This window comes from Platalea leucorodia (genome assembly GCF_965183815.1).
Source record: "Platalea leucorodia genome assembly, chromosome: 1".
Classification (NCBI taxonomy): domain Eukaryota; kingdom Metazoa; phylum Chordata; class Aves; order Pelecaniformes; family Threskiornithidae; genus Platalea; species Platalea leucorodia.
The window spans coordinates 41,823,736-41,895,824 of record NC_138823.1 but is presented as its reverse complement, the minus strand read 5'-3'; the positions used below and the strand labels follow the sequence as shown (position 1 = coordinate 41,895,824).

At 39.5% G+C, this 72,089-nt stretch overlaps 1 protein-coding gene across 1 annotated transcript; it reads left to right on the top strand.

The window, feature by feature from the left end:
- The first annotated feature begins 41,948 nt into the window (after nucleotides 1–41,948).
- UBXN2B (UBX domain protein 2B) lies at nucleotides 41,949–56,395 on the top strand. The gene is made up of 9 exons (XM_082330035.1): nucleotides 41,949–42,073; nucleotides 44,223–44,323; nucleotides 46,784–46,855; nucleotides 48,406–48,565; nucleotides 49,114–49,191; nucleotides 50,570–50,679; nucleotides 51,177–51,314; nucleotides 53,636–53,797; nucleotides 55,948–56,395. Exons 1-9 carry the CDS (start codon nucleotides 41,951–41,953, stop codon nucleotides 56,108–56,110), a joined length of 1,107 nt encoding a protein of 368 aa, XP_082186161.1. The 5' UTR covers nucleotides 41,949–41,950; the 3' UTR covers nucleotides 56,111–56,395.
- The last annotated feature ends 15,694 nt before the right edge of the window (nucleotides 56,396–72,089 follow it).

The following is a 72,089-nucleotide window of genomic DNA, read 5'->3' as shown; positions in this document are numbered from 1 at the left end:
CTTCTGCAAATAAGTCAGATGGGACAGTAACAGCAATTTGTACTTTTAGGTAACAGCCTAACGGCTAATGGAAGTAGAAAACCAGAGTTTGAGGTTCTTCCTGGGCTGAGACAGTTCATGCACATATTGACCGATTCCCAGTAAATGTCCCAATCTTGATGCCGTAGGAGAGGTCAGATAGAGAAAAAGCAAGACACTCACCATCCCTCTGTTTAAATTGTGCCACTATACAGAAAGTGAACGATATTCGTGGAGCTGGAAAGGGAGACTAAAAAAATGAACAAATGTCCCATTAAGTTCATCCTGGAGAAGCAGAATAGTCAGATGAGCCCAGCAGAAGCTGATGCTGCTGCTTTACATTTCGTGCAATGTCCTTTAACACAGCTAGGCAAGGCTGGTACCTCAACAGGCCCATGCAAGGTTAGATTGGGCATCTCTCACAGCATAACACTGTGCCACAAACATTTGTCTCAAATTCTGGAGCAACTGGTCCTCCTAGTGATTCTGACCTACCCCAGAAAGCCTCTCTTCTGTTCATGCTTTCACAGGATATATACATGTTGTTTCAGAAAAAGCACAGTTTATTATATCTGCAGTGTTAGGTACATACACATGAATCCCTGCCTTACCAAGCTTTACAAATATTGAAGAAGGCAGGTCTTGCTATACAATATTTGCTTTTCACAAGGAAGTAGCTAAAGGTTGTTTCATTACTTTATTATCCATTGTAGATAAAAAATACAAATTATATATACCCTTAAGGTAAACAAAAAATGAAAGAATCTAATGAAATTGGCACTTAACTTGACTCTTCCTCTAGTCTACTTAATTGAAAGCTCAGACACACAAAGTAGGTTCCATAGAAAACTAACACAGATGATTTCCTCTACTTTGATGAGTTGCAAGTCCTTCCAGCAGAAGTTACTGGTTAACATAGATTCCATTATCCATTGGGTTTTCCAGTCAGGCTTCAGTCTTGCGAAGATTTAATGTCCTTGAATAGCTTTGTTTTGCAAGACTCAGACCTTCGACTTTAGCTCTACTGTCTGAATCACATACTCCTATAAGCTACTGACTACAAGAGAAGTAGTAGACCTGTACGGCCTTGGATTTGAGTAATTTAAAACTCTCTGATACATCAGAAATACAGTTGGGAAATAGCATTTTATATATTACTGGCACTCTACAATAGGATGTACCTCCATAGAGTTATGTGCCAGCTCTGTAATCTTACACAATTATTAGAGATGTGGATTGCATTTTAGGCACCTCCTCCTCCAGCTACATGGATTGCTCACACCAGCACTTAAACAACAGCAGTAGCAAAAGCAACAGAGAAACATGTAGAAGTCACTGAAGGTGCTCTTAACAGCCTGTGGTTTCTTGCATGCAAAATGAGCTCCCTCACCTTTGCTATTGATCTATCTATCTTCTCCTTTAATGAAAAAAAAGCCAAGAGAGCAGGAGATCAAGAAATTAGGAGAGGAACACTTGAACTGAAATTGAACAGTTTTAAAAATAAACCCAGCTGGAGGTTTGAAAATTAGGAATGAGACCAAACTCATGAATATTGGCCAACATTTCTGTTGGGTGACTAGTGATTTTGAATTCCTCACTTTTCATATCCCAGCTGCAGAATTCCTGAGGAGTCTGACAGTGCTCAGTGTCAGACCTCTGGAAATTTGATCTCTTTTGTCAGCCTTAAACTGGGCACTCAGAATTACTACTTGCTTTTGAGAAGTATTAGTGTTTGTGAATGTTCACCACAGAGGGTAAATATTTGTCTTTTTACTCTCTTGCCCCTTCTGTTTTATGCTTCTATAGTTGTTTTGTCCCAGGCTGCCAATCCACAGCATCAAATGCATTCTACTGTTGTGGCTTAGCATAGGAGTATCTTTTAGGACGGAATAAACTGAGGGATTAGCCCAGTAAGGGTATCTATGAGTAACTTCATGTATGGAGGATGTGTAATCCCATGAGTTTTCCCCCATGTTATGGGTAGGCTGCAGATGGACCCAAAAATTAGAGCTAGTCCTTGTTTCAATTGCGGATACTCAAGTGTATCTGTTGTCAAGTTAATGCAGGCTTTAGCAGAATCCACTAAAAATATGTTCTTTGCACAAAAAACAGCCCATCTCCTTCTGCCACTTGAATCTGACAGATGTTCAAAACCCCCTGAAGATTAAGCTTGTGGAGAGAAAATACATGTGAGTAAAACTGAAGGTAAAATCCTAGCTTCATAAAAATAAATGGAAAACTTCCCATTGCCATCCACAGAACTAAGACATCACACTAAGTGGCTTTGTACAGAGCACTTCTCTTTCTAAAAGGAGCCTTTATGCATCGAAGCTTCCACAGCAAAGCTAATTGATAATCTGGTCAGGATCTGTGTACGGGTGTGTACATTCATATGTCTGCCATGAAAATTTTCTACCAGCCAATCACCACTCCAGCGCGGACTGGAAGCTGGCAGAGTAGCTAATTACTCTCACTAAGAGAAATCTGCTAGCTTGATTAATGCCTATTTAGCAATTGTTGCTGTTATTTCAGCTGTAATCTCAGAAAAGAGTTTGCTAGGGATGACTCTCCTGGAACTGCGTTTTTCAGTTTTGCTGTGCTACAAGCAACGTCTCGTTCTTCATTCCCAGAGGCAGTTCCCTGGACTTTCAAGTAATGGTAGTGATAGCTGTGAGTATGTAGTAATTAGTATAGTGACTGCATGGCACCATCCTCTTTCATAACACTGTTCATCTGCAGATCTCAAACTACTTATGGAAGGAGGCATCACTATCATTGTTTCACAGATTAGATCTGGATGTTGAGGTTAACACTGAGGCCTCCGCCTTAGTTAAATCTTCCACCAGGGGTAAATAAGTACTAGCTTAGCTAAAAAGCACTGATGTTGTCAACGAGCACCTGACTCTCACTGCAGTTAGCAGAAAAACTAACATTGATTTGGATCAGACTGACAAAGTAGGAAAACAAAGAGGATAACTTCAAGACTGCTAGTCTGTTTTTTCCATTTCCATTTCCAGCTTCACTGAAAATAAAGATCTCTGTCACTATGCAGAAATTTGCCTTAATCTCTAAGTGCATATTATAAAAAAATGGGGGGTTTTAACTGTTTAGGAAAATAACAATGTTCAGCATTTGGCTCATAGTTTATAGCACAGTTACAGTGCAGATAGTGGCCATGTAATGACTGTTCAGCAATGTCTGTTTTTTCTGTAAAATATCTTTCTGCCTTAAGATCTTACTTACAAATGACTGGATGGACACAGCAGTCACATCTATGACTTTGGTGACTCTTGTAGGTCAAGACCTTCTTTTGTTTATGGCATATGCAGCACTGGGGTATGGGTGGGGGATTCACCCAGACAAGAGAAGAGCTCTCTCTCCCTTTACAAAGGGGCTGAAGTGAAGTGGTAAAGAATACACCATCCAGTTTGCTCTTCCAAGACCTACCAGCTCCTAAATAGTATCTTGTCTTTTTAAAATGAAAAAGAAAGAGCAATTACTGTCTTTTGCAGAATTTCAAGTGCACTTTAAATGACAGAAGTGTTTGTCTACCTGCACAAGCCCTCTTACAGCAATAATTCACCCTGCCAAGTAGACTGTTCTTGTAGTTCCTTGGGAAAATCAGATTGTGTGAAAACACATGCCATCTTTTTTTGGGGGAGCAGTATTCCTCAGCTCTCCCCATGAGATCATTCTGGGGGCAGGAGCCAGTACCGAGCCGAGCCTGCCAAGCCTTTTCTGACTTCTACTGGTTGGCCAGGGCTCCCACCAGGCCCTGGTGCAGTTACGGATAACCGGAGTGCAGCTCACTCTCCCTTCTCGTGGGAAGGAGGCCACCGAGAAGGGTTGGCAGAGAGACAGCTTCGAAGGCTCAGAATCCCACAAATCCCCATAGAAGTACTGCAAAAGAGTATTGTAGAGCCTGTGCAGTTGGCTCTGGTACTCCTCCTTTACTATACCAGTAATGTTTTTTTGAAAAACTTTATACATTAAATAATGTCTTTGCATTTCAGCACTTAACACTGGCCACACTGAGGGAGACGAAAGCTCCACCCAGCCCAGTGTCCAGTTTCCAGAAGTGACCAGGAGCAGCTGGCTTGGGAAGGTACAGGAACAAGGGGAAGGCAGCAATACCTCCTGCTGCACTCCCTCAGAATTGCCTCCAGCCACCTCTGGCTCAAGGGCTTCTTGACTCAAAAGTGGTATCCTTGTATGTGCATGTGTGTGTGTGAATTAACAGGGCCCTGTGCACAAAGGGCTCTTGGTAGGTGGCAGCGTCCACTGCTGCCACCGTCTCTCTGCCAGCACATGCCCCAGTGCCCTCAGCAGCAGCCTGTAGCCGCTTGTCTGTATCCTGCTTGCTCATAATGCAATGAATTGTAAGGACTGAAGCACATGTTCAAGCAGGCTCTGAGCTATGATGCTCAGGTCTAGATTTGTAGCCAATTTTTTTTCCTGAACCTGGCTATGTTCCGACTCAGTGCTCTGGTTCGGTCTAAAGCTATGGTTTGTGTCTGAACCTAAGCCCAGAGCCTGCTTGAATAGGATCTGTTGTTCTCTTTTGAGACTATCTATCTTAGATAGCAGTGCTCCCAAAGGAGTAACTTTGTGCCTTTTGAAGCAGCTCTCCCTCCCAAATGACGTCAGAAACAGCCATGTGAAACAGTTCCTTCTAACATGAAAATCAACTCAGACTGAACACGGGGCTCAATGTTTGTGAACTTCAGCTGTTTTTTGCAAAAGTTTGAAATACACAGGTGTAAAATGTTCAAACACCCAAAAAGCTGGCAAACTCTACCTTACCTACAAACACTGGAGGAGGAGAGGGGAAGGAGGAAAAGGCTGGGAGGAACATGGCTGGCCACGGGGTCCAGGAAGCTACCACTGATTCAGTGCAAACCTCAGCAAGTTGGTGGGGCAGCTCATGCACATCTCCCGGGAAACAAAATGCATCACTTGCATATCATTAATCCAGAATTGTTTTACAAACTTTTTATCTATGTTTATTGATGAATCAGAGTACAAATAGGGTGAGTAATGGATAGCAAAGACTGGAAGACAGAGCTGAGGTAAGATCCAGCCTCACAGACCGTAGTCCCTGTGTATGTGGCATATGAGCTGCTGTGCATGAAGCACGGATGAAAGGAGCCGGGTGCCTGTTTCAGCTTTGAGGAGCAACAGTATTTCTCTGTAGTGAACGAATTATGGGGTAAAGACACTTGAACAGGACCTTTTCTATGAGAAAGTTAGTGGGCCCTCTTACCTTCAGATCTTCAGATCTTCTCACCCGTGTTGACATGTGGGCTTTCTGGAAATAGTTCCTCTCCCAATAATATAAGGGTAATTTATTTACATAGGTTGATGTTTAAGTTTAAAAACTAGCTATTTCTATTGTCATTCCTTTACCAAATAAGTAAGAAAAAAATAATGCTCTGAGGACCTATTTGACATTTCATTGTCAACACAGCAATAAGGAATGTTTGACAAAGCCTTGAGGCAAATGATTAAATTCTTTATCTGCCACACCAAGGAAAGGCTGTTCCTCTTGGTAATAAGGTTAAATTTGTTGTCCCTCAAGGAGAAGGTGAAAAATAAATTCATGACTAGAAGCCATAAAGCTTTACTGGCTGCATGGTCTATTTCAGGACAAAAATAGCTCCTTTGGGTTGGGTAATAGATATTCCTTAAGTGTCAGTTGTCATATTTATCACAGAGATTTCAGAAAATTATGAATTCCTGCACTTAAACCGGTAGCGTTTCCCTGGGAAACATGAATGCTGACAAAATCCGCAAAAGCAAACACTGTTAACATAATTTTCCTTTTCAGCCTTATACAAGTTTGTCTCTATCAAAACTATTATTTTAGGTTTTTTCTACATCTGAGCAATTTTTAGAAGAATCATTTTGTTATTTTAAAACTAGCTCCCATCTTGGGAAGATGTTAGACACTCGTAGTGAAAATGCCCTGGAGACCACGTTGGCATGAGCAGAAAGATGACGAATCACATTGCCGTGAAAAAATCAGATTGCGTATCAAAGGCACTACCTTGGAGAAGAAAAAGTTATTGACAGAACTGAAGCAGTGCAATCACAGTTAGGGAAAAAATGAAGGAGTAGCAATCACAAATCTTTGGAGCTTTTATTGCCCTAGCACAGGTCACGTTATCAGAGGTGAATGTGAAGAACTTGCACTTCTTGTGCAGCATGTAGGATGGGAAACACTAGGATTTTGAATTGGCATTCTATGTAAGAATAATTCATGGGCAGGGAACAAAAACATGGTGAAGCATATTTAGTTGTGCTAGTGGTAAATAAAGGAAGAGGAAAAATTTGAAGATGGGCATCAGGAGTGGCAGAAGACCCAAGCAACAAGCGCTGAAGATGCTATCTTCTTGGAGAAAGGATCCTTCCAAAGCAGCACTGGGTGCGCTCAAAGCTGGTACAGGGTTTAGAAATGCTGCTTGATTTTAAGAGAGAAATATGTGACAGTGAGCCAAACTAAGGGTTTTTTTTCTTTATGTTCTGCCAGAATCATGATTAAAGAAGTCAGAGTATTGTGTTTCTCTGCTTTGGTTGTATTATTAGCTGCTCACACTTAATCATAAAAAATATGAAATAAAAAGTCAGTTCCCTGTGCTTTTGGCTTCTTTGAGGCATTGTTTGGTTTCAGGAGTCCCCAGTCCTGGGTTTTATCCCAACTACAGTGCTGAGCTGCAGGCTGAGGCAGTGCATAGAGCACGTCTTGCCCCAGTCTGCCTCTGCAAGCCCACTCCTGCCTGTTGCGCCAGGAGGCACATCTCTGCTTCACACCACCAAAATCAATCTGCTGGTTTTGATGTCATCCCTGGGCAATGCTCATTAATATTTCAGAAACAAGCAAATAAATTCTAACAAACCTAGAGAGCATCTGGCAAGGAAAAAAAAAAAAAGCAACCGGGAGGGAGAGGGAGCATGAGACCTCGTTGCAGGTCAGAGGTGAGGTCAAGTGTAAGAGTGATGAGGAGGAACTTGTGGAGTATTTGTTGGCAGTAGCAAAGCCCTTGGCTGCCTTGCTCCTGGATGAATTCCTAAATCCACTCATCTGTTTTGCAAAAGACAAGGCAACGCTTCTAGAGTTAATCATAACCAATTTACATTTCCAAAAGTGTCAAAACGTGATATAGAGAGAGTATTTTTTTTACTAACTTGTCCTATTGAATACAATGGTTTATTATTACTGTTTTCATTACAGTGTGAATATTGCCTCATGTGACTGGAATGAATAACACCTTCTCTATTTAATTAAGCTCTTCAAGATTGCATTAGTACTTGCTGAAGCCATCACTCTTCTTTCCTGGGTTATCATGGCTGCACCTCAGCTCAGAAGAAAAGGTGAGTAAATTATTAAAAGATGGTTGCCTAATTGTGAATTAATCCACCTGCTGGGAGTGCTAACTAAATGTAGTGGCTGGCATCTTTGCTGTGACGCCAACCTTGTCATCGCCTCCACAGCTGCACCAGCTGGTTGGCTAAGTCCCAGGATTTCGATATCTGCTCAGATGGCATACAGTATGCATAGATACTGTATAATGTGTGGAAATTATTTATGAGAACTTCCATTAAATGAATTTCATAAAAGTTGTCCACGCTGCCTTCAAGGGATTTATTAAAACCATCTGTATGTTAAGCTTGCAACATGTAAATGAAGTGCCGTTTGCACCTTGCCCATAAGATTTCAAAGCAGGTGCACCCCTTCTGCAGCATCAACCTGGCCTCCTGTGATGTACTTTGAAGCTGAAATCTCAGGCCAGTATAAGATGTTGTAACGCATGCGAGAGTTTCCCCGTATTATTCCTTAGCTTCTTCACAAACGTGCTTGCTTAATGGTTGTGCTCTGGGAATTTGGCTAGCAAACTTTCTAGTGGTCTGGACTGTAGTGAGAACACCACTACCCAGTGTCTCTGGCAAGTGCTTGTCTCCGATTCTTCATAAACAAACCATGTACTGTTGAACTAGAAACAATGGTTGCCTGTAATATTTTTATGTGTGGATTTAAAAAAAAAAAAAAAAATCAGCACTTGCGAGTGTTACACATAGGAAAAGCTACTCTTCTGTGCAGGAAGACAAGCCATAACGAATTGCATGTATATAGCTAATCTCTTCCAGGGAGAGGCTGTGAAGTCTCCATCCTTGGAAATATTCAAAACCCAGCTTGACACAGCCTTGGGCAACCTGCTGTAGCTGATCATGCTTTGAGCAAAGGGTTTGGACTAGGCAATCTCCAGAGATCCTGTCCAACCTTGACTAGTCTGTGAGAAAACAAACCGGTACTAAAAAACCAAGAGTGTATCAATCTTCCTAAAATATATTATATCATAGGGTTAAAGAACTATTGCATTGTTTCCTTGTGTAGAAAAATATAGAGAAACTATCCAAGGAAGAGTAGAGAGACTGAAAAGATACCCACATTTTAAGAAATCCTTACAGTAGCAAGGACAGCCTCTCTCAAAGGCACAGCAGACCAGTCTTCATTAGCTCATGCTTCGACCTGACATAACTTCACTGCTTTGTGAAATTATTTGTGCTCTTCCACATACCTGCGGTGTGCACAGCATACTCTGCCCTCTGTTTCTTTCATCTGTAAGCAAAATTATAGCATGTAAAAATGTACACGTGCGAATGATGAGCATACGTTTGCTCATACTCATGTACGTGACGTTTTCAGTGACTGCGGGAACTCACCAGACCACCTCTCCAGCTAGAGACGGCTCAGTCGGATGATCTAACACCCTACACAGCTACTTCTTTTATAGGACGGCTCAAAAGCAGCCCACACTGCTTTGTGTGGTCTCTTAGGCTTTATCTGAGGGAGCTGGCACACGGGCTCCCTCCACCCGGTCTTTGTTTTTTTCTTGCAAGTCCTGACAAATTCACCCCCTGAAGTGGTGCAGCTCTGGGCAACTTTTAAACTTCGAGTGATATAATAGAATTTGCAGATGTTTGTACATTACCAGCTCCCAGCTCGGGCCCTGGAAATCATGCTGAAAACCCTGGTAATCAGTGATGAGAGCATTTCAATTTAAACAGCATATATTATAAAGCACATTATTATGTGTCACTGGAGACATAATAGTTTTGTCCCTCCAGTTTGTCTCCCGGTTTCTAGCCTTCCTAACGTATATCCCAAAGCTTTGCATTAAACTGAAATAATTTGTTCCTCTTTTGAAAGGGAACCTTCTGATGCACATCTGATAAAGCCATCAAAAGCCCCTGTTATTATGTGCTATAATGGCCCACAGGAGTGTTTGATTAGAGCATTTTCCTTGTCACGCCAACAAGCTACAAGATATTATCTGCCTCGGGAGGCTAAATGGAAGACTTGAGGGATAAAAAGGTCTATTGTTATTACATGCATAATCTTGTGACTGAAAATACCACAAGGGATTAAGACAGCTCTCTGGATGTATGGAGTGAGACATTATATGTAAATTAGTTTTGTTTACCAACACCGCTGTGTTGTAATTATTCTATCCAGCTACACTTAAACTTAGGAATAAACTAGGGAATACTCCAACTGTGATGTGATTGCTTTCTTGTTTATAACAAATGATGTTTTCCTTATAACGGGAAGAGGGAACGGTGTTGATAATGAGGTGTCTGTGTAGACTTTAACACAGGAAGCTCAGTAGTGATATTAAACATTAACATTACATCAACGCTCCAGGCCTTGACATCCTCTAAGACTACTCACCTGCCTAAAATGCCTGGCTCGGTAGGACAGCTCTTCCACGGAGGCAAATAGCCCAAGAAATCTAGGTCTACCCGAAACAAAAGAAACTGCTCTTGCTCTTTACTAAACTTAGTCAGCGCCATGTAATTTTTTTTTTTTAGGTATTGCACTAGGAAAAAATAGAAACATTAGAACTATGTGGTGTTATGTAGAAATATACCTGACTAAGTGCGTATAAGGTGAGGAAAATAAAAAGAAGGAAGAATTGTAGGCCTGGGGGCGCTGGGACATAACACCTTGGCCTGCTTCTTCATTTGCTTTTATTGTGGCAACACTGATGTAATTGCCATCGATCTTTGACAATAAGCCCCAAATATATATTTATCATGCCTGGTAGATGTATCGCTTTAAGAAAATGCTGCTTTTCTTGGTCATAGAACAGTTGTTATGGTGACTCCTCTTCTTCTCTCATTTAATACAGGAAGCAGAGCACTAAAATAAAAATCATTCCATTTATGGAATTTATAAGAAACCTACTCTGAATCTGTAACTCAAGACAGAGATGTTTGGGAATATTTAACAACATATTTATTTTATATTATTTGACTTTTCATTCTGGAACTTGAAATTTTGTGGAAACATGTAGTAATAGGAAATATATGGAAGAAAATGTATTTTTATATGGCATATATTATATCATTTGCTCATATATAATATTTATACAGTATTGTGGACACTGAATGTACAAATACTTTTTGCAGGTTAGGTACTTACTGAGTAAAGGTTACGTAGGGTTCTGTTTGGAAGATGTCGTTAGGAAGTAAGCTGGATTTTTTTTTTCTCGTTGATGATCCAGTTTTTAACACCACTTTCTGGTTTATCCTGTGGGTGCTAACAATAGTCATAGTGCTATAATATTAGACAACAATTCTGTAATTTCTTGATGGTACTTGCTCATATATTTCACAAGTTTTAAGCAGCAGAAACACCCAACATGCTTCTTTGTTTTCAGTTTTCCACTTAGGTCAGAGTTGTTTCTAAAGATACCTTAGAGATGAAATTCTCCATAACCATATAAATTACTTAACTTTTTATGCTAGCTCACAGTTTTAAACAAATTTACCCCAACTCACCTGATAAGTGTTGGATTTCTACTGAGGCAATTAAATGCTCAGGTTAAAGTCAGATCGAGGTTATGTCCACAGCCAGTGCAGACGTGATTTTGCAAAAGCTTGCTTTATCTACGAGAATTTGAGCATGTCGTATATTAGTCAAAGCTTCTAGGTGAACATCAAGGATAGGCAGCTCTGTAGAGTGCTTGATCCCTATCCAGTGGAGATAATGCCATTTTGAGTGTATCTGTCTTCACTGATGCTAAAGAAGAATTTGCAGTTCCACGGAGCAGGTGTGAAGGAGGCAGAACATGGGCTGAACAGGTCATTGCCAGGAAGGAACAGCAGGAGCTGGTGGTGAAGAGGGCTCAGGCACAGAGGGAGGGAATCTGGGAAATTATCAACTGCAAATCTTTAGAACAGGAACAAAATATCAGACGGTAAAAATATCTTAAGTAGAGTACAAGTCAGGATGCAGCTGGGGATGTGCTTGGAGAAGAACAAGGGTCCACAAATGGGCAAAAGTGAAATCAGTCACAGGAAATACACAATCCAGTAATATTTCTCATATGAAAACACTAAAAGGTATCTGTGGTGAAGTATTGCATTTGAATTACTGTCAGAAGATAATTCCCCAAAAAACAGTATTATCATTTTATCAGCCTCCTATAGGAAAGTAGCAGCATCACAGTGGTTCAGAATTGCTGAAGTTTTATTAGGACCAGACTATCAGTGTAACTTTTTAATGAGCAATTTATCACCCTTAAGAACCTCGATTTTTATTAACCTTATCTGCGGCTGAAGATGAATTACTTTCGCAATGTACGGGCCAGCAGCCACAGAGCATCCCCTTATCAGCAGCAGGCCATTCGCTTAACAAGCAGCTCTCATGGCAAGAAGGATCCATACTTCTTGGGAGTACTTCAGTCTGGGACAGATGCAATACCAGTGCCACCTGCTGAAAGGCTGCAGGCACTCTTAGGAGATGTCAGGGTGTGCAAGAGGGGCTTCCAGCCAGTCTGGCAGGTTTTTATACTTATCTGCTCAAATACAGGCTGTGCTTGAGGAGCTTTAGATTTGTCCCACCAAAGACAAAGACAAAGACAAGTGCCCCGTAAAGTTCCCCCCTGTGGCTGGAGTGCAAACCTCTGCTCCACACCTGCACGCAAACACAAGGCGGTTCCCATCCAGCAGTGCTGTGCTTGTATGCTGAAAACACAGCTCCTGTGAGCCCCACAGCCTTTCCTCCCAGCTTTGTTGCCCTTACTTTTCATACCCCTACATTTCCTCTGAAATCCCTGAAAGACACCATCCCCTGGCCGCTGACCAGCCACAGGGGGTTTATATCTCGTATTGGGTAGAGCTACCTGCAGGGCTTGGACCACAGAAGGGTACCAAGGTGCCCACAGTGCTGGTGATCTCAGCCCAAGGCACCTATTTCTGTGCTGAAGGGGCCAATTTGACCAGAAGTCCACACACCCTATAATCTTCTGTCACTGCCAGGCAGAGCTCCTGCTGCTCCCAGCTGCCTTCTATTTTATTCCTAAAGCTGCAACAGCTTAATTAAATGACGTGTTTGGGAAACCAAATTAGACCAAGGAGCGACATCCTCTGTGTGGAACCCCTGAGCTCAGCCCCAGCACTGCCCAGAGTGACTCAGCCCAGCCTCATGAGAGTGCTGCTTAAATAGGTTTGCAGAGGCCAAGCAGACAGATGGAACCAAAGTCAGACAGACAAACCCCAAGTCAGCCCAGTAGGAGCCACTTTAGATCAAACTGATGACTATACAGCTTAGGTTCAAAATGAAAGCAGGAAGCCTGTTGGTTTTTTTTAAGACTTAGGTGACTGTGGTTTTGGGGGGGCTGATTTTATTCTGCCTTTAATAACATTGGACATACTCTTTGTAAAGCCCCTCAGCTGATACCTTAACAATCTGTAGGGGGCAGGTTAAAATTGGTTTGCAATGGAGACCCTTGCAGTGAAATATCTTACAATTCCTCACTTAAGGCCATTCAATTCAATTAGCTTGTCACTTTCAAATCACGCTATTGTAATTACTATTTCGTAAACACTTAACTTGCATTCACAAAAATTTGATCCATTAGGGGTGTTGGGAAGCGGGAAAAGAAGACTGTCTTTCTGCTGTTTCATGATAAAATGTCGATTCGACGAAAGAAAAAACAGATGCCTCTGAAACACAAGGAAATGAACACCTGCAACATGCCCATTCCACCTGATCCATTCATTCCCACCCATTCTAGCAAGACACACCAATCTTTGGGCTTGCAGGAATGAAGAAACAAACGCATAACCCACCATGAGATAAGGAATGCCTAAGCACATTCTTAATATAAACTCCACAAAAAAACGTTAACTGCTCTTCTGGTTTTGATGTGATTGAGCAGTCTCGAGGAAGCTGCAGCAGGGACTACACACAAGGCCAGAGAAAAGGAGACTTTAAATCACCTGATTGTACTAAATAATTTTACTGTAATAATTGCTGTTGGAGCAGACCACTTAAAATGTCCACTATGATTTCAGATAGCTCAACCAATAAAACCCAAATAGGATGATTTAGAATGCAAATACCGCCAGCCACTTAGCTGGAGTAGATGAGTATCACGGTGGTATTAATAAAGGAATGATAAGGTGTGCAAAGGCAAATAACTTGGAATTAAAAGTGAAATCACCAAAGCACAAAAAAAGACAAGTGATGTCTTGGATGAGAAAAACAATCCCTTTTTAAGGATATAAAAGAATGTAGAAAATTTTCTTCAGTGCTTACCACAGTGGCAAACCAGGCAAGCATTATTGCAGGATTTACCTGGGCTAAATGTGTATGAAAATGAACCCTTGGGAATCTGTATTCTGCCTTATGGAAGCAAAAAGACAAAATGTTGAAGAGCACATCCACAACTCACTGCAACATAAAACCATGTCCCAAAACATTGCCATACTAGTGATATATCAAACCAGGGGGAAATGAAATTCAACCTTCCCTCCTTCTGTGTTGCTGCCAAGGGACAAAAATATACTATAGGCTAAAGGTTCTCTGCCAGCCCCAGCCAGTTACAACATAACATACAATTAACTTTCACAGCTGGTCACAGGCTTTGTCAGAAGCCTGGGGAAAACAAAAAACCCTGTGTGTTGAGCCTGGTTGCGAATGTACTTTAAATATCTTTCATTAATTCCATCTGAGTTACACTTGCTGCTAGCCGGGTTAGCTGGCTGATGGTGTGCTTACAAGACCACATGGGAACAGTATAACATGATCTATCTAGTCAATAAAACCGCTTAACTTCCGTGGTCTAAATTGCTTATGTCATTAAACTGTATGCAGCCACAGTGAGAACACTGAAATCATGCCTTTTTCCTAACTTTGGCTTCAATCCTGCCCACAATAACACACATGCTCACAATTTACCAACAAGACTTATTCTACTTAAACATTTGGACCTCACCTGTTAACTCTCTATGGCCAAAGCTATCATTGTATCACACGTACCTATATGCGTGGCTATCAAAAATTCTACTACTGCAATAGTTGCCCCTTGCTGGACCCAAGGAAACATGGAGGGAACAGGCAGTTCCCACTCACTGGTCAGAAATGCTAGCTCAGAGGTTTTTCAACTAGCAGACTGTCACTTGATAAATTTAAGTCATCTAAGAGAAGACTTTCTCTTGTTGTAGCCCTTGCATGCATGCTTGAGAGGTTTGCTACAGGCCTCAGAGGTCTGTGCACCACTCTTTTGTCTGATCTCAGAGTAAAATGGGTAGGGTACATGTGTGCACCCTGCTAAAGTGATTATTTGGTTACCGGACTGGAATCTGACTATGTGTGTTGGCCTTGGAGCATTTGGACCGATCTGAATTCATCCATGTTGGTGTGATTTCAGTACGGACTCCCCAAACCAAGTTTTTTAAAGGGATCATCACCTAAAGTTATTTGGGCTTCTGATGACTGCCGTTATAAACCTAGTCTAGCAGAAGTGGTAGCTATTCAGAATGACGAATGATACAGTTTCTCAAGCTACATGGAGCGGTTTATTTTAATTAAAATGAACAGTTCTGATCTCCTCTATCAAGTTCTACCATAAGATAAGGTGGTGAGTACCAGCTGAGGTGAATCAAACCAGATTTAATCATTTCAGTTGTGTTCTTGTAACTGTTTCCGAATGATCCCCTGGTTGGTGCATTTGCCTTAGTGAAATTAATGGGAATTTTGCCATGGATCTAAGTGAGGTCAGGATATAAACACCAACACATGCTGCATATTGAAACTTTTTTCATCTCCGTGTCATGTCCTGAATAATAGCAAAGATAGATAGCTTCAATCTGTCTTTGCAATGTACTAGCATAGTTTAATGCCCCCAGTAGTGACTTAAAGACAAACAGTGGGGTTTTTTTGTCTACAGCATTGAAGCTGATGGAGAATGAGTAAACCATAACTTCACACAGCTAAGGACATGCAAGTATGATTAACTGTCTTAAATTTCTGTACAGAAAAACACAATTAAAATATATTTGTATACACAAATAGGTGATCCATAAAAAAATAACTCCTAGATATAAATGCATGCCTTTTTTAAGTTCTATCTTTTGTGGCATTTTCTAGGTGTGTCCAGAGAAAGCTTGATGTTATATGTACAACAGCCTTATGTAAACCACGTAGTTTCATATTCCATTTTAATTATGTTTTTACTTGTAATTCACAGCATGATGTTGCTGCTAGCAAGTAATATTATCACAGCCCTCCTGAGACTACTTTAACATATGTACATTCCTGTAGGAAGGCTGTGAATCTCATGGATAAAGTGTCTATTTTGTTTGAGGATTCGTGACAGCTCACCTTTAGCTTTTCTCAAGGGTCACTTGTTTCCCTATACCTATTGATAGGAAAAGTTAGATTAGTTCTTAATTGTACCTAATCTTGCTTCTTTTCTAAAGCAGATCTTCATCCAAGCTATTTTACGAGTAATGGAAGCCAACACTGTGGAAAAAATAAACACAATCATCTGAAACTGCTCCATGGACTAGCTTTGCTAGGAAAAAGAAAAAGCTATCCCAGTATCTACGTCCATCCATCTAATAATAAGCATTATAAACTTCCCTTCAAAAAATGCATGGCATTAATAAGATGGGATAGTATATTTGCTAACAAAAGCCCCTACATCTGTTTGCACTTCCAGAAAACTTTAGCCTAAGAGCTAGGCATCAGAGAGAGTAGTAAACAATTTGGTCACCCGGGAATGAAAAAGCTGTTCCAAATTTCACTGTAGATGTTGTGTGTAATGCCAGCCTCTCTTAAAACCAAATATTTATAGGTCGTAAAAAATAAACTCATACATAGACCTCTCTTCTAGTAAGTGAAACAACACTGAGGAGTCACAGGCACAGGAACTGAAATAATCTATACTCTTAAACATTAGAAGGGTCTCTGGCATGTTTTTGGCATTGTCTGATTTGCACTTTCTCTCACAGTTTCCAGGCACAGTTTGGGAGATACTATAAGCCAAGGACTATTCCCAACAGGCAGCTCACCTGTTTTACCACGTAAGAGAGTATAACATGGGATATTTGGTTCCAGTTGTCACCACTGCCATGGAATGGGTCCAGGCAACTTTAATTTAATAGTGTAATAAACTCTTAAGGAACCCCAGTCCACAGTGAATGGAGCTAATTTAGCTTTGCACTTAGGCTTCTTTGGGGGTGAGCAGCCTTTTTTTTACATTTCAGTATTTATAGAAAGAACCCCTATTTCACTGCACTGTGTTTGACTCAGGTAGAGAGATAATCCTTCTGCAGCCTTGGGACTTCAATGAAAGCTTCTGATTATCTGCTTTGTTGGCACGTTTCATCTCTGTGCAAACCCCTGGTAGAGGAGGGAAGTTTTTCACTCTTTCGATTAGGAAACTGTGTTAGATATAAAAGCTAACTTGATGCATCATTGTTGCATGAGTTTAAAAAAAGAAAAAAAAGAAAAAAAAAAAGACTAGCAGATTGTAACATCCTGATTCAGAGACAACAAGGCCATATGAACCATAAGGTTGACTGCAGTGTTCGTGAACTAGCGGCTTCTGTCAGGATCCTGTTACCCAGCAAAAGCTTCATCCTCTTAAGTTTCCTGAAACTGGATACTCAGTCATGTAGAAAATCAGCTCCCCTTCATGCCCATTTGCAATTCATATAATTTGGGAAAAGCTCATTTCTGCATTTCAGCAAATACATTTTACGGTTCAATTTCTAGGTTCCATTGTCAAAATGATGTTCTCGCATGTGGAAAGAAATAATCGCAGGCACTTCTAGGATGCCTAGCTGTACATGAAGTACCCAGCTCATGTACAGACAGCTAGCTGTGCTGTTCTGATAGATAAATGCTTTGTGCCTACAGTGACATATAGCTCTGAACTTCTAGGTCCTGGACCTGAGGACTGCTCTAATCCCACTCAGCACTTTGCTTGCAGTTTTTTCTCCCCTGTGAAAGCTGCTCAGAAGGGAGTTTCTTCATTGTTTCCAGTGGCTGCTTCCTTCCTGCAAGCTGCTTTTACCCCATGTGGCATCTTCTCTGACCTGCACAGCTTCATCTGTCCCAAATTAAGCTTCTTGGTGCTTCGTTCCTGCTTCCTTCATTAGAACACTTACTTCAGCCTCGAATAGGAGACTTCAGATAAAAGTTGCTGTGTGCTCCCAGATCGTGTTAATTAATCGCCAGGATAAGTGCTTTTAAAAAGAGAGGGAGACAAAATATATTCTTTAGATTTTTTTAAAAAATCCCATTCTGGAGAATATATCTTTCCCCAGAACAGCTCCTAGCCCGATTTTTAATTATAAGAGCCTCTGCCTTCCAAAGTGCAGGACAACCCCTGCAAAGATAAATTAGTTCCTAAGGAAGTCTGAGAGAATATAAAAGACTGTCCCTCTGAGATCACAGTGAAGGTAAAAAGGAGATTGTAATAGCATCACATCCTAATGGAGTTCTTCTGCCAGACAGGAATAACTCCACAGGCAATATTACAGATCACACTCAGCAAAGGACTGGTGTGGCCTGAAACTGAACTTCCTCACATGATATCAAAATGCGTTCCCGTTGCCTTCACTGCAGCACTATCCATTTTCAGTGGATTTAAACACAGCCAAAGTGGTGAAAGTAGAGTTTATACAAAAAAATATTTACGCAATGGAAAAAATGTTGCAGACATTGGCAACAGAGAAACTGCAGAAGCTGTGTGACAGGAATGCTCTGTGACTTTGTGCTAGTCAGAGTTTCGTATTAGTTTTGCCTGCTAAATGCAATGCATCGGACAGCATCGCTGAGAATGCTTCCTTTGAGTTGTGGTTATGATGCGAGTTCCTTCTGCTTTCCAGATGGGCTAGGCAAGCAGCTAGCTAAACCTAGTTAGCTAAACCTATCTAGGTCTTGCAAGAGCTTTTTCTTTTTTGAATAATGCATATCTATAACTCCTCACACACCAAAGAACGCCAAAGTGTATTTTAATGATATACAACCACTAGCACTGACATATAGCTACTTCAAGGGTGAAAGAGGACAGGTAGCTCATGTGGTATCACACAGCTGCAGCATTTGAAATTGCAGGGAAATTGTGGCCAAGGACAGAAAGATGAAGCTACTTCATATATTAGTCAGGAGATTTTTAATGTCTGTATTGCTCAGACAGAAACACAGCTTTTGAAGTCTGGTCTTGAATATTCACCATGTAGCAAGCTGAAGGGAATTCAATTTATCCAATGGAGACAGGCGAAGGGAAAACTCAGTTTATCAATCACAGTAGTTTTAGCAACTGATGCTAGAAATGCTGCCAGCTGTGATATTTAAAGTTTCATCTGAAAACCTGGAAATGCCACTACCCAATTGAAGCACTATCACCACTGCAAGTAATGCCTAACGCTCTCTTCGAGCATTCTCTCATGATGCTGTGAACTGTTCGAGAAGGCGGAAAGGGAATTTTATGCATTGCCACAGGTGGGTTGTGACATTTCACCAATGCTATGCTTTTTCAGCCACCAGAGCAACCTCAGCAGTGCCTCAACACATTATCCTCTGTCCTCAACTTCCTTCCTCTCCAAGGACCTCAACAAGGACCTTTGTGGAAGGGGACTAGTCTACCCATAATCTTTGAAAGCTGCTAGGCTTTTGGAGGAATGCCTGGGCCCCATATTTTATGTGTAGTCACCCCACAGGCCGCTGCATCCTTCCCTGATCAGTGGAGCCATACCACTTCCACCAAGCCACTGTCCTCCAAGGTGGGGCTGGTGGCCTCCTTTCTCATTGTTTGGGACAGGGCACTCAACTTTGGAGCTGGAGGTAGGAGAATAACTCTAAAGTCAGTGAGGCCTGCAATAAAGCCAGAGACATGATAAAGAGATATAGTTACCTCTCAGAAATGCCTATGGAGCAAGCAGAGCAGGTGACTGATAGGCTGGAAGAGGAGGAGGAGGTGTGAAGGTCCGTGGAGCTGGGTGGAGCTTTCCTGTGGGATAAGCTGGGTTGGGACTGGCCATCTGGGTCTGGGTCCATTATGGGGTGACACACCAGGCATAGCCCCCTTACTCGTGTAACAGTGTCTGGCAAAAATGCCTCACTAAGTGAACATACCCCGTTCTTCACTCAGTGTGAAAAGTCCTTCCAAGGTGCTTTTAGGACACCCTCTGGTCACACAGTATATCCCACAATTCATGGTGGGATATCTGGGAGAAGAAAAGGTGATATAGACTTGGGACTTCCCTTTTAGGGTCTGAAATTATTCTTATGATTCATTTCTCACATAATTATTGATAGGTATAGCAATGACACCACAATCTTTGGCCAACCCAAATGCAGGGGAAAAGTAAAAGTATAATAAAGAGGCAGGGAAAAAAGAAAAAGCACTGAAGGCTGATGCTATATGACTTACAACATCAAAAATCACTAGCTATAGAATTGTCTGTTTTCTTCTGAGAAAAAATTTTCTTTGATTAATATTTAATGGCCTCAGAAAAGTATGTATCACAGTATCAGCAACTATCAACAATACAATTGACAGCATGGGAGTACTAGGAAATAAAAAGCCACCATAAATGAAGAGAGGAAAAGCATCCCTAAGAGCATACATACAGCTTGTGCTATCTCTTGCATCAAGACACTCCCCATCAGAGATCAAATAAAAAGTTACAATGTCATTTTAGATGGCTAAAGAGAAAATGAAGTCCTATGGAGAGCAAAGAGCTGTAGAATGCTTTGGTCTTCTATCTAATGAAACCATTAAAATGAAACTGCTTTTTTCCCCTATAATGGAGGATATATATCCCCATGTGGACACAAACTGGGAAATCTCTCTGATTGATGAAGTGACTCAAAAGCAATGACTGCTGCCTTCAGTGCATGCAATAAGAGCCTGCAAAAAGAAGGTGAACTAACTCTGGAAGGGTCAAGGGCTATGATTTTTAAAAGTCATGCCAGAGAAGTCTAAGCTGAAGTCCATCTTCAGGAAAAAGAAACTATCAGGTAGAGACTCCTGGCAAAAAGATTGTATTGGAAATACTTTACTTCAATGACCTCTACGGAGTGTGAGGGACGTTCGCAACCTCTGAAACACTCCTGAGCTGTTGTCAGCTTCACCCTTTCAAATGCAACAGAGTAATATCAACAGCCTGGAGTCCTGTATCAAGCTCTTCTGAGAGGCTCTGAGACTGATGACTTCATGTGAATTTATCAAATTTTGGAGTCTGCTCCAAGCTGGTTTGGAACATGGAGCACACGGGAAAAGAGGAAACTGATGGAGATAATATCCATCTGATTGTTTCCCTTAGGATTTTCGTGGCTCAGATTTTCATGGGAAAGCTTTCTTTGCAAATTAAATTCATCTATACTTCATAACACAAAAGCAGGACTGTTTCCTAAGTGTCTCAAAGGCTCAGGGACCAATGCACTTTCCGTGTTTGCCATCCGATCCATTGCCCAACAAGGCAGTGTAGCACTGTCTTTCAGCCACACACAGACATGTTATGGCACGAATGAGAACATAATAATGTAAACCTCTTAAATATTCAGTATATTTTCAGCCATAGTAAGCATTTCAGAAAAACTGGAATCAGGGTTTCTCATATTTATGGAGTTATGGGGACTTCTGGTTCATACTGAAGTGTGTGTTTACTGGAGGTGTTAAAACACTGGGCAGCATCACATATACCCTTAAGTCATACTTAAGGCATGCACTGTGCTTCAGACTGACATTGCATTTGTTCAGAGTGGAAGCAAAACACTCTTCCCGTCCATCAACACTGCAGCCCACTTGTGGCATTACAATTCAGTGTGACTTTCCTTCTGCTTTGTGCAGCATCCACTGTTATCTATATTTTCTTTAGTCCCTTGCCCTATTCACCCCGCAAGGTACAGATTCTTTCAGAACGTGTTATTTATACAATTTTGAATGTATTTTTAATACAGTGGGGATGTATGTTGTGCAAACCTCAGCTTTGCTCAAAATGTTTTATGATCATTATTTGAAAAAACAGCACTGCACATCCTGCAACACAGTTAGTTCATAACTAAATCAAACAAGTTATAGCTAAGGGACATGCAGGGAGAGGATTGGTTTTGTTTACTTCTCTCAAGGAGAGCAATACAGAATGTTTAAATTTGTATATGTAGTTGTTTTAACACAGAAACTCATTTATTTTTAAAAAACCTCTATTATAGATTTATACATTATCTCTACGAAGAACATGCTTCAGGAATAACAAGTAAGTTTTTCTTACATCTTGAGAATAAAATGTATATGGTTTAAAGTTCTTTCATGTTGCCAGAACAGTGTTTGGGTATCAGCGTAAATGAGAATCAGGCATTTAGAAATCCTGCATGGTTTTTCATAAAAAGCTTCCACATAAGAATACAGAAATTAATTAGTACCTGAAAGGCATCGATATCCTAATAGCTATTAGGATAGGGACACACTATGAATCCTTTCTTACCCACTTCCCCAAGTATGAAAACTGAGAATTTGGCTTAAGTACTAAATGCATTCATGTGACCTAATACTATGGGAACTGAAATCAGTATAGACGATATGCCGATGCTCACCGTTTCAAGTGTTGTGCCAGTTACGTAATGCAAATGTTTTCCCATAGCATCAACCAGGAAATGCATATTAACATTAAAATCATTAATATTTCTAAGTTTAAACAGAGCCTGAGCTCATAAAATTTACTAGTGGCTAATCAGTATGAAATCTATTCACTTTGCATCTGTTCACGTCAGTTGAAGCTAGATAATAAATATTTGATTCTTCATGCAAGCCAGTAAACATAAGAATTTACTGAAAAAAAAGCAAGAGAAGAGAAAGGGTACTCTTCTGGCATCATTGTTATTGCTAAGGAAACCATCTCCTTTCGCAACAGGCTACAATACCTATTATATTGCTGGTGTCTGTTACATTTGCTCCAGTACAGTTCACTTCATTGCATGGCAGTAGAAAGAATTTTAAGTCTCATCACTAGTAATGGATACATTTAAAAGCATTGCCTGGTAACTGATTCAGTTTCTCCAAATTTTATTATATAGCATGTATATCTTTTTTTCTGATATCTGATAATGTTCACAGATTGATATCTTTGACATACCTGTTTACATACTATTCAGTACCTGGGAACACATACAAACATTTTAAATCATGCATACAGTGTAGTGAGGAATGTGTCCATTCTTTTTTTTTTTTGCTTTCAAGCAACAATAACATACGCATGCACATCGGTGTGTAACATGCCAAGTAGGACACTACAGTGGCATAAAGGTAGCAGATTATACGGTCTGGAATAATGTAACTGAATTGCTTTGTACTGTACGGTCAGGACTATAATGCTAAACGAAAGAGGGCATAGAATTGGGTGCCCACATTACTTAATTGTTAGCCTGCTCTGTTTTGGACTGTTTCAATGGGGTGTCTCCAGGAAAAATCTGCTCTAGAGGAGCCAAACACTAAGCACTGTGGATACAAGCATGTCAGGACACTTGGGCACTTTAATATATCAGTTTACAAACGACTCATCATCACAAAATGGAGGTTCTTGCATAGAAAGTCAGAGTCATGGGAACCTGAGTCCCTGCATGGGTCAGTGTAGGCACTGCTGCCCTGTGTTACATGGGCTTTACCAACTGGCGGCCAGATGCAGCCCAGCTGTGTTGGGTGGCAGAGCCAACTGCACAGTGAGACTGAATCTGGACCTAAGGTGACACATTACAAGTCACTGCATGGTACCTTGTAGCCCACAGTGATTGTTGTTAAAATGTTTTAATTTGCCAGAGAATGAGGATCGTCTTCTATCGGTTAATTAGTATGGAAATCATGAGGAACCTTTTGGAAAAGCTAGACTTCTGAACAATATCTACTTGACGTTTTGATTCATTTCTACTGCTGAACTTTTTGTTCTGTACATTGAATGTTGCTTAGAAAAGTCCCATGATATCATTTCCTTTAATCAAACTTTTTCTTTCTTAGCCTGAAAAAAAAAAAGGAGGGGATAAGTCTGATACTTTCTCCTCCCTCTAAGATGTGGCACTTGCACTCTTTGTTAGGCCTGCCTTCAATAACTGCATTGATATTTTTGGACACGACATGCAACGTGATCGTGACTAGCAAGTAGTGATTTAATCATATTGGCTTCCACAAGTGTTTTCTGTCTCCTAATGTTGTTTGCCTACAGAGCTAATGATAACATTTTCTCCAGTCATCTCAGCTAAGTCTGCTCTATTGCACACAGCCCTGTTCAGTATGTAACCACATGACATATTCTTGGAACAGAGTAGAATAGGCTGTTGTATGGGCTTTTAAGGCTTTGCTGCCTTTGGTGAATCTCAGTACAAATATCTATGGGAAGAAGAGGCAAAAAAGTTATCCGTTCTCTTCATCGTATTTTTTTAACATAATAAAAATCACCAAACTTTTAGCCTTAAGTTTATAAAATAAAATATTGCTAAAATGTCAAGGTTCATTCCTACCTTGACTCTAGCCTCAGACACAACGCAAGATAAATTTGGCTCATAGAATAAATAATTGTAATACTTAAAAAATAAATCCAAGTAATACATATCCAAAAGATCACTTACAGCAGCAGGGTTCATTTGGTGCTTCATGGGACAAATCCCTCTGGCCTACCACATTTCACAAAGGAAACACAGGGAAGACTGCTAGATCAAGCACTTAGAGCTGAAATATTTATGCACTGTATGTACCTAGGGAAAAGTGAGACCACAGGCATTTCTTCTCCATATGCGTTTGCATGACCCAACACTTACTGTTGCATCAACACAAAACATTGCAGGGGGCCTCAAACTGTAGGCCCCCCACCTCAATCCAACCACTGTAGCAGACAAGACAGGACCACCTGAAAGGTTTCATTGTATTGCCTTCAAAGCTATAATATTTACAGTGTAGGTAGGGTGTTTCCGTCCTTCTCCAAAAATAACATATAACTCCAGTGGCTGGGATTTTCAAGGGAAGCTAGGGGAATCAGGCCTGCTGCTGAGGGTTTGCAAGATATTAGATCTAAAATCCCTTGATGCTTAGAAAATGCCAGTCGCTGTACTTCATCCAGATATATTTTTTTCTTGGGTGTAGCCAGATGCCTAGATTTGGCATTTCTTTGGATTTCCCTCTGGCACCTGCCTATTTGCTTCAGCTCCGCTAGCTCCCACTGCCTCAGGGACACAGTCCAGTGCTTTCTATTTAACTGAGGAGAAAAAAAAAAATATGCTCTGTATTCCTTTTCAATGCATGGGTACCTTCTCAAAAGAAGAGCCCCACATCCCTGTGCAATGTCCTGAGTCCTTCCCTTTTTAAAAAAACTCCCCCATGCAAAGGAAAACCCATAATTCTTCCCTTTCTCAAGGCTCTTTTGCCCAAAGTTTCATCTTTGGAGCACAGCTGGGTGCAACAGCTTCAGATGGCCCGTTTTAACTGTAGTGGTGTGTGGATACAGGGTTTTGCCTAGCACATACAGAGAACCCTTAATGCTGCTGCTGGTACTGTTTTAAGAGGAGGATATGGGGCTGTAAAATTGCTCATTTTGTTCATTTGTAAAGCAAATGAGAATATCAGTGTTTGGCTACTGCCAGCACCAGATGGAGGTTAGAGAGAAAGCAATAAGCAGAACATCACCGATGCACCAGCGTAGTCAGGAGAGGTTGATGAAGTGGCTTGTTCTTCCCCATGATTTCCTGAAGGTGTAGTTGCTCAGGACTTATAAAATTCTCCTGTTAAATTTAAAGGGCCTTAGGTCAAGTCCATTGCAGTGTTGAGTACCTTTCCTGTATTCCTGGCAAATAAATCATGTTGCTTTTTGACATTTTCCCTGCTCGATAAGTAGTTGCTGTGTCTTACACAGTGGTGTGAGGCTTGTCAGATTGGTGTGGTCTGAATTAAAAAGCAATTTTAACACAAATGCCAGCTTTCTGCAAAAGCCTTCCTTCAAGGGAGACTTGTTCCCTTTACGTTCTCCACCCCTCTGAGGGGGTCTGTTTATGTAGTGGAATACTTGTAGATTATAGAAAGGTCCTGTTATTTGGATTTAAATATTTAGCACTTCATGCATACTTATACAGTTCCAGGGTTTCATATCTTTAAACCACTTAGATTGGTCTTTTGAAGTCTAGTGGGAACCATATGTGTCACTTCGTCAGAACAAAGTGAGGCAGATGTACAGCACTTTTCCAGCCTTGTTTTGTATTCTACAGCCCACGTATGTTGTCTGGACAAAAGCATAAAGTCCAATAAAATTAACATTGCACAAAACCACACCGAGCTTCCACAGTTTTTTCTTTTCTTATGTAAACTTGCCTAGGATTAATTCTTTTAATTAGAGTATAAGCTCCTAAGTGACACATATATTGCATAATCTTATTTCTTTCTCAGATATTTTTCTTCTGCAGTAATATGTTTCTTATCAAGTGAATTTTGAGACTCCCCACCACCCATTCAAATGAAACTGTAAAATGAAATGGCAAAATCAACGAAGTGTATATTAAGCATATTCATCACTAAGTCATAGAGCTGCAAAAGTATCTGAGGTGTCCCTAAAGGTCTCTCTCTCTCCCTGGTTTCCCGTAAGGTAGTCACCTAAATGCCTTTATTGCTCCATGTCTTTTAACAAATGTAGTATCCTGGGGTCTATATTATTTTTAATTAGAGTTGGGGTTTTTTTTCTTTCCATATGTTACATTTATCAAGGCATAACTTTGTCTTACTTGTTGCTGAATCTAAAGTCAATGAAGTAACACACTTTTAGCTTTATTGTTAATAAAGAGAATTTGTGTTTTAGATTCTCTAGATGCTCTGCCCAAATTTTCACTTGGTAAACATGCTGTGAAACAGCCTTATGGAACTTGCTAATTTCCTCTCTTCCCCAAATTTATTACAGCTGTATATTTTGATCAGCAAAGCAAATTAAGAATAGGTTATGCTGGTTTAAACAGGAATATTAATGTGTCATGTATAAATTAATTCACTGCATTCCACAGTGCTAAATGCAAATAATTTCATTAGCCAGTTTTTGTCTAATTAAAACAAATATATTTTAGAATTTTCTCAAAGCAGCGTTCTATACCCCTTTTAAATTGATTTCTTATATAATACATTGCAACAGAGCCATCATTCCACTTTCATTTTAGGTAATTTTGTGTCTGTGACCAATGGTTTAGAAAATTCTGCTTTCTTTCAGCAGAAATATCTGCCTCCAAATTGTATCATAATACAACCTTCAAGATGCACACCAAGGGCAAGAAAATTGTTAATATACTCAGCTTCATAACTTCTTTCAGAGATTTCTTTGGCATCAAATATGCTATTTGCAGAAATGAGCATGACTTCGGTTGTTCTCAGATCAAATTCTTGAGTTTTGAGACTCTCTTAGGGACATATTGGCTTGTTTAAAGTCACAAGAATATCTCTCCACCTCTCCCCATCTCACATTCACTACACTTACTGTTACTAAATATATTTTTTTTTTACCCTTCTCTGTATTTTTGTACATCTCTGGGCCAGTCCATTGACCTACCTGGAACTCTCACAGTCAGCAACACCAGCTAAGGACTCTCCTATTTAATAGGTAACAGCCTTGTCTGCCCATGTGTCTGGGGATGCAAGTAGGGGAAAATGGTTGTTGTGCCTTATTTAGGGGAAAAAAGAATACAATGAAAACAGTTCCATGTTTCTGAAATGACATTTTTTTTTACCATTTCACTCTTGCCAGAACACTCCTATACTTTGTTCAGAGTCGGAAAACAAACTTTCTTTATAAGTATTGATATTTCCAGAGTCAGAAAATTCTTTCTGTGGCCAGGAAAAGGCATTGCTGCCCCTTTCCAGTCATGCTGCAGAGCATCTCTGCCACATCCTTGGTCTGGAAGCTGAGGGCGCTGATCTGGGAAGATGGGAGCAAGTGCTAGCGGCTGGCTGGAGGGAGCAACCTCCATTCGGATGTATGCCCTGTTCTGGTGGCAGGACTGCGTAATAGTGATCTACTCACTATACAGTGAGGTGCATGCGTGGCATATCAGTTAGCGCTAATAGCCCTTTTAGCATGTCATTCTCCCACAAAGCTGCAAATGGACTTGACAGCCACATTGCAGAACTGGTGGTTCCCAATGCCATGGCCTCACCTGTCTTTGCCATGTTGTGATCCTTGGAGTTGACCCTGAAGCAAATGTAACAAGGTCATTCTTGTTTCAGCTGCAGAATCACCACATGACTGCATGTGGCACTATAGCACTAAGACCTGAGCATGAGCATCACCTGTATATCCATACCACATCTTGCATATGTGTTGTATTAGTGACCTAATGCTAAATCGGTCTTCTAGTGACTATAATAAATGTGAAACTTTTCCAAAGTAAAACTAGTTGATAACAGCATAATGGGGGATGGGAGGCTAGCTGTAGCCCAAGAGATAGTCATTGACTCCTGCAGTATCAGCTCTGTATTATATCAGATCTATATTATATAGCATAAAAGAATGATTCAATATCCAATAGTGCTTTGGTGTTCGTTCTGTTGAAGTCAATGTGACATACAGCAGACAAAAATACTCATTACCTTTGTCTCATCTTTACTTGAAAAAAGTTGCTTACTCTCAAATAAACACACAGGTTTCAGGATGTCACTCAATATGACAAAATTAGACTCTACCCTGGGGAAAATGAATAGATTTTCTATAAATTATTCTACGATAAATATCTTTTTGGTGGAACTGAAAAGTTTCTTTACGGTGAAATAGAAACACCATGCAAGACCCTCCAGAATACTAAAGCATAATGAAACAGAAAGTCAGTTATAAATGTACAGTCAGTTATAAATGTACAGTCTTTCCTTATATTTTGGGGACATCATATTGTATGAAAGTTGCGCTTCTGAATTCTAGTGAAGAATATGGCCCTTTGTGTAATTTTAACATCTTGCACGAATCTCAGTAGACAGACTCTATAATCCAACAATCACAATCAATGCCTTGTTACACTGTTGAACAGAAAAAGGGTTCTTTGACAGGACGATTCGGTGTTATACATGCTAATGTGAGCCATAGCATCTGCAGAATAGCTCATGAATACCCCAAATACTGTTCAGCACTCTAGTCAGAGATGTGTTTTACTTAGCTATAGTGCCAAGATGCTGTTTCATTAACCTTATTTCTCTTTCTTTTCTGTAAGGCATAATTCTGTTGTAGCTTAGACTCACCAGGATACGTCATGGATACCAAGTAGAGTAAATAGTATTAACATAATATGCACAGTCTGTGCTTCCAATTTCCATGCTTCACACAGGAAGATGTGTAATGACTAAAGTCTGACAGTTTAATTTATTCAGCCCTATTAGACTGGTTTGTTAAAAACCCCTTCAATTTCAGATTCATTTTCCTTTTCTTAAACCATGAAGAAGGAAGTAATTTGCTTCCATCCTGCCTTAATTTTTAACTGACCTGTACTGTATACAGTTAATGGAAGAGCTCAGATTTTTCAAATGGCAACAGGGACACTGTCTCTAGTCTATACTTAAAATTCTGACCAGTTCTTGGTATTGACCTCGTGCCATGGTTTCTCAAAGTCAAAGACCAAATGAGTTCAATGTATATTCAGAAAATGAACAAAGTTAGAAATACTGCATTAGAAGTAAGTTTCCAGGATGCAATAAGGTAGTTTGTTTTAACAGGAAGGAAGCTGTTTCATCTTCAGTTTTAGCAAAGTTAAAAGAAAAACAAAAGAGAATCTATACCATGTTAGAAGTCGATGGAAATAAATTCCTTGCAAAAATTGGGAAATATTAGTGGACACTTCTGGAACCGAACTTTTTCAGAGAGACCTTACCTAAAACCTCAGTTCAAGTCTCCATCACAGGTTTGCACTGTAATCATAAGCAAATCACTTATGACCAGATTTTTCAAGGTATTTAGACACTAAATCCCATTAGACATTTTTCTGTGTCTGTAGCCACTTAAGTAACTTTGGAAAAAATCAGCCTCTCTGTCATAAAGTTCATTTTTATCGCAGGGAGGATAGACATGCTGGCTTTGCTCAAAGATGTGGTGGTAAGTATGTTAAATACTGGAGTAACTGATAACTTTGGTAAATTAAAATACAAACAAAGAAAATTCGCTTGTAAATCTCAATTTCCCAACATGCACAGAGCTCAGATTTTGAATTTTGCTTTGTATGGTCTCTGATTGTCAATTGCTAGCAAACTTCCCCTTCAGTCGCAACAAAAGGTACAATAATTAACTATGTCAGAATACCTACCCTGTACAGATCACATTACAGCCTGAAGGCTCTCAAAGTTCGTCTACATGTGAAAAAGTTTTGGACTGTGCTACCAGAATAATTATTCTGATGACTGAACTGCTCCTGTTACATTATGCCTCTTTCAACACTCTTATTTTTAACCCCTTCTAAGGTATTGTAACCTAAATCAAAATCCCCAACTTTCTTACTTGAACTTTTTGTAAGGTTACAATACTCACTTCAAGATGGGTAATCTAAGTCATGATACTTGATTTTTATCACACACTAAGAACACACATGAACAGTTATCACCATAGTAGCAACGCATCAAGTCACAGATCACAGCCTTGAATCCTGTAATCCATACTTCATCTTAAACTAGCACACACTTTTCACACAATCAAGCCTCTACACTCCAATACAAATTCTACATAGTGACCTCCTTGGCTAGCATCGAAAGCAGCTTCTGATGAGTGAAATGATCCAGAAGTTCAACTGTGCAGTCCAATATTCCACTCATATTCAGACAGAAGTGGAGGAGTTTCGAAAATTCAGGGGATATTTAGACAAGCAAATTGAGCTTAATGTCATTACTGATAAGAGAAATGCAGAGAAGTCTCTCAATGGCCAAAAATGTGCTCATTTTGAATTATTTAATGCAGCAATATTCTGTTGGGTAATACAACATGTTTTTCTCTTTTCTTTTATTTCACAATAAAAATCGGTTCGTTTGTTTCCTAATACAAATGTAGCATCTAATTGCTTCGCAGACATGCTGTGCCAGTGGTGCCACTACAAAAAAAAAAAAATCTCTGTTGATCAAAGATCTCTGTCTTGTTATTTTTTCCCTCCTGGAAGTGGTATGCTGACAGAGCTCAGCCACAGCATTTGCTCTGGTTCTGCTAGACCAACATCAATGTATTTGAAGGTGCTGTGGCTTGCTAATATCTTTCATTCCTGGGCCAATGCCAGCTACTTGGTGAAGCTGGCAATATTGAATGTAATTCCACAGTCACAAGTGTAGAGATAGATACATAAAAGAATACCTCAACAAATCAACAGTTTCTAATAGTGCCCAAGCTTGCAAAGTTTTGACAGCAAATTGAATAGAAATCCAATTAAAGAAGAAGCTGATACCGTGTAATACCAAGTAATGTCAAACAAGGCCAAAAATGCCCTGTCTCCACTGAGTACTTGTGCAGCCACACATGAGATTTGGACTAGGCAAAACTTTTCATGAGGAAGAGTCTTTCCAGAGAGTTTGGCTCCATTATAACTGCACTGCTTCTGAATGTCTGTCTTCGGAAGGTTTTGCCTGTGCTAGTGTCTCATCACGTAGCATTACACAGTACACTGGAAAATGATGAGTGTTCAAGACTCCTTTTTTGAAGTGCTTTTCACTTAAATGCAAAACGAGTCAGAGAGAGGAATCGAAGTTTACATAAACACACTAGAAGAAAGTCCCAACAACTTGTTTTTTGAAGGCAGGCTGACCCATGAACAGCTTGTAGCTCCTAAATGGCAAATCAGTACAAAAGCATGAGTTCACTCTTCAGCAATTCTTTTAGTAATGTAAGTCCTGCTAATGTTGCTTGGCAGTGCCATAGAAGCCAGCAGCTCTTCACCGATAAGTGGTGAATGAGAGGACATCCAGCTTCAGGCATCAGCAGGGTACATACAAACCTCCCTCGCTGTCCATCCTCAAACTGTTTTTACCATACTCTTTCACGAGCTAGACTGAAAATTTCTGACAGCCATATTTGACAAGAATATATTTTCATATCAGACAATCTGAAATGTAGTGCCACAGCAAGGCAGGTAACAAGATAGTGTCTTCATTCAGAGGTGAGTTACTAGATTATCAGGTGAATTTGGAGAACCTTAAGAGTATTTTCACAGTCATCTGCAGGGAAGAAGAACAATGAGGCAGGACCGCAGAACTGCCTAACCCTTTCCTGTTATAAATACAGTTGGGCAGAAATTTCTCACTCAAGTGATTTTTCGACTGCAAAATGCCACATTGTCAGAACTGACATGTTAGTGAGGAAAGGGCTTTGGTTTCAACAAATATTTGTTCCTGAAAATATTTTGGGGAAAAAACACCACATTTTGAATGTGTCAAAATATCTATTAGCATCTTTATTAATTGGGAGATTCCAACTCTCTTCTTCTAAGTTACTTATTTTGAAATTCAAGCTATCTAAACTAACCAACCAAGAAATCATTAAAAATAAATGACCTATTTAATTTTGCTCATGAATATTTTTCAAGATTTTAATTTTTCATTCTGATTTGAGCAAGGGCCGAAGCTGATAATAAAAAAGGAAATAAGTGGAAGAAAAACATTTTACTTCCAAAAATAAGTTGCAGTTGACTCCTAGCTACTCTAGTTTGCAGAAACCTGCAAGCATCAATCTACCAACTTATGCCATACCAAGTGACCTTTCTTGGCATTCCTGTGCTTTTGCTTTGTACAGAGCACTTCAAAGACTCACTGGAGACATCTTTTTTTCCAGGATTCTTTCTTTACAGACATTTTTCAGGTGACGTCTTTTCCTAAAGTTCACGTATACTGTAACAGCACAGGTGGTGTTTGTCATCTCTCAGCTTGCAAGGTGTGGCAGGTTCTAGGACTCCACCATGGGCTGTCCCTGCTAATGCAGATTAATGGGAGGGAGATTTGTAGATCCAGGTTTCTATCATTTGTCTGTAAGTGCTAGAAGATACTGTTGTGCCTGCTGAGTAGCTGCCAACAGCTGCCTCTTGTTATTCACCTCCTTTAATTCTTCTTTCCCTCCTCATTGCTTCCATTTACTGTTTCAGTAATGAGAGAAGATTAAAGAACTGCCAAAGATGATAAATGCAAAATGCAGAAATGAAAGGAAAGGTTGCATGGACAGAATGCCTGTAGATGACTTTCTAGAGCTTGTGCTGAGTTAAAGGTCAGAAGCTTAAGTGGATGGGGATGAAGTACTGCCCATGTTCCCTGGTACACTCTAATTTCACTCTCTAGGAGAAAAAAAAAGATCAGATCAAACTGTGTTCCAAGAAGGAAGACGATCAAAAAGAAAGATCAACAGGAATAAGCATCCCTTGGGGTCCAGAACACACCTGAAATGTGTTGTTTTTTCCTGAGCATTACTCTACAACTAGAATCTTTATTTAAAAAAAGACAAAATTTTAGTTGTCTCCAAAAGAACTGGAGACTTCATAAAATTTTATAACACTCAGTGCAAATAATGTGAAAGTAAGCATGAAAGCTGTGTATAATTCTACTTATAAGAGACAGAAATTTAACAAATTCATTCATTGCAATTACCACGAGCAAATTAAAGAACAAATTAGTATTTCCTGGATTAAATTCCTTATGATGTGTTGCCTATACTTCAGCTGATGTTCACTAACAAACATCTCACCTTAATCTATACCAGAGCTGTGCACTGACGGACAGGAGGAAAAAAGACTCAAGGACAACTGGTGCTTTCCACAACTGGGTAACCATGAGACACTTATATTAAGAGCACTTTGTGGGAAATGTATTTTCCTTTGAATAATTTACAGGGTAAATGATTCCATTTCAGATAACAATTTGAAGTGATAGGGATGCTATTCTATGCAGAGAATATTTCTCTACAAATTCTTTTTCAAGTGCCAGCTGTACAATGCAACTGTAAGTTTCAAGCATGTTTCTTTGTGTTGGTGGTAATACAGAGGTATTCCTGCAGGTGTGAACTATATTGAAGGTAAAGAAATCACCTCAACTTGACCTTTAGTTCATTGGTGGCATTTTGTCAAAAGTTCTGAGAATTCCCACGACTGCTACGTAACACTGTTAATCTGTGTGCATGAACCAGCAGAGAAACGAAATGCTATACATTGTCTTTTTATTCACTATGTATATAGAACTTAGCACTGTTTCGCCTTGGTGCGTAGCTACAGCTTTTAGCCCCCACAGCAGCAAGACGATAATATTTAAAATTAGGAAGTGATGTAGTAATGGTATCAGCTGGGAGGAAAAGTTTTGAAGTGTTGGCTTTAAAGTCGAGTCTGCAGATCCTGCTTACTGTTGTATCAGCACCACCTACTGGTACTCACACCCTTTTTCTTTGTAATGCTGTCAGGAAGTTTCCCCCTTACCTTTCATTTGAGCTCTAAAAATACTTGGGGGCCATCAGAAACAAAGTTTGTTGTTTCCTAAACTCTTCTGGGACTACACAAAACAATTTGCGCTGATTTTATTTGTTGTACGGGAACAGAACAAGAGGCTTGTCCAAATCTCTTAAATCCCGAGTTAGGCAAACCTTGCTCTGAACACAGTAGAGAGGATCTGGAGAGTTGACTTCTGGTTTGCATAATTTTTTCACATGTAATCTAGTTCAGCATATTTTTGTAACTGAAACAAAATTAGATTCATCAGCACAGTGAATGATTCTGAAAAGTTTTGTATACACACTTCCTTTCAACTGTTGTGACTGTGAATAGACCCAGCATTTCAAAGGAAAAATTTGTCTCACGTAACACAGTCACATCCAAGAGTATGTCCCTGATCAGCTGAGTGGGTCTGGCCAGATATGACTGCCACAGCTTGTCCCAGAAACTCCCCCTTGCTATTCTTGCAACAGTACAGTATGTGTCATGCTGAGATTGAGGCGCCTCAGCAACCCCGGGGTGAGATCAGTAGGTATCAAGAGGGGACATCGATCCCATGCTGAAAGAGGCATCAACAACCCTTCTGAGGTCTCCCCACTAGTTGCAATAGGTGCTCTACCAAGCTGACAGCTAGCATTAAATGCACATGCAAGCAGAAGTTCATGTGGGACTGACACTAGCAGCTGTATCTACAGAAGGCCTATATATCTCTGTATTTTAGACATATTAAATTACTGCTAGTTGTGTGTTATCTTCCGGAAGGGACTGCCGGGGGAGTAACATGAGATTGTACTACTGTTAAAAACATCAGGAATACAGAAACTCAAGATCGGGAGACATTTCAAAGGTCATCAAATCCACTCTGCTTCTATTATTAGCTGATAAAATACATCAACTTTTTTACTGAATTGAAGTTGAATTGTACTTTGTTTTTGCTAGATATCCAAATCTAGCAAGTAGATGCCCAAGTGAAGCAGTGAGAACTTACTTATTGATGCATCAGAAGAGGGAAGTGGAGGAATGAAGAAGTCTGTTCATTCTTCTGGGAGGCAGGCAGCCAGCCGTGCAGGATACACACAGCTCTGGACAAGCCACAGTAGATGATGTCCCTGGTCAAAGTGATGGGTCAAAATAGGTAGCTAGGAGACACAGCAGGGGAGATGGGACATTGCAGTGCAAGGGTGCTGGGGACACAAAACCGTTAATGGTACTTACAGAAGGGGCTGGAGGTACTGCAAGGGCCTTGGGGAGGACGGGAGAAGGGAAGAACCTGATATTTTGGCTTGGAACTGGAGAGGGATATAATAGGAGGAGGAATAAAGGGCGAAATGGAAATACGGAAGGCAGGATATAGATTTGTGGGAATTTGGCTTCCTTAGTTCTGTGGAACAGTTTGTCTAATATTTTTATTATTGCAGCTTCCCCTTGGCAGAGGCGGTGGGAGGTCTGCTGCAGACTCGCTGCCTGTAGACTTGCTCGCACATCAATGTAAATATGCCCTCACTGCTTTTCCTCATCAAGATGCTTTCCTACTGCAACCTCTTAAATCTGTTTTGCAGCATCTGCTGTGCTACAGACCAACTGTCAAACCTCTGAAACCTTCGTCTTTTTCTGTACTTTGCCTCTGTACCCACTAGTTGCCCTGAGGGAGGCAAGGGGATGGCTACTAGAGCAACAAAATGAAGTAAACATACATTAGTGCTGGGAAGATTAATTTAAATATCCTGATTTTCAGAGCATCTGCAGGAAGAATAGAAAGACTTTGTTTTAAAAGAGCCTTAAAAATATAAGAAAATATCTCTTTTGCTTTTTATTTCATGTGTCTTGTATGTGGCAGATTTGTCTGATATCCTTAAATCCCTCTGTTCTTTCCTGTGTGTTCTTGAACCCTTTGGTCACATAGTGTCAGCTGCAAAGTTAAGGTTGTCAGGGATCTTGTATCCTCCTTTCAAAGGTATTGAAGTGGCCAGCCTCATTTTGTCTACTGTAACTGGAAGCAGTTTGGTTCTGCTCTTGTATGCTACAACTGGAGCCGTAGTTTTGGGGGTTTTCTTTTTTTCTCATTTCTCTTCTCTCTGCATCTTTCATTTTATTCTACTGTTTCTGTTTTGTTAGAAAACTTCGCACATGTGCAATTCTTGTCAAATAAAAGCCAAATACCTGTCATTTGTCGATTCCATAACCAAATGATACATTACTAAATCTTTTCAATATCCTAGGGAAATATGACCAGCAAAAAAAGCTGTTATCAGTGATGAAACATTTGGAGACAACCAAACAGCAGTGGGAAAATGAAGGCACTGTTGCTGTTTCGCAATTATTGTAATATAATGTCTGTAACAAAATCCAATGCAAATTGAAGAGTTAAGCTGAAGAAATCCTAGGTTGAAGTGATGATGAAATGGCAGAACATTAGACCTCGACAACAATAAAAAGCCTATTAAAGTATTTTAACATACTGAGTTTGAGAAGTGTAGAGGTTTAGAAATTAGTAATGCTGATATATTTTTAATGGACTATGTTCTGTTTGCTTTGGTGGTGATTTTTTTTTTTTTTTAAATAGAAATGTGAATCTCTCAGCCCCTAAGAAATTTCCTTTGATTTATCATACAATGTTATCAGTTGCAAAACAGCTGGTACATTGTGACCATGGGCCATGACAACCCATTGTGTTCACCCCAAACCTTTTCTTGTTCCTATGTGATTTTCTATGGGAAATTTCCCTTTAACACAGTTCACTCCACAACCACAAAGGTCCTCCTCCCTATTGCACTCCTCCCTTTCCAGCACAAGCTCCATGGGACTGCAGCTCCTGGTGAAGCAGTAAAACCAGGGAATTACCTGCTGACCACTACTCACAAAACTAGTATTACAGGACTATGCATTTTTGGCAGACAATAAGTAAATGGATTTTTAAAAAAATGTTATGTCAGTACTGATTCATCTGCTGTTTGAGTAAGAAAGATACAAGTTTTCTAATCAAGAAGATATTATACTTCACTGTGACTTCAGAAGTGCCTTTAAAAGTTTTTATCTTGCATATCTTCATTCTCCAAACTCTAGTGTAGGTTTTGGTTTGTTAGTTAGAAAAAAAAAAAACAAACAAACATTATGTTTTCAGCCTGGAAATTTACCACAGAAATGCTGTGTGAAGCCAAGTCAATTATAAATTAGTCCTTCAAAGTCTAAAGGCTGGAGAGGCACAGCGAATTGTCAAAGCAGCTCTAGCAAGAATTTGGTATCAAAAGGTGGAATGTTCTCAAGAGCTACTGATGTGCCGAGATTTCAGCAAAAACCTCACTCCTGAAGCTCTCTTGAACTCTGACACATCTCTTCCAGCTGCCTTAGTTACCAGATCTCTACATCAAATACTTCTGAGAGTTTCAGCAATGATATTGTGCCTTCTCAGAGTAATGAAAAAGTGCACATGACGGCAATATCTACCTATAGTTTTCCTTCCCACTGCTAGCCCTCCTAGTCCAGAGCTGCTGGAAATCCAGTCCTGGCCAGCCCCAGGACAGACAGCATCCCTCACTGTTTTGGCAGGTCATAGCTGAACTAAAGCTAAATCGAAAGAAAACAATATTTTCTATGTAAGGCTTAGCCTTATTGTAGTGAAAACTCAGCAAAATACAGCAGCCAAGGTCAAGTTTTGGGAACTCCCATAAAACCCACATCAAAGTATCAACAGCTGTCCCGGTTCTGCTAAAAGACATCTTCCATTGAACCATTTTTATCTGGGAACGTTGTTGACAGACCTTTCTGAATACTCTGTATTCAGAGTACTGAAGACAGGAGGCTTTTCCTCAAAGAGCAGAGATAGGTGTTTGACAAGTAAACCCAGTCCAAGCAGTTATTCTCTATTTCCTCCAAGAAAAAGGTATCAGATTGTACAGAAGATTCCACAGATTGCATGCAGATTACATGCTGCCCGTTAGACCATGTTTAGCTAAGGAATGTACCATAACTAAGTAAACTAATTAAACCCTCTGGTCTTTCTATCTCTCTAGATACATACATACATACATACATACATACATATATATATATATATATAAAAAAACCAAGACTTTTGTCACTTTAAATATATACTTTTTATTTATTTTTTGAAGATACTTGCATTGCTGTTTTGTAGGTTATTGAAAATTACCTTCCAAATTTATGTGCTCCCTAGTAGATAGAAAGGTCTCCCATATGTTCCTGAGGTTTGGGATAATCCCATTGTGCCTATATGTAATCGGTTTGTATATCTCAAAATTTTTGTGTTGTTTTTGTTTACACAGTAAATTTAATGTGGCATCACCAGTCCTTGAAGTTCAAAGACCCGGGATTATATTGCTGGTTTTATTTCAGTCTCAGTTCAATGAGCATTTAATCACGTCAAGTTTCAGGTCTCTATCTCAGCCTCCAAGCCCTTTGTACTGGTTGTTTCTTAATGTTTATAAACCTAAAAATACAAATTTTATTGTCTCTCCCTATCCTGATCACTTTTTTTAAAGCCTCTACAATGCTTTTATTTTAAATGTCTTTCTAAGAAAGTTACTACTAATTTTACCTTTATTCTAACTTTGTTCTTCTTTCCTTCTTCTCTCTTCAGTTACATCCAAAATTTGAGGTGGTGGGTGGGTTGAGTTTTAATAATTGTTTTTTGTTATTTTTACTTATGTATTTAATTATGTATTTGCTTCTGGGCAGCACCAACTGCAGTGAAATTTGTTGTCTGTTACCTGAGTTACTCCCAAATAGAAGACTGTAAATTCTCCTAGTTTTAATCTCTAGGAAGAAAATACCTAAGATAATTGAAGAGTATTTCAGACATAAAGAAAAATACAAGACCAATTTTAATTAAGGAACTAGGGCTGCCAGATAGTAATTAACTGTTTGAAATCTACAGCTGTGTGAGAAAACATTGGTCACAATAATAATGTTATGCAAATTAAAATGGCTGCTTGGGATACACAGATTTAAATTTCCAGATGTCTGTGACGATATAAATTTCACTGAGAAAAAAACTATGTGCTAATCTGTATTGAGGTGATCTCTTGAAACATTGTTGGCAGCCTTAATCAACGAGGAGGCAGTCACAGAGAAAGACAGACAGGAATAATGCCAATGTTTAGGGAAGATACGCCTGTCAAAATATGGGACACCTAATTATAAAAAAATGATTTAATAATAAAGTTATTTGGCTTTTAAAGCGATTCCTGTTTTGACATCCTTTCTGCTAATTCAGTCTGTATCACCATAGGACATTTTCACTTGGACAACAGCTGCGCACCACATATCAATCCAAGGAAGGCTCAATGAAACAACATGTGACTACAGTTTTATTCCTAACATATTCATCGTATGAAGGCTTCAAGTACAGGAGCCAGCTGAAGGGGAATCTTATTTCTGTTCAGTTGGGTTTTTTTCCTAAATAAAGCAGAGTGGAAGAGCTCTGTACAAGCATACGTGATCAGCCTATATATTTCAGAATATGGGAGCTATGTGAAATGTATTATATATGTAATATATATTTTTATATATATTTTATATATTTTAATTTTATATATATTTATTATATTTTATATATATTTATATATAAATATTTTATATATATTAAATAAATAAATATATATATATAAAATATATCCTCAGTGGTGCCACTCTTCTTTGTCAAACACCCAAAAAAATTCTGCAGAAAAAAATAAGCATTCGTACCTACATTCTCCATAAGAACAATATTGCCATCAGTGTAGAGCAGTTAGCAGTCACTCTTGAGATGGATCTGGGTACCGGACCACAGCTTTTTCCCTGTTGTTCATGGGCTGAAACAGATTGTTCTGTCCATGTGCTCGCCAAGGGTTTGGCTGACTACAAAGGCACAAATGTAAAAGTGCACAGTCCTGTGTGACCCCAGCTCCATTAACCACCATTCCCAGCGTTTCTGAAATGTAAGCTAGCGTCAACAGGGTCTAGACAGATTGATTAGAGAGTACGATGGGTGTTTGAGCTGAACAGCACTGGAAAAAACTGAGGATGGTTAGCTGGCTATTCCAGCTGCCACTTCACAGGTATTTCAGTTCAGCATTCAGGTCACAGTCACCAGAATCCCCCTGAGTGGCTCAGTTGGGGGTAATCGAGCATTATGTGTGAATGCTGGACAATTAGTGATTTTACTTGCCCATCCACAATTCCAGATGAAATCCCGATTGCAAACTGTAATCACTTGCATGTTCACCAGTTTGGATTACTAAACATTTCAACTGTCAGTCAGCTCAATGGGCCTCACTTGGGGCAGCAATTTATTTGTGTGCAGATACTACGGATCCACGTCTTGATGAAATATTTAATTGGAATCTGATCTGTTGATTCCTATTTGTACTATTATCAATACTTCTTTCCCATTATACATAGAAGCCCTTGTTTTATATCAAAAAACCACAATGTTTGCAGTCAGCCTGGTTGTTGTGATGTCTTGCCCTATAATCCAAATGGCAAACACTAATGTCTGCTGAGAATTTATTTTAAGGATTTCTTTCACTGCCTTCTTTCTTTCTTTGTCTTATGTTTATTTATGAGAAACTGAAAACGTCCACTTTTAAGCATTACTTGCTCTTCATTAGTTATATTTAGGGTCATTCCAGGTCTTACCTATAGCACTCGTTTTTTTATTTCACTGCATATTAGCACATAAAACGTTCAACCAAAATTTCAATAGTTCATTGTACTGGGTCTGGCTGGGATGGAGTTAATTTTCTTCATAGTAGTCTGTAAATGCTGTGTTTTGGATTTGTGACTAAGCCAGTATTGACACACCAGTGCTTTGGCTATTGCTGAGCAATGCTTGCAAAGCATCCAGGTTTTCATTTTCCCACTCTGCCCCACCAGCGAATAGGCTGTGGGTGAGCAAGAAGCTGAGAGGGAACACAGCCGTGACAGCTGGCTCCACCTGACCAAGGGATATCCCATACCATACGGCGTGATGCTCAGCAGTAAAAGCTCAGGGAAAGGAGGAGAAAGGTGGGATGCTCGTGGCTATGGTGTTTGTTTCCCCACATAACCGTTACGTGTGATGGAGCCCTGCTTTCCTGGAGATGACTGAACACCTGCCTGCCGATGGGAAGCAGTGAATTAATTCCTTGTTTCGCTTTGCTTGCACACGCAGCTGTGCTTCACCTATTAAACTGTCTTTATCTTGACCCAGGAGATTTCGGCTTTTGCTCTTCTCATTCTCTCCCCCATCTCACCGGGGGGGAATGAGCAAGGAACTGGGTGGGCACTTAGTTGCTGGCCAGGGTTAACCCACCACCTTGCAGGCAGCAAAGATCTTTAAATAAGATTTTACTTCTATGTTTTTAGTTTTAGTTTCTGACATGCAACATTGTCAAGTTTGGTACCTCACTACAAAATTACAACAAAATAGCTAACGTATTTCTGAAAGTTTCAGAGTATTTCAACCCATAAGATTAAAGCGACAAACTGAACTTCCACATTTAAAAAAAGTTTTTAGTGCTGAATATGTAAGAGTCAGAAAGAAGCCAAAATCTCACACTTTTTAAACCAGCCTGGTGTTTTGGCACCCACGAGCCACCACTGCGAGCGCTCAGAGTCGGCATTCGCCAGGCTGATATTGCTTTCTCCTCTGAGTTTGCTTAAGCATTTAAGTGAGCAACCCAGTTCGGTTTTAGCCATCACCAATGGTTCTTCATAGCTCTGCAGAGAGCCTTGAGTGTAAAAGCAGACTGCGAAATTCCCCGGGGCCACAGGCACACTCTGGCCATTGGGCTGACACACGGAGCGAGATCTGCCAGCCTCCACCAAGGCCCAGGCCGGCCCAGGCCTGTCCGTGGACAAAGCCTTCCTCCATCCCCAGGTGCTGAGCCAAGGCCGCGGGCAAACCCACCCTCCCCTTTGTGCCCGCTGGGAGGGACAGGGCTGGGCCCCCGCTGCCCAGGGTGACAGGCACGCACAACATCCCTGCTGGGCAAGGGGGGCTGAGGGCACACAGACAGACAGACAGACACACTGACACACACGCGCGTGCCCCGTGGGGCCAGCTCCCTCGGTGGTAGCAGGCTCCCGCCGTCCCCATGGAAACGGCGCGGTGGGCGGGGCTACACCGGGCCGGCTCCTCTCGTTGCCATGGCAGCTCGCCGCGCTGGCCCCGCCCCGCCCCGCCCTGCCCCGCCCCTCGGCCGCCGCCACCGCCCTCGGAAGATGGCGGACGGCGGGGCAGCTCCGGCGCAGCAGGAAGGGGACGTCTCCGCGGCGGCCAGCGGCGGCCGGAGGGATCGGCAGCCCCGCAGCGGCGGCCGCCCGCCCAGCGCCCGGGATTTGCAGGTGAGCGGGTGGGGATGGGCGTCCCGCTCCCTCCGCGGGGCGGGGCGGAGAGCCGCGTCCCCTCGGGGGCGCCCCGGCCTTCCCCCGGGCCGCCCTGAGGGGAGCGGGCGGTGCGCGGGTTCCCCGCCCCTCTCGTTGCCGGCCGGGGCTGCCTCGCAGTGGGCAGGAGGGGCTGGGCTTCAGAGCAGGGGCTGCCGTCTTCTTTTCTTTCTTCCCCCCCGCTTTTGAGGCTGGGAAGGGCAGGACGGGACGCCTCTGAAAGAGGACGAGGCCCTTTAGGAAGGGGTGGGCGGTCCGCCTGTGTGGTGGTCCCCTCCGCAGGGCTGGAGGGGCCCGCCCGAGGCTTCAGTGGCTGGGTTTTGGCTGTAACTTGAAGTTATTTTGGCGTCATTGTATTTCCTGATTATGTGGTAGGAATGTCCTTCCCCGCGTGGAAACACCGCGAAGGTGGTGTAAGACTGAGGACAAGATTTTTTTTCCCAGGTTTACATGGGGAAAGTTTCGAGGGAGTTTGATCACAAATGTAACTCAGCATTGTACTTAAGTGCTTAATTGCAGACACTTTTAGCAGTATTCCTTCTTTGTGTGTGACTTTGAAACTGTATGAAGGTTCAAAATATTTTAGCAACAAGTTGATTGGAAAACAAGGGAAGCTTTTAGTAACTCAAACTGCCCCTATTTTATTTAATTGTGCGTAATTAACAGAGAAAGACGGATATAGTTTTCTTTTTTTCTTGATTACTGTTTGGGATTTTCATAGGTTCTTGTTGTGATTAACTTTGCTACAATATGTAACAGTAATGAAGTATGTATTAATACTTCTGGTTCATAAGGTCTTCAGTTGGTCAACTGATGCAGACAGGCATTTTGGGTAGACGATTATTGATAAAATGTTAAAAACCAAAGAAGGTACCCACCTGGGTCAGAGTAGCCGACCACCCATCCATCCATCCATCTAGCTCAGTACTTGGTTTGTTATGGCACGATAAGAGATGCGGTATAAGGAATGTACAGAAGCCCGACCATGCCTTTTTACACTCCCTCAGCATCCCTCAGCCTTTGGATTAGGGATGGTACAAGGTAGATCTTTGCCTATTCTTTTAGTGTCTGCTTATGGACTTGTTGTCTATGACTTACCCCATCAGATTTACATATCTAAAAGATATTTGCTTGTATCTTCAGATGGAATGGAGGTCTTCAGTGTTTTTCTTGAGCTGTCTTTTTACTCTGTTTAATTTTCTTAATGGGTATGATTCCTCACCTCATATTTTTCCCCTGCAGAAAATGCCTCACAATAATATGGGATTAATATCCTGTGTTCATAGCAGTGTGTTTTGAAGGACGGATGATGTTTCATTTTATTTTAATGTGTATTCCTTCTACATAAAACTGTAATGAAATTGTAGCCTAGTACCCATTCTGGTGTGTATGATAAAATGTTTATATCACTTGCATAGTGTGAACAAAATGGTTTGGGTACAAAATTAAGGATGATTTGACAAAGTAGAGTATTATTCAGGACAAAAGTAAGATTGCTAAAAATTACATTAGATGTGCCTCACACAAATTCCTCAAAATGAACTTGCCAGTGATACGGCAGCATTTGGGGAACCTTTGTGAAAACTTTTTTTTTTTTTTTTTTTTTTTTAAAGTATTTGCAATGATGTCTTGAATTCAAGCCAGCAAGGCTGAATTGGATCTTAATTCTAGTACAAGCTTATTTGGGTTACATTTTTTCCATTTCTGTGTAAAATGTTTGTAAAATTTATTATTTGCTTCCCAATCTTATCAGAAGGATACCTAGCAACTTTATTTCAATTTATTAACATTAATGAGATGATGCTTAATATATATGTGTGTATATACTCTTGTGGTTCTGAATCTAATACAAGCTGAATGTAGCTAGTGATGCAGTGTGAACCAAATGAAAACAGAGTACAAGTTCCAAGTCACAGTGGCATTAAGCATTGTGTGTTTTTTTCATAAAGCAGAAAGGAAGTTGAATTTAGAGAAGTAGTTGTGGTTACTCATGTTGATGTTTCTAATTTTCTGGAGATTGCACACATTTTGCATGAGTTTTTTTCTTATTTCTGTTCCATATGTAGTTCTAGAGTTACAAGACTTCTAAAAAGAGTTCTGTTTCCTACAGTTGGCCTTGGCAGAGTTGTACGAAGATGAAGCTAAAAGGCAGTCATTGTGTCCTGACAAACCAACAACTACGAGGATCAGTAACACAAAAATGTCACAGAGGTAAGATGTGCTTTGTACTTCAGCAAAGTGTTTAACAGGTACTGTATTAGCTCACAAAACTTGGTCATACTTACTTGATCTCCTCCTTGTATAAAAGGCAACCTACAGCAGTTCATAATTGGGAATTGTGAATCCCTGTAATAGCGTGTGTCTGTGTAATAGTCTGTGTCTTCTCAGAATGCTTTTTAAATTGTATTTATTTAGGAGCCTTTGTGCTATATGGTATTGCAAAACACTTTAAACCCACTTCAGCTAAGATGAGATTAAGATGCTGTAAGTGAAATGCAGTGTTGCTCTTTGTTTACACAGATAAAATTTGGAAATTTGCTTTATCGGAAAAATACTGCAGTTCTTTGCTTCTTCAAAATTCAACAAATCAGTAGTTTGTGTGAAACTTGGCAAGTGAGCTGCTTTGAGTGTTGTACTTAAGTCAGTACTATTTAAGTAGCTAACCTGAAGAGACAAATACTCATTTGAAAAATTTTTAGTAGGTTCATTAGTAGGCTCATACGGGGTGAGAGATGTAAGAAGGGCTTCTTAATGAATTTGTCTGGTTTTGGTAGGTGGAAGGAAGGACGTGTATTTATGTATAAATCCAAGTTTTGCTGGCCTGTGGTGCTTGCAGTTCACCTAGAGTTTGAAGATTCAATGTAGTTTTAAATTTTTTATAAAGGAATCTTGCCAGTTTTTAATTAATTTTTATTTAAATTGTTTTAAAGAAGTCTTTAAATCAATACTGTCAGTGGTACCATAACAAGTCTTGCATTTGGCTTGTCTTTCAATCGCTGCTGCCAATATGGATCTCTGTTTTAAAGGAGGTTAAGCAGCAGAAAAGTTCTTGGTCACCAGAGCCATGCTTCAAGTGCATCTGCAAATGCAGATCTTCAGGAAGAGGGATTTTAGCACAATATGTGGCAGTTGGCAAATAATAGGTTTTTTGGTGAGTTTTTTGTTTGTTTTGGTAAAACCACCGAAGTTGACTAATCAGTTACATAAAGCAAACAGCTCCATTTACCAATACATATCATGAAGTTACAACTTCCCACTCCAACTGAAGGAAAAGCTGCAATACAGTATCTTGAATACTTCACTGTGATAGCTGTTGGCAATTGTACTGGAATCTGTCTGAGAAAGACGAGATGGCTGCTATTTGCATGGTATCCAAAATAAGAATTTTTTTTTTTTTTAGTAGAATTCAGTTTGCTCTCAGATGAGCAGTGTATTAATTGCAAGGAAACATAGTGCTGCTCTTGAAGTCATCTACTTGGCTTGCCTTCCACAATTGCAGGTATAGAAGAATGTCTCTGGGCCCTGCTGGAACAAATGCCATATTATATATGCTATCATGTTGTGTGAGCTCCTTTAAGAAATTTAAGACTATTGGCACAAAAATACAAGCACCACAAAACCTACAATGCAACAAAGGAAGAAAATACAAGAGATTAAAGTGTTTCGTGCCCATGACCTAAGTCCATAACAATACACTTTTTTTTTCTGAGAAAGTAATAAGATGCAGATTTTTCACTGGGATACAGAATTACATTGTTTTATCAACACTGATACTTAAAAAAGCGATGGCCTGCTCTGCTACACTTTGATTTCAAAGGTAATCAGACAAATTGCATAAATCTGAACTAGTGATCTGCCATTGCTCATGTAGCAGATTGCATGTATGTTCTTATCACATGGTGGTTGGCTACTTCATATACATCTTGCATTAATTAATTTTATCATCAAGTACTTCAGGATAAGAGCATATATCTGTACAGCTTTTCCTGGCATTTTGCAAGCTAACGACCCTAGCTTGTCTTGTGGTAGCTGATCGATCTATACTATCCTAAAACAGAATCTAATTCTGCATTTTAATCGTCTTTCAAAAGTCTTTGTGATGTTGCCATATAGCATTTTTTTAAAATTGTGTAAAATAGAAGTGAAAACTACTACTTTTTAGTTTCTAGGATCCTCATAGACAGGGGCTCCAGGACATCAAAGAAAGCCAATGTTGACTTTGCTAGGCAACTTACCGTTTGACAAAAACAGCTAAAATGTGGAAAGAATTTGAAGTGTAATTAATTCTGGTAAGCTGGATTCTGAAACAGCTGTTGAGCTTGCACTTTACCTGTGTTATCTGTGGGACCACCAGAGGCGTAAAGCAGAATTCTGCATAACCTATGCCAGAATACAATAGAATAGTTCAGTTGGAAGGGACCTACAGGGATCATCTAGTCCAGCTGTTATTGCAAAATGACTGTCATGCATATGCTCTTTCCTGTTTATTCACTGAGAAGCATTCATGGCTATGTACTTCGGCAAAAAAAGTATGGTGAGAACAAAAAAATACCCAACACCTTGGTATCCTTAGTTTTTAAAAAACAAGTAGTTTCAGAAGGTAGGTATGAAGTACTTAGTGAAGTGTATGTACCAGCCATCTTCAAACTTTTTCTTTTATTCTCTTGGCAGTCTTAAAATTGATTCTCTTAGAAGGTTGAGAAAACCAGAGAGAAGCATGAGCGATGACAAAGAAAACCAAAGGTATTTTTAGAACAAAAAAATTTAATAATTGTGAAAGTAATTGGTTTTTTTGATGACATTCACACTTTGCTCCCCCCTGTTTTTCCAAATGCATGCGAGCTAAGTCTCCTGCAAAGAGCTAGTAACTACAGAGATGCTAGGTGACTTATTAGAGTAAGTGTTAGCTGTGCATTGCTGTAGTAAAACTATATTCCGCAGAATCAGGCTGTAGTGATCTAGGACCTGTAGATGCCTTAACATGTGACTGTATGGATGTAAAGGTTGTAACTTACACTTGGACTCAAAAGCTTTTTTGCCTTTCCTCAAATATCCTGAATTGCTCTGTGTATCCATTACTCAAATATTTGAATACTTCCTTTCTTTCTTGAATGCAAATTCTGATGAAAATTCTTGTTTCATCTCCTTACCACTATCAATCTTTTAAATATAATAATTAAAGATCTTCCATATAAATGGCAATTGGGATAATAAATACAGATTTATGTACAAAGGACAGATGATACTAAGGGATTGCCAGTTATGTGACATCATAAAAGCAGTATGATTGTACAGCACCTTCATATGCACTACTGTTTTGGGGTAATTGTAAAATGTGGTGGAATCAACAGCATTTTGAAGTCACTGACCTGAGAGACAGATTCACGTGGATTAATTGATTTGCCTTGCCCCAAGTGGTTAAGTGAAAAAGTTAAGGAAAGTAGAAAGTACTTGTTTTATTAGTTATTAATGCGTCTCGTAATCAAAGACAAAATGCTCTCAGGTTTGCCAGGTTTTGTATTTATATACAGACTTCTTTTTTTACAGAATCTGTTCCATTGGTATTTAGAGATTTATAGCGCCTTCCTCAAGGAATATCTAAATGTTCATAATCAACCAGATACAATTTTGAACAGAGTTATTCGTAGTTTAACCTTTTATCTTCAAGAGCTGGAAATGGGGCTCTGTTGAAGAACACAAATTAGCTTTCACAGCAGTTTCTGGAAATTTTAAAATGCCTTGAAAGGTTAAGTAAATTTATTAAAAACTTGCCATTTCTAATATTGGCAGGAATGGAAGTATACTAGATCTTTAAATTAAAAGATCAAATGGTGGCACTGTTCAGGTTTTCGAATAACAGTTTTATGCTGCTTCTGCCAAGGCAGTGTTAGTTGTGAATCTGTATTCTAACCAGCCCAGGCACAGTCCCAGGCACAGGACACCCCTGAGGAAATTGGTCTTTCTGGGAGCAGGCAGCATCCCCATAAGATGAGGTGTATAAAGCCACGGGTGCATCAGGACCGTGTTCACTTAAACATACGGCCTTGGGCCCTGACCTCTGGGATCTGTTCCAGAAGGCACCTTGGTAGTTTTGTTAGTGAAATGTCTTTGGAGTAGTGCTTCTTGGATTGCTGGGAAGGTCAGAACCAAGTGGAACATTTCTGTGATCAGAATGAAAAGGTTTTGTGCCAAATTTGGCCCTTTGTTCATTAATTTTTTTTCTTTTGATGGGAAGAGGAAAATTATGCTTATCATTTAAAGCATTGTTGCTTATGAACATTACTATTCTGAAGATTTTATTCAGGTGACTCGGAATATAGAGGATTACAGATTTCTGGGGCTTCTCATAATCCGAGTAAAATTGTTGCCGAACTCTTCAAGGAAGCAAAAGAACATGGGGCTGTCCCGTTAGATGAAGCCTCAAGAGCATCTGGTGATTTCAGTAAAGCTAAGGTAAAAGTTAAAAGATTATTTGATCTCTATTTACATTAGTCTCTCTGACACTCATCTAACCATATGAGAGCAAATATGCTTCTTTGTGGATTGTGAGGTTGAAGAGGATTTGATCGACGCAGTTGTGTATTATCTCTGCTCAAATAGCTTGCTCTAGAAAATAAAGTGGGGAGGAACCACACAATTTCAGGAGAAATCATTAGAAATCAACCTGAACTGGAATTACTTGCTTTATTTTTAATTAAAATTGATTTAAAAAAAAAATAAGCGGCAGTTGCATCCCAATCAAAATCTCTTATCTGTTGAATTACTAATGTTTGAAAAGGTGTACAGATTAGAAACTGAAATGCATCACATAAAGCGTGCTTAGCCTGATTATGGTTACTAGGTATGATTTTCCACTTAGAAAATACACAAGTTAGAACAGTGTATTTGCTTTTTATCACAGAAGCAAGCTTGCTGATGCTTTTATTTGCACCTAGGTAGGAATTTTAATAAACTGTTTCAGATATTTATTTCAATAAGCTTTTCTATGTATTTTTTTCCAGTCATTTTCTGGTGGTGGATATAGGTTGGGTGACTCATCACAAAAGCACTCTGAATACATATATGGAGAAAATCAAGATGTAAGTAAAATTCTGAATAGCAGGAAACAGAATCTCCAACAGATATCTGCTTAATCCTGTTGACAGCTTGAAATGCCAGTATTACTGTATCTAGGTCTATAAGGAAAAACTAATATCTAAATATTAGGTATGTGTTAAGGAGAAATTGTTAAAGTGTCCACAGGGGACAGATGTTCATTGGATACCCCTAAGGTCTCCATTGTGGAATTTTCTGATGTAAATTACTTGGAAATTCTTAGCAAACACTCCTTTCAATTACTTTCCTTCAGCTGTTGTTTGCCTTCTCTTAGTTATGCTAACATTTTAATCCTCTTAGGTTAGGAATTGTTTCTTCTTGTGGCTTGCAAAGTAGCCAGTCTCAAACTGGAGGGCATGGATGCATTCCAGGAATGGTGAAGCAGCCGGTTAGAGGCCTTTGGAAAATTGTCTGCCCTTTCTCTCCTCTCGCTTAAAAGGCAGGAATTGAGGGAGAAAGGGGGGAAAAAACAAAGTTCTCTACGCTTTGCCATTCATGTGAATGGCTAGAGCAAATGTTCTCTAGAAACAAAACCAAGAAATGTCAGGCCAAAAGATGTGGTTCGGGGTGGGGGTTGGTGCTGTCATATCCCAGCAGGAGCTGCTACCTTCTACCCTCTTAAGTAATCCTTCTACATAATGGTCGGCTATACTGAGCCAAAACCCTGTTGCAGTCGGGTTCCCATAACTGGGGGCAAGGATAGTTCTCTAAGGGAAGGTCAGTTTTACTGGCTAGGGCCACCTAGATGTGCTGGACTGCAAGGCATTAGTTGCAGAGAAGAGAGGTGCAGGCTCTGAAGGTTAAAGGCTCTGGCTGGAGGTACAGGCACGCAGCAAATTAAGAAGGGAGTGAAGGAGGCTGGTTTCCAGGTTTCTCAGCATTTGAACTGAATGGAGCTAGTATCAACTTTATTGGAGCTCAGCATGTAATAATTTGAGGAAAGAATAGTTTTTGCTATAACTGATGTATCAGCAGCAATTTGTAATTTTATGGATTTATTTCTTAATTTATCAACAAGAAATGTCTCCTGCTTTTTAAAACTAGTTGGAACACTGTGAAGATCACTACGCAGGCACTGTATATCATCTGTTATGTCATGGATAGCAAATTAAGAGATTCTTTTTCCTCAAGTGTAAAAGTGGTTTTGAAGTAGATAGTAGTCTATAACTATTATTTGCTTTTTTTAAAGGATTCTAAGAATGATAGTTACAGTGCAGTTCTTTTGTCATTTGCATATTGTTTGTGGTCTGCTACAAAATCCGTTAAGTATATATAAAAATTCTATAACTAGTCTGTATGAAATTGAAATACCGTATTTGTCTATCTTCACTTTTTTTTTATTTCACCGCTTTTGCTTCATAGGTTCAAATTTTGCTGAAACTATGGAGGAATGGCTTCAGTTTAGATGATGGCGAATTGAGATCCTATTCAGACCCAACAAATGCTCAGTTTCTCGAGTCTGTTAAAAGAGGGTAAGTTAAAATGGCAACTTTTTTGAGCTATGGCTTTCAAGTGAAGTGACGAAAAATGCTTTCTCTACATGTTTATAATTATTAAAAGCTTCAAGTTTCTTCTCTGCCTCCACCCATAAAATATGTTCTGTATTTGTCATCAGATGCATGGGGCATTTAAAAATTTGGAGCACTTCGCTTCCTTATGGTGGTTTAACTCTGAATGCTACTTGCTACAGACAGCTGTTAGTTTCACATGTTTTGTTAGCACATTCTAGGTTTTGGCTGTCAGTATGTTCTAGGTTTTGACTGTCAGATCACTGATTTTTTTTTTTTTTTTTCCTTCTTCCTTTTTAGTTATTCATTTTATCTATTATTTTGGGATTAAATCAATTTGGACGTCGATGACTTTTAAAGTAAACATATTAATAGTGTCATACTGTACTGTATAAGGTTTTTGTGTAATTTTATATGGCAGTTCAGAACATAATTGGGAAACTTTTATTTTTGTAATTAAGGGAAATTCCTGTGGAACTGCAGCGACTTGTTCATGGTGGCCAGGTTAATTTGGATATGGAAGACCACCAAGAACAGGAATATGTGAAGCCTAGACTGCGATTCAAAGCTTTCAGTGGAGAAGGGCAAAAACTTGGAAGGTAAAAAACACTAGGTTTTCTGTTGTGTGTTCATATGCTATTTCAAAAGTGGATTTAATCAATTAGGAGACTGTTGGAGAAGCTAATCAGATGACAAAAGCAATATGCCAATTGTGCCACAAGTCTCAGCCCTGATTTCACAGAGTCACCAGGAATCACGGAAGTTATATATAATCTTAAAAAAAAGTTAAGTCTTAGTCCTATGTCCTGGAAGTGCTCATAGATTTGTTAGATATTTCGAGCTTTGTTGTGACCATGAGATTTCTCTGCCTGTTCTTGCATGTAATTTTACCTATAATTTTTTTTAACTTCAGCTGTGTTTAAAATGGCAGCAAAGGAAGCTGAAAGGTGATTAGCACTGTAAAACTTCATGAGAAAAATCTCTGGATAGAGGAAGTGGATCCAAATAATTGTTCCCTATTACAGCGAGGAACAGGCAGAACTTAGTCATAATGTGATACTGGCCAGTAAGGACATACTCTGCTCTGGCTTAGCTGCAGTACATGTTGTCTTTTACTGCTGGGATCATGACAAAGGGAACAGGAGATTCTACTGCAACAATATGGCTGATGCTTGGCTTAATGCAGATGGAAAGTATTTTTGTATGGGAGCAACTCAGCTATTTTTTCTGAAATGAAGCAGCAGAAATACTGTCCTGAAATAGAACTTTGTAAACAGTCACTCATTATAAGTTATACAAGACAAGTCTATTACCTTTAAGAAAGAGAAATAATTTGATAATTTTTTTTAATTTGATCCAAAAGAAATGAGCAATAAGTTGTGTCAAAATCTCTCAACTTTTACTAGGATTTGATTAAAACTTCAAATGATGCTGCAAAAAGTCTGTAGTAGGAGCTGTTTTTTTAAAAAGAACCAACCAGAGAAATTGTACGTGCTCACCTAGATGAAATAATACTGCAAAGCCTGGATTGTGGAAGAGGAGGGACTCAACTTTTAACCTCTGACTGGAGCTCCCATTTCCTCCAGTTCTAGTGTCATCTCCAACTACAGTATAAAATTCATAAATGTAGTAAAAAACCTGAAATTTAATGATTTAGAAAAACTTATACCTGGTTCTGTTTCATTTGCTGTCCTGGTGCAAGAGTACGCTGATGCCGTTAGAGCTCTAATGTGTATAATTCAATTGAACTGATATATAATGTGCCAAAATTCATTCTTGTGACTGAACATTTCAGACATGTCCAAAAGTGCATAATCTCTGTTCAGCTTAAGTCAGTCAGTAAGAGTAAACAGTAATGTGACCTCAGCTCTACCAATCATCAGCTTTTTCACATAACAATTACAGGCTTTATAGCATCTTTTCTAGCTGACTTGATATTAGCTATTGAATTGTAAATACTTCTAGGTTTCTGTTCGTGATTACATTTATTCATGTAATATGTTTCGTTGCCAAAAAAAAGGTATTAGTGGTGTGCTTCTGCAAGTAATTTAATTCAATAAATGATTCTTAGCTGTTTCCAATCTAGATTTCATCTTTTTAAAAATGAGGAGATACGCTTAGTAAAACTGAGAAGGTGGTGAGCTCCGGTAGGAGTGACATAGGGAGCAATTGTATATAATAACTTCTTCACTTGAGCACTTGCTAAGATGATTAAAGAAAATAGGTGGGGAAGAGAGGAGGTTCTGTATATAAGAAAATGTGCACACCTGTTGTGTGGCATTTTTGTTTGTTTCGGTAGCTTATGAAGTCTCAGGTATAGAAGCAATGAAAGGGGTAACCAAATAGTTATCTCCAGTCAGATTTATATTACTTCTATACTAAATGTAAAAAAACTCCAAGCTTACTATGTGGTGATATCAATTACCTGTTAGTATCATTCGTTCTCTAAAAGCGGGGGGGGGATGCCTGGAATCATAAAGTAGTGCTCCTGAAAGCAATTACTAAAGCAGTTTGGATCAGTTTAATGTAGTACAATAGTGCATGATTATTTTTAATGTAGTCCTTAAGGTACGATATATAAATCTTTAGTATCATTTCATGCTCTGTAAGCATAAAAAAAGATGGTTTTGTTTGTACTTGATTACGTATTTAAATCATGCAAATGTAATGATATGCACAGTTATAAGAAAAATAAATATGAAATATTGCTATCATTGACAAGAAACTACAAAAGCATTATTTGTTTATCTATTTAAAAAGCTGTATTTGTACTTAGTTCAGGTAACTTTGAGAGGATTTTCATTGCTCATTTGTAGTAGCTATACATGGTAGTCATTCAATGAAAAAGGCAACTGAAATATTATTCTGTTCTGGTCTGACTGCATTAGTAACATCTGGTTTATTTTTTTTAATCCTCTAGCCTTACACCTGAAATAGTCAGCACACCTTCTTCCCCAGAGGAGGAGGAGAAATCCATTCTTAATGCGCCTGTTCTGATTGATGATTCCATGCCAGCAACTAAAATTCAAATTAGATTAGCAGATGGAAGCCGATTAATACAAAGATTTAATCAAACACACAGGTAAATTGATTCTGCATCTATGCAGGTAACCATAACTATTGCAATAAATTTGTTTTGTCCTTAAATGAATATCAGCAAGACAGCAGAAAGGGGAAAAATACAGTTCCACTGAAATGTTATAGCTCTCTCTCATTTTCATAACGGGTAAATTCAAAGCAAAATTCTGTAATTGGAAACACAAAATATTTGATAACTGCAAAGTCACAAACTTTCATGACCAGTTATGTCCTGTGATTTGTAAGGACACGGTACCAGCCATAACTGTTCTCAGGGCAACCGAAATCTGGACAGCCTCGCTATGTAGTCATCCCAATCCTGGGTCCTTCTTGGGAGGAGCATGTGGCTGACTTGGATGACCCTGTGAAGGCACTTTATTGCAAGGTGTTTTGGAGTACAGTCTGAACTGGAATATAGTCCACATTACAGGCAGAGAAATGCTTTGGCCCATAACTGAGAGCTCCAGCTTTCTACCTTGTTATACTTGAGACTATGACTAAAGACACGGGTTATAAGTGTAGACTGCAGCCCTTATGCCAAAGGGTGTATGGACATAACATACTCATTTGCAATTCTGGCATGTAGGCTGGACATAATACTGAGAACCAACCTTTGTTTTGTTTTGGGTGGTCATCTCCTAGGAACTGGCAGCATGTGAACTCGATGGGTTTTTTAGATCTCTTAGTTTGCTGGTTAGGGCTTGCCATCAGTTCTATTGACATTGTTAGGGCATTGCCACAAATGGTGTTGGCCAACCGCATTTATTTGCCTGAAGAGGTTGTGTTAGTGCAAGGTTCCGCAAAGCTCTACTTTGCACTGCGTGGCTGAGAGAACTTTGGGCAGAGGGCAGAGATTTGGGCAGTAGTTCCACCCACGCTTCACAGCAGGCAGGGTTCAAGCCAGCCCTGGTCTGAAGTCTGCACCATTGTGTTAGAATACAGCTGAAACTGAGCTTGAATCCTGCCTTGGAGGTGGTCTCAGCATGGACCCAGTTCCATGTTAATATTGTTACATGGAGAGTTCACCTGTTTCCTTTTTTTTTCCTTCTGGCCCAGAATAAGGGCAGAGCCAATGTACAGCTTTCTTCACCTGACAACATACATAGACCACAATGAGGCAATTTTAGCTGAGATGCCAATAGGGAGGAAGATACAGCAATAATTTCCCATAGTTTAGCAGACCTGATAGTACAGGCTTAGATCCTTTCTTCACAGCACATGCTGGAGAAGTGACTTGGATAAACAGTGGGGCTCATCAGGAGCCACGATATGTTTTCTTTTGCCTGCATGAAAAAGTAGAAGTGGTATACTTCCCAGTAACATCTGTAGCCAAGGCTGTGTTGACAGAACCTTATTTTAATCATTATTAACTTTCTCTTGGATGTGGATCTCTTTAGTTATCCTTGCCATATGTATGATCAAAATCAGCTACTAGAGTGCATTGCTTGAGTCATAAGCCTTGAAGACTGATAGGAAGTTGAAGTCCCTGCTTATTTGGCTACAGTAAATCTGCCTACTTATTAGTTACAATAGATCTTCAAAGATTTATTCTCAGCTTACTGTCTTAGGTGAGAAATCTCAAATTTCAGTTTTATCTCTAAAATGTTATTTATTTTTTCATCCATGTCTTGTAGAACTAAATTGTTCTTGTTATACTGGTGACGTGATTGTTTTATGAACTGTTCAGAAATTCAATGCTAAGTGAAAGTAGGGGAAACCTCCTGCTATTAATAATTCCCCTCTGCTTTTTCATCACTGTCACCATATATTTTAAGATTTCTCTTTCCATTAATAATTTAGCTTTTTTGAAATATACTAATTAATAGTGAAATTTTTGACAGCTGGTGTTGAAAGTACTTGACCTTCTATGCTAAGCATCAGTTTGCAATATACTTCTGTGTTATAAATTTTATTTCTGTTATTTGAGAAAACAAGCAACATTCATTTTAATTTTTCAGGTTTTGTATACAAGAAACAAAAAATTCTAGGCTACAACCATTAGTCATCTGGATCAAATGGAAATCTAAAATCAATAGGACATATTAAATGGTTTAGTCTGTTAGAAGGTTGTGTGTTCTCTGATCATCTTAATGTTCAGAGATGTATGTCAAAATTGAATCATACATAGTTTTCATGTCCATATCCTTTCCACAGGATTAAGGATATTCGAGATTTCATTATCCAGTCCCGTCCAGCATTTGCAACAACTGATTTTGTTCTTGTGACTACCTTTCCAAATAAAGAGCTAACAGATGAAAGCCTGACACTACAAGAAGCAGATATTCTTAACACTGTGATTCTTCAGCAATTAAAGTAATCTTACACTTGTTGTTACAATATAGGGAGTGTGCTGTATTGTCATACAATATGTTTCCAACAGATGGAAAAAAGGAAAGATCAGTGTCTTTTTATTCCCCCACTTTCACGGATCAGATTTTTGGGTTTCATGTCTTCCAGCAATAGCATATTTAACTTTTTTATTTTAATTTCTCAACATTGTTCAACCTTTTTTCAGTGTTTAAAATAAGCTTCCCTATGTTAGTATGTTTCAAACCACATCTTGTACTAAATGTGAAATGAGATATGACTTTGACTTTGTTATTTTGGGGGGGGGGGGGGGGGGGGAGCATTTTTCTGAAGGGGGCAGTATCTTTCATACAGTGGGTAAGATTTGCACTACGGAAATGTTTTATGCTGCATTGACAAACAGCCATTTGAAAACTTAGCCTGTAGGTTAAAGTTTACCTTCCAAGCTGTATTAATATTAAGGTGTTCTGTTTAATAGGTTGACAGATAATTAATGCCCTAATATAATTTTTGTATATTCTGTTTGTAGTGTTTCATGGTGCAGTATAATATTTATATTCTAGTTTTTATGTAATTTTCCCTGTATAGTTGCTCATATGAGTGAATCAGTTCAGGACATGCAAATCTCAGCTATTGCAGACTGTAATAGATTGTTTTCATTTGTATTCTAGTTGTTCTACTTGTGGTGAAAATAAGTATGAATTTTTTTCTTCTTGAAGTTAGAGAAATGGGAGAGACCACTGTCATCTGGAGAAATGCTGTGATTTAGATTTCATGAGAGTAGGTCTGTGGTCACTTTGAACTTGAATATGCAGTTGAACCCTGTGCAGCTAAATGATTCTTCACATGAACAGTTACTTAAATAATCCCAAACAAAAACAATAGAGGTGCACAAACACAGAACTTGTTTATGCTGTCACTTGCATGCACAAAAGTAGATATGTTAATTGGTCGTGTATTTTTGACCTGAATTTCAGGTCTTTATATTTGGAATTTTGGCCAAAGGCGTTTTGTAATATTCCGTGGGGATCTGGTTGTGCAGCTTTTGCTATACTTGTTTGGAAGCTGTATAATTAAACCCCTTAATCTTTGAAATTATATATTTTTTCAAATAACTTGGCCCTACACTGCAGTATGCAGGTAGGAATCTTATGTTGTGGGCAAACTGGCTGCTGTGCTTTATATTTGTGGCTTTATATCAGATGAGTGGATCACACTCTGAAGGAGGGTAAATGGGCTGTGTCTCTTGTACTGATATGTGTTAAAAACGCTGTTTTCACTGATTATTTTATTCTGAAAATATCAATACTTATTTATTTATGCTAAGCTTATAATTGCTCAGTATTTTGATTAATCTTACATTTTTACCTCAAAGTAGATATTTGAGTAAACTCTAAACGTGCAATTGTATTTGAAGTATTTTGTTTTGTAATCTGAATATCTGCATGATTTTAATCATAATTCATTTCACGTGTTAAGTAATTAAAGTTATAAGCTAAAAAGACTATAGGCAACACTTCTTGTTTTCTTCCCAATTTATGTTGTGATGAAGTGGCGATTGTGTTGCATGACAAATATTTAAGCCTAAACAGAAAGGAATGGACACTTACTATACATATATTTTATATACTAACATTTCTCTATATAAATGTAAGGCCAAAGCCAGTATTGTGATATCAGTTTTGGGCAGTCTGTGGTTTGGGCATATTTCAGTTCAGAATATAGGTTAAGTTACATTGCTTATTACTTCTGAAGACCATTATTAACTAAAAACTGATGTGTGAAGGACAGTGGTTAACTAAATTATATTTTTTGCCTCTTATTATGCCAAAACCCACAATATTATCACAATCTCTTTGTTTCAAATAGCTGGTAAATTTTAGTGTTCAGTCACAGCTGACAGTAACTGAGGGTCCCAGTAGTTGACATTATTTTGTCAAGCACTAAGAAAATGTATCAGTGCTTGTGTTTAAATATTTCACTGCTCCTCAGTACTTTAAAACCTATAGAATCTTCAGTCTCATAATTTTATGTCATACCTTTTATTAACATCGAATGCTTATTCTTGTAGCTAACATCTAGGCATTTTTGGCACAAAACAGTTATTTGAATACAGACCTATGTGGATATGCAGTTAAGACTGGCTACAAGGGAGAAGGGAGACTGAAACAAGGGAGAAGGAACTTGGTAGAGGATGATGATCTTTCCCTCACAGCAAGGCTGCTGAGCTTCTTGGGAGTTCATCTTAGCTTCCATGAAATACAGGTAATAATCCTGTCACTTGCCCTTGTAGGCAGCTTATGAAAGGCTCAGGCTTCACCTTTTGCTTGTCTTTTGCAGAAATCCTTTATCACACAAGAGCCAAATAGTCCAAAACTGAATGTTTTATCTTAAGAAAAATCTCTCTGGACCTGAATCCTTATGCTGCTTTTTTTTTTTTTTTTTTTTTTTGGACACTACTCCCATCTTTATAATCATTTATTCTGGGTAAACACAATCCGGCTTGTTAGTTTTTAGGTTTTTGGTTTTTTTCAGCAGCATATTAAGATGTTTGTAAACGTTCTGCTTTAATCTGACTACTGGACACACTCGTACAATTAGCATATATTAACAGCTATATCATGCTGTTCTCTCTGGTGAAAATCTGTTCCATATTAAATGAACCAAGGAAGAGCACGCAGGCACTCAGAGGTGCTATTACTAGCTCCCTGCGTAGCTGCTTGCACTAAGCTAAAGCGCCCATTATCTTTAAATTGTATTATTCCATGCCGGGAGGATAGACTGAGAGATGCACCTTCCCCTTGCTCATGCTGTTTAAGCCGGACAGGCCTCAGCATAGGCATGTGCCGTTCTACGGGCAGATGAGACAGTGAGCAGCAAGAGTCTGGAATAATAAAAATTTAATTCGTGGCACACCAAAAGCATTAAGCTTGTGGTGTTTCTATGGGATGGATATAGTTGGAATGGGTTCCCGAAGAGAAAGTAGGACTGGTGCTATTTAGCTGCTCATCAATTATTTGAAAATAAACTTTGAAAATCCAAAGATTAATGCAATGAGAAACAATAGGAGGCAGCATCTGTGATGAACATTTAGTGAACTGTAGCAATCGGATCAACTGCATCCTTAATATAGCTAAAAGTCAAGTTACGAATCTGGAACCAACTGCAAAAGACACTACTAGCCTGGAAAGGAGTTGGATGACAGCAGGAAAACAATGCAGCAAAACTATTTGCATCCCTTTGAGGTTTACAGAGTTGACTTTGTGACTGGGCGATGATTTTAATCTGTGTGTTTGTTGGCGAGTTTGATGCTGTTTATGGTGCTGGTCCTGCTTCTGGAACTATAGAGAGGGGGCCAAAGAAATCAGTGGAAATGCTGAATTAAATTTCTTGTCTTAAAAGAGCTCAAAACAGGTAGCTTATCAGGAAGACAACAGAGAGATGAGGTGATTTAAAGTGGGCAGTTACTTAACAGGGAACAAGTAGTATAGGACTGTTCGGTAGAGAAAAGCGTAACAAGAATGCAAAGCTTGTACAAAGCTGGAAACTCAGTTCAGGTATTTTCAAAGTGAAATTTAAAACACATTTTTCAATAGTTGAACTACTGGAATGAACCAACCTTGAAAATCAACTTCTCTATCTTCTGGATTTTTTTGTTTAATTCTCATTGTTATGCTGGCTTTCTGTGAGATTTGTTTTAATTAAACCAAATTTATTTGGGTTTTGCTACTGAGACAACAAGGTAAAATAAGGTAGCTTAGTTTTTGGACAGCAATTTACTTTGCCTTTGTCATACTTACAATTAATAAATTCTGCTGTATGTTTCATATTTAAAGGCTGGAAATGTCAAGTACCTCACTGTGCATCTTCAATATTTTCATTACAGACATTCCAAAAAAAAGTCTGCTGAACTTCAAAGAGATGATTATCAGAACTCAGATTACAGACCGGAACTCACCTTTTACACTTCTTACTTGCAACTTTCCTCCTTTAGTAATGGTCTTGCTCCCTCCATAATGGAAAAGCTCTGTGGCAGCACATCTGAATGTTAAAGAAACTAAATTTAAAAAGTTTTTCATCTAAAACTGAGAAGTGGGGAGGATATGTAGTTCTTGTATGTTTGCTGGGAGCTGTTCTGCTCTTGAGTTAAATATGTGATCTATAAGCTACGTATTTGGGCTCTTTTTCTGGGGTATGAGAAAATAGATCTTATTCCAAACTGCGTTAAGGTAAACTGAGCGAGACATTTTTAACTGTGGAATTAAAAAAAAAATCCTTCTGGAAGAGCCCCTCTTTTACATTTATAGATCTACCTCAGTCCAAATTAGTTTACTGAGATCTTAGACAATTTAAACACTAATGAGCAAGTACTCCCCAATGGGAATACCCTGGAGTCATTTTCCCTAGATGATGGTTTTAGCTGAAGTTTGACTAGAAGGAATTACTTATGCAGGGCTGTGAAGTTATTTATTTCATGGAATTCTTAGTCTCTTACTAGGTGCTGAAACAAAAATTTTGATTGTCTATTCTAGCAAAACAAAAAAAATAGAATTCATATTGTTTACTAGCTCTAGCCTAAAAATTACCAAATAATTGCACTTTGAGGACAAAATAAATTTTCTGATTTCCAAATAAAATTTTAATTAACTTTTTCATGCTAACAGCTGTTTATAGCATTTTGGACCAATGGAAGCCTCAGAACTTTAGGGCCTGCATTGTGCAAACCCCGCACAAATGTTCCATTTCAGTGAAAAGAATTCATTTCTGTTTATCTTGCAACTGTTCCTAATCAAGTTAAATTAAATCATCATTAATCAGATGTTCACAATGTAAATGTCCGTGCTGATTTAGTTAATCCATTTTAAATTAGAGTTTACAAATAAAAATCTCTGCCTGAATGTGAAAATGTAAGTGCTAGTTTTTTGGAAAGTTTGCAGTTAATAGAGAAGAACTTAGGTTATGTTTTTATTTCTACTTGCATTTGAATTCTTCTTCTCTTAGCAAGCTGGTTCTTGCTAAAAGAAATTAAGAAATTTTCAATTGAGAAGACTTTGGCTCTGAATGCAGAATAGTGCTACCGCTGTTTATCCATGAATGAGTACCTTGATACATGTGAATACTTGTTTCCACTTTTTTATTTATCACTTTTTTATATTGATTCTCTTGTTTTGAATGTCATGTGTATGCTTTCAACTCTTTTAACTATAAAATTATATTCCTGCATATTTTTATTAATGCAGTGCTATTTCCCATAGCAGTCCCCAAATCCTGTAGTCTAAAAGGAATTATTGAAAGCAGAAGAGGGAGCATAAGGGGATATAGGCAGATGGTTATGTTAAAATGTTTTTCACTAAATTATTTGTTTCTGCTCTTATAGTCCAATAATTCTTCTGGTTTTCTGAGGAGTCTTCCTGAACACTGTTTTCCCTGGAAACAGACACGGGTCTTAGACGCAGTTGGAATGGCTTGGTAACCTTGGTCTCCACTCAAAATATTGTAAGCTGGGAGTTGGTCTGTGTGAAAGGAGTGAATGCTTCATCTGGAGAGATCAGACAATTAGACCTTAAAGGGATCTGCTCAGAGCGAAAAAAGTGAACCTGAATCCTATCTTAAATCCCAACACTGGGAAAGTTCAGATGTACCACTGAGTTGTGTATGCATATTTACGGTTTATTTTTTCACGCACAAAAAGGGAAAGGGGCTGTTCTAACTTGATTTTAGTTGTTTTGAAGGTGCTATTCCCTCTGCGTTTTGTGAAAATGGTAAAAATAAGCTTTGTGCAATTGGCTTGCAAGGCGACTCTTTCTGACCTTACTGTACTGCAAGCTGATTTTAAGATAGAGGCTAGCAATCCACCTTGGTAGAATCAAAAATAAACCCCAAAGGCCTGGAAACATTCTAGGTTTCAGCTAGACTTTAACAGATAGGTCTGGCATCAGTCACAACCCCTAACTACTATTAGGGATATGCCTAAGGGAGATTCCCTGAACATTGCTATCTTGCCCATTCTGCATTAACCACACCTGTCACATGGACAAGGGAAAATTGGAAAAGAAAGATGCTTTGCAATGTGATGATTTAAGGTGTTGATGTTAGCAGAGTAATTTTTACTTGCTGACAAAAGGGTTTAATTTCAAAGGCTTGTTTTGGTTTTTTTTTTAAATGTAGTGCAATTCAGCTTCCAGGTTTCTGTCTTGAGTCTGCATGATCCCTACGTTCCTCCTCTCTAGAGCACTTACTTAAATGAACGGAGCTAAATAAAGAGAGGAGAGGGGACAGGTGGATGTGTCAGTCTGACAAACCTGGAGGCAATTTGGGCCTCGGAGGCAGAACAACCACACTCAGCCAATGTAGGCAGGAGAGGATTCTTGTTCAGTGGGGACCTGCAACACATCCCAGCTGAAGTAGTCACTGTTCTGAGAGAGGCTCTTAGCTGGATCAAAGCTGGTACTCCAGGCTGCTGAGCTTCCGACACCTGCTTTCCTTCATTCCTGACAATCCACTAGTTGTCTCTTCTGGTCGTTCCTGTTCAGTAGAATAGCGCCTGCAGTATGTCAGTTCTTACAGACAGCTGTAGTGGTTTGCAAGAGTCTGTTACAAAAGGCAGACTTGAAGTCTTCCCCTTTCCCTCAATACCTTTCTTCATCCAGTTTCTTCAGCGTAAGACCCCAAGATACACTAAACTAACACTTAACCTGGGTACATTAAGCAAGTTTGGAATGTCTTACCTTCTCACCATGTCTCTTATAAATATTGTATTTGCCCTACTTCTATTTAATCAGTTCTAATACATGTGCCCCAAACAAAATAAATTATACAATCAAAATTTTGGTGATACCCTGTATCCTTTCTGGTAAGCTTATGGTGCTGGCAGATAATTCCTGCCCAAGGACTCCAGCCCTGTGGAGTTCTCCTGAGGGCAGCTCTCCTTCCTCAGATCCACACTTCACTATGGCAAGAATTTTTTTTTTTTTTTTTTGCTTGGTTTATTAGCAAATAAAGCTTGATTAGTCATTGTGTATTCCAGGCTGCACAGAGTTCTCCGGTGTTTTGATGTTTCACATTTAAATCTGGCAGTTCTTTGACACAAACACACCCCCCAAGGGACTCTTAAGAATATGTGAGGTTTACTTAGCTAGTGCTTTTTGTATTCCTGTTGTTGCAGAGCTCAGCCTTGGAATACAGTTCTGTCTGGTTTTTGTGGGTTTTTTGTAGTATCTCATGGCCCAAATTAAGAAATAAAGCTTAGGTTGCACATATGATAAAGGTGTGGAGTAGGTCACGGTGTCAGCAAACAAATGTGAGAAAACTAGAACCTTGAAAGGATTTTGGAAGAACTTTGATTCTCCATGTTTCTCCTCTAACCTGCACTGACCTCTTCCACGCAGCAGTCTTTACTTAATGTTTAGCTGGGCAAATAACATCTCATATGTGTACAGAAAGTCTCTTTAAGTGCTGTATCAGAGGCTTGAGCCTGCAATGCTTAATGCCTGTCTTCCTAAGCAACTCCCTGGAGACTACTGGCCTGCCTGTAGGCACATGTGAGAATAATTAACTTTAGGTTTAATGCTTGGATCCTAAGCTTTTTGTGGCTTGTGCCATGTCTCTGTGTGTCTGCAACTCCTAAAAATAGTGGTTGCCTAGTTCTAGTTGCGATCTTCAGGCCCTACTGCAATAACACTTTGAAACAATAAAAAAACAGTTTAATGACTACGTTATTGGTTTCTCCAATTCTAGCTCCTAGTACCTTGACTGATACTGCAACATCAGTCCCATGGATCTCCAAGTTGACGCACTGATGGATATAATCTGTAGCTTTGGTGTAGACAAAATGTATGGAAGAGAAAAATATTTGTTTTCTCTTTCTTTCTCGTTTGAAGACACAGTTTAGCTGAACCCATAAAAAGTCAGAACATGTCAACCTGGCAAGGTCTGTTTGCCTTAGTTGTCTGTATAGGCTTTATTACCCAATCGACTGCGCAAGCAGAGAAGGTAGAGGTGACCTGGAGTTAGTGATTTCCAAATAGCCTTTACTCGTGGCCAAGGCCACCAACAAACACGCATTTAATTTTATGAATCTTCTTAGAATAGTAACATATGCAAGCTCAGATAGTGCTACTGTCTTTGTACAAGTACAGTAACTAAGCATTTGTTAAATGCTGTTAAAATAGTGAGATATCTTTATTATGGAGAAAACTACATTCTGCTAATAGACTTGTTTAAGTCTACTCTTAGATGAACAAATCGGTCTCTTGTGTAGAGTAACAATGTGATAGTCAGTAATATGGATTTTTGTAATATGTTCAAAAGAACTTGAAATTTTGTGTAGTAGCATTGTTATAGAGAGTTTGTCTGCAGTTATAAGGATATTTTAATTCCTGCAAGAGAGGATTAAAAAATCTGTAACTGTACTACCAGATAGGAAAAACTTACTTGGATTAGGATTTTATAGATGAAACCAAGAAGGGGTTGCTAAAGCTGCTGATCTGGTTTAGTGGTGGACTTGGCAGTGTTAGGTTTACAGTTGGACTCAAAGATCTTAAAGGTCTTTTCCAACCTAAATGGTTCTATGATTCTGTGATTCAAGAATGAACTATATTATGGTTTGTTCAGGATGTGGTAACTATTTTGCCTAAATTCCCGCAGTGAAATATGGATGTAGATTCTGCCAATAACTTGCACTTCATAACAAGAGGAAAATGTTAGGCTTTAAAAAGAAGCCTGAGCGTATTGCAGAGTTGAAGGCCAGACTTGAATGTCAGTTAAACATTTGAGAAGGAGCTGCTAATATCCCTAAAGAGCCTGATTTTCCTTACTAGTTTGCCCTTACATAGAGAAGTTGATTACAAACATGATGCAAGTTGGTCACAGCAAATGATTAGGGAGAGATTTTTCCTCCCTTCTTTATACTGTCATTCTGAGAGAGGAACAGATTATAATCTCTATCATGTATTTCTGCTAGAAAAGCTTCAACAGATGTGACAATAAAAGACACTGCCTTCTTACTCCAGGTATCATAGCACCCACAGAGCTTGCAGTCTACATTTTCCATGCAGGTGGCTGCCTGTCTTTCATAAATGTCATGTTTTTTTCTCATATTCTTGCCTACTTGAGCATCTGTCACTGAAACGGAGGGGGTCTTCTGACAACATATTTTCATTCTGTACTGTCAGGGTCTCATCTATTATGTTGCACCTCATCCATCTTATTTAGTCTTCTGCAGCTCATGCTTCTGCTTGAGTAATGAGTTGCTTGGGTGGCTAATTAGGCTGATCATGTAGCAGTTTCTTTTCTGCTGAAAAATTACTTTCTTGAGGACAGATCATAATAGTTTGTATCCCAAGGATTCACCTTCCTTCTGAGAGCCAGATTTTTGTGCATACTTAAGAAATCATTTGGAAGACATGTATTAAAGTGGAAGAAATGAACACAACTCTTCCTCAACTCAGGAGTGGAAGATTGTCACGCTTGATGCAAATGTCACTAATGGATTCTGCTTTCTACACTCTTTGCACTTCTTTTTTTTTGCCATAGCTAAGCTAAATTTTTCATATTAAAGACCTTGAACTTCTTTTATGTTGCTTCTCTGTTGCCAGTACTCTGAAGGTATTGGTATCTGGATGTTTCTCAGCCCTACTCTGGTCAGAATGAAGTCCTTTAATCCATAGACAGAGGTAAAAGGCAAGATTTGCACTGTAAGCATGAGCCTATTCCCTTACTCAGTGAGCTAAAATACTGTGAATACAGGGGATCTTTCTCGTGAAATACCATAGAGGACATAAGAAGTGAGTGGTAACAACAAGGGACCTTGCTTAGCATGAGAGGGGGTGGTGGCAGGTTCTCATGGCAATATATTATTATGGACTTCTTTTTTTCCCATTGCTTTTCTGTCTTTTGCACGCTAGAACATGCCTCTCTCTTTCCTCACCACTTTTGACTAAGTGGACGATTATCACCTTTAACCTCAGTTCAGAGCACTTTGACAGTATTGCCAACTCTCCTAATTTTATCCCACTAATGGGATTTTAGCTGTCCTTGCAGCTGATCTCTCAACCCGTGACATGCCAAAGACTGCAGATATCACAACCTAGCTGTGGGAGAACTTCCCCTTTCTGCTCTTTCTTCTCTTATTTTTTTCTTGTTTCTGTGTTTCCTAAAGCAGAACAGTCAGAGTGGATTACTGCAGAAGTCAGCAGGAGTCTGTTTTCATGTGAGCTGATGGAGTTTTCTAGATAAGGAAGTTAAAAGGAAAACAAACAAAAAAAAGCTCCAGCAGCAAAAAGTGGCTCTATTTATGAACTTCTTCCTATGAGCACTATATCAGTCCCTTGAAGCTTTCCCTTCCCTGGGGTTCTTTCACCCTACTCTCCGAACTTATAAGGGACAAACAGATCAGGTTGCATTTAAACCCATGGTAGTACAGGAAATCTGTGGAGTTGCAGGTGAGAAATATGGAGTACGAAGTAATGAATTAGGCTTCACCAATGGCAAGTCTTGCCTGACCAACCTAGTGGCCTTCTGTGATGGAGTGACTACATCAGTGGACAAGGGAAGAGCTATGGCTATCATCTGTCTGGACTTCTGTAAGGCCTTTGACACAGTCCCCCCTAACATCCTTCTCTCTGAACTGGAGAGATAAGGATTTGATGGGTGGACTGTTCGGTCGATAAGGAATTGGTTGTATTGTCGCATCTGAGGGATGGGATGCCATCCATAGGGACCTGGACAAGCTCGAGAAGTGGGCCCATGTGAACCTCATAAGGTTGAAAAAGGCCAAGTGCAGAGTCCTGCACCTGAGTTGGGGCAACCCCCAGTATCAATACAGGCTGGGGGATGATTGAGAGCAGCCCTGTGGAGAAGGACGTGGGGGTACTGGTGGATGAAAAGCTGGACATGAGCTGGCAATGCGCGCTGACAGCCCAGAAAGCCAATTGTATCCTGGGCTGCATCAAAAGCAGCATGGCCAGCAGGTCGAGGGAGGTGATTCTGCCCCTCTGCTCTGCTCTGGTGAGACCCCACCTGGAGTGCTGCATCCAGCTCTGGGGTCCTCAGCACAGGAAGGGCATGGACCCGTTGGAGCGGGTCCAGAGGAGGGCCACAAAAATGATCAGAGGGATGGAGCACCTCTGCTATAAAGACAGGCTGAGACAGTTGGGGTTGTTCAGCCTGGAGAAGAGAAGGCTCTGGGGAGACCTTATTGCAGCCTTTCAGTACTTAAAGGGGGCTTATAAGAAAGATGGGGACAGACTTTTTAGTAGGGCCTGTTGCGATAATGGTTTTAAACTAAAAGAAGGTAGATTTACACTAGATATAAGGAAGAAATTTTTTACGATGAGGGTGGTGGAATGTGGGTAGATGCCCCATCCCTGGAAACATTCAAGGTCAGGTTGGACGGGGCCCTGAACAACCTACTCTAGTTGAAGATGTCCCCACTCATTGCAGGGGGGTTGGACTAGATGCCCTTTAAAGGTCCCTTCCAAGCCAAACTATTCTATGATTCTGTGAATTCCCTGGCTGAGGAAAAACAGACAGAGGGGATGTACATGTCAAAGGAAAAGATGGAGGTTTGTGGACCTGTTGGGACCATTGCTACCAGTGACAATTCTTAGACTAAGGACTTGATACACCTTATTTCACAAATGATGGGAATAGGTGTCGAGACAGGGAAAGACCCTGAAGACTAAAACATAATCTTTTCCCCCAGAATCATGACTTTATAAGTTTCTGGAATACGACTCAGTTTTCAATTTTATATTGGTGAGGTGGTCATTTAAGGTAGAATGTAGTTCTTACCCAGAAGAGTTTTCCAGGTGTCTTCAGGTTTCTTTAAAATTCTTCCTTTGAATGATATGATTGATGTAGTTTCTTTCTGAGGTTTGGGGGAGGAAAGCAATCGTGGAGGTAGATTTGACTTGCACCAATGAGCCTAGTGAGACAGGGTCTTTTTTCCTCCTGTGAGTAGAGATTGTTCTCTACTGTTCTATATAAAACAAGCAAATTAATAAAATTCTCATGTTTATAAGAAACATCTGCAGCATCAAACATAAATATATAGAAGCTTATCAGAATAAACAGAAAAAAAAAAACCAAAAAGTTGTATTATAAAATGACAGTCAGTGTCTTAGGTTTCCGATTAGGAATTAGGATAGGTTCTCTCTGTTATATTTTAAAGTAAACAAAAAAGATGCAACTCTGCATCTGAACTTTTCCTGTAATGGGTTTGTGCAGCGTATCTCTCACCAACTGATTCGAACAGTATGGCTGTGTATGGCTGTGATAGTCATGAGACGCTGCATACCAAAATTTAAATGTCAGCAGATGGGAACATCTCTGTAGTTTAATGGATCCATATTTGTGCATACAGTAATAGACAGAAAATCATTCTTGGAATCTGCCCTGATATCTCTCTTCTGTGATTTCAAGTTAGGAGAAGTATACAAAGCCACTTTCTGCCCTTACAGTAAAAGTTACAGAGACTTTCAAGAGCAGTACACATTGCTTTCTCTTCCTATGGTGGAAGTTTTAGATTAAGTTCCTACTGATGTTGACAAGACTGGAAGCAAACCAATGCCAAGTGTCTTGGGGAACTTTTACTGTGTAAGAACTCCAAAGAAGTGGCTGGTAAATGTTTTCAAAAGAAAATGCTATATGAGTCTATATAGATTTCAATATATGAATACATCGTAGGAGAAAGTTAACAGTTCTATGGTTAAAATGGAAAAAGCAGAGGTTTTAGTTACTAGGGAAGCTATGAAAATAATTCATTTTGGAAAGAGTTGGATGATAGCCATTTAGCAGATCTGACCTAAGTAAAATATATCAGAATCTTCAGCAAATCAAAACATTGTGACAGCCAGCGTAGATCAAATGAAACACAGTGCTATGCTTTCCATCTTTTAATCATTTAACTTGAAGTAATTTTGAAATGAAAGAGCTTTTTAAATAAGAAGAAAACCAGAAATGTGTCATTTTGAGTACAGTGAAAGGAAAAAATTAATTTGCTTATTTCCAATCCAAGCGATTCAGAAAATACAAACCATATATAACTGTTTTGATTGACTACAATTCACATTTTTTTCCACAAAAGTTGTTGGCCAAAGTGTTTTGCCAGATCTGTGCGATCTTGGCTCCATTGGCTTATGCATCAATTACATGATATGATGCCTAAACCAAGAACACCGTCTTTCCAGTATCTCCTTTCAGAGGGTAATTGAGAGCAAAAGTCTCCAGGTAGGTTTATTATTTTACATGATCAATAGCTCTTGTTCCTGTAGAAATCTAAATCTATTTTAAAAGCCCATGACCAAAACTGAATTCAAAGCCTGCATTTCTTTGGCAGTCCTCAAAACTCTGAGAATGGAATTCATTTCAAAGACTAGGAAACTGAAATGTAGGTATCTACCTGGACGCATTTACGTGTGAGCGAGGTGCACAGCTCCCATTCTGGTCGATGGAGGTTTAGACCTTGATCGGGCTGCCAACCCACAGTCAGATCCCAGAAGCCTTTCGGTGTCTTAAGACATGATGAAGTTGACAGATTTGACACTTGACTTATGGGATCCGCATGCCTGTATGAAGTGAGCCTAGAGATTACATGGGATACCACAAGGCATCTCAAATGGCTCCAGATACCTGTGTGTGGATAAGTGAGTCAAAACCCTTGTTAGTTCTGTCATTTCAGTTTAGAGATTTATTTGGTTTATTCTAAAATAGACACACATACTTTGCCAGCTGCTGGTGTTCAGGTGTCTGCTTGTGCTGACCAGATCTCCACTGGCTATATTAGGAATTTTGAAACCTAGTTCATATATGGACACCTACAGATAAATTTCTTAATCTGTGAGTTGACTCTGTCAACCTCAAAATAGGACTTTAAACTTTTTTATTTTATATTCCTATAGTCTTTGGTGGCACAATTTAATATTTTATTTTTCAGACTATACCATAAATTATTTTCATCTATATATGGGGGACCCAATTTTTTCCTTTCTTTCTTGTATGCTCACTGTATATTCATTGCAAAAATCTATATTACACTGAAGCTAGGAACTTAAAAGCTGTAAACTTATGAAAAACATCTGCCTCAAATATTTTAATTACCCTCCAGATAAGCATAACAAGCAGTGAAAATTCTATATTTCATAGAATCATAGAATAGTTTGGGTCAGAAGGGATCTTTAAAGGTCATCTAGTCCAACCCCCCTGCAATAAGCAGGGACATCTTCAACTAGATCAGGTTGCTCAGAGCCCCGTCCAACCGGAGCTTGAATGTTGTGAGGGATGGGGCATCTACCACCTCTCTGGGCAACCTGTTCCAGTGTTTCACCACCCTCATTGTAAAAAATCTCTTCCTTATATCTAGCCTAAGATAGTTTCCTATTTCCTTAGTTACTTCTTGTTGCCCAGCATGTTTTTGACAATACCTAAATTGTAATAATGGTTCTATAGCGCTGGTGATAGCTGCATGTGTGTTTTATTTGGCAGGCTCCAGATACATTATTTTCTGTACATTTTTACTGGTAGTCCTCTGCACAAAGGTTCAAGGCTGATTGATGGTGCAGTTCAGTGTACTGATCTTTAGCAATAGCTGTAGTAGTGGAACACCTTAATAAATGCTGTTCAAGGCCAGTTTCCAAGGCTGAACATTATCACCTAATAACTTTGATCAGAGTGGTAGCAAATATTTGCATAAGTACATGCATGTGGATTCAGTCTGCTGTATTTTATTTACAGCAGTAACTGTTTGGAATAGGATCTGTCTGAGGTCTACTCTGGAAATTGAGGTTCATGGTTTCCACTAAACCGGCATGCTTACTGGGCTCTCCTTCTGACTCCATCCTGTCATATCTCCTGAGAGTTGCCCTGTCTGTCACTCCTTTCCTTAACCTTTTGTGCTCCCTTGCTTTTTTGTTACCTAATGCAAGCTTACTTTAGTCGTGATCGTGCCACGTTCCTTTCTCTCTTGTTTCATAGCTTGCTGAGCACACCATTTATAATCAGAGGCTGGACTGCTGCTTAAGTGCTGCTCTGGCTTCCCATCAATTGAATTTACACCTGCTTCACGCAAGTGATACTTCTTCCCAATGTCTTAGACAGGTCAAGTCTCAAAACCAGTACCTCATCCTCACCCTTGGTCACCCATCAGCAATCTCTGTCACAGTCAGTGGTTCTCCTCTTCTTAAAATGTTACCTCTTGCCTTCTGTGTAACTGCTGTTAAGATACAGCCTTTCCTAGCCATCCTCCTAACAAAACATTCATCCAAGTGCTCCCTTCTTGCTCTCTGTCACTGTAGCAATTTTCAAGTGCTCGCCTGTCCTGCTACATCCATTTGTATTTTTGCTGCAAAGGTCATTTCTGTATACTGTGATTCCACCTCCCTGGCCTTCTTCTCCTGCATCCTTTTTAGCAGCAAAGACAAACTTATTTCACTTTCAAGGAGCTTCATAGCTTAATCCTTGCCTGTCATCTGGTATTACCTCATAGTTCTCATGTTTTAGATCTGATCAGATCAAGATGCTCTAGTGTCGGTGATAAACCTGACATTAACCAACCTGTTGGTCTCTTTGTACCACTAGCTGGCATGCTGGGAACACTGCCTCGTTGTTTACTTGCTCTCCTCTAGATGGATGGTTTTCACCTTGTCTTTTTCTTCGATTGTGACCTCCTTGGGAGAAGCATGGTGGTGGTGGTCTGTGTTTGTATGATTCTTACAACAAAGTCCTAATCTGTGTGGAAATAATATCAATAATAAACAAGAACAGTAAAAACGTTCTTAGCAGGGAGGCCAAGGAATGAGCATGTAACTTCTGCCATCATTCAGCTTTAGAATCCTCTCCTGGGGTGAGATTGGGCTGGCCCTTCAGCCCTGGCCTCTGCCCTGCCTGCACCAGGAGCCTCAGCACTTAGCTTGGGTCTTCTGAACTGCAACCAGGAACCCAGTGCAACTCCACTAGGAACCTAATGTCAGCCATCTGCAGATCGCTCGGCA

Coding starts and splice junctions, on each gene's coding strand:
- UBXN2B (XM_082330035.1), top strand. CDS start 41,951: ATGGCGGACGGCGGGGCAGCTCCGGCGCAGCAGGAAGGGGACGTCTCC. Junction 46,856..48,405: donor GATGACAAAGAAAACCAAAG/GTATTTTTAGAA, acceptor ACTATTCTGAAG/ATTTTATTCAGGTGACTCGG. Junction 51,315..53,635: donor GAAGGGCAAAAACTTGGAAG/GTAAAAAACACT, acceptor TTAATCCTCTAG/CCTTACACCTGAAATAGTCA.